We start from the raw sequence: 50,666 nt of genomic DNA on the forward strand, positions 1-50,666 counted from the left end.
GTATACACTAATAATATGATCGTATACTTTCATTTTTTTTACGCAATTATGGGATAGCGTAGTTATGTGCGCGAGAGGGTGCCAGTCTTCCGATAATATGGTGGTACAGGAATGTTACCGCCATGTTATTGGAAGACCGTCTGTCAGTGAGTGCTGTAGCGCTAGACTGGATTGTATTGAATCGTGAATAAATAACTATAAATACAAACTGTTAATGGTCAAATATATTTATGCAAGAAATAACTTAATGACATTGCGATGTAGGTGGCCGCCCGGTGGGACTTCCTGTTGGCAGAGTTAAGTGAGCCCCTGCCTCTGGACGGCAAGACTATGGTTGCCGCTAAATTGGATGACCAACCATCCCTCCCCGAGGGTCTCAACGTTGGGTACGCGGGCTACGGCACGGACCACTTTGGTGTAAGTAGCCTACATAGACAATATCTATTTTGAAACGAGAAAACTATTTTTCGCCTCTAGTAACTCACGTGTTACCTAACTCCTGCCAATCGTGGCAAAGTTATAGGTAGCACTTTTCTTGAACCACGAATCAACAACGAAAAATACGTGAAAGCAGGTGTCCTGATTTTCCAGACACTTCAATCAATCTTTCACTTTCAAAACTTTCTTATTCTGTATGTATGTCTTTATAATCGTTCTACATATATTTTGGATCGTACATCTTCTAATATATAAAATTCCCGTGTCACGATGTTAGTTACCGTACTCCTCCGAAACGGCTTAACCGATTTTTATGAAATTTTGTATACATATTGGGTAGGTCTGAGAATAGAACAACATCTATTTTTTTGATAAGGGTTGCTCACACTAAAAACACGATTTTATTTTTTGGACGAAATTGTTTTTTTTTTATAATGTGGCATTAAAAATACATACAACTAGAAAAAAAAAATCGGCAAAACAACGTTTGCTGGATCAGCTAGTATATTATATGTTCCCCCATTGGGTAGGTATATTCCCTGGTCAAAAGAAATGTAATAATTGTGTGAAAGTTTTTTTTCATATCTAATCGTATTTTTTAGGGCTACATGCGTAGTGATATGCACAAAATGGAAATGGCGGTACAGCCTGAAGAAGTATGCAAGTCAGCATTACCTGAATATCGATCGAAAGATATGGTGTGCGTGAAAGGACGCCCGCCGCGGTTTGATTCTGCTTGCAGTGTAAGTATATTATCTGAGTAAATGTTATCTAAGTTACGTCTAAGATATACGCGACATAAAAGGCTGCGCGTTCAATTTTCGTGACAATCAATTAGTGTAGCACTTTACAAACAACATTAAAAAAAATATGGAATAGCACTGAATTATGTTACAAGCAGGTCGGTGTATTTTTCTATGTATAACCAGCAACTATTATTCTCAGGGCGACAGCGGCAGCGGTCTGGTTGACGAGACTGGTCGCCTGGTCGGTATTGCATCTTGGGTACAGAATGATGCTCGGTCATGCTCCAACGGCGCCCTAGTCATATTTTCAAGGGTCTCCAGCGCACGCGAATGGATCAGACAAGTTACCAATATCTAATGTTACTTTACCAAACATTTTATACGTACATAGAATTTGTTGTTTATAGAATTAGATCAATGTTAACATGTTGACTAGTCAAGTAATTCTTCCAAAGAATTTGTTAGGTAGGTAACATGTGATATCCGCAAATATTAAATTTGTATTTAAATTACACGTATTTAATATTACCATGACAAATTGTTAGGGTAGACTATTTGTTACTTAGCATTTTATGGAAAATATAATTAAGTACAAAGATACAATTGATTAAGCTCCCTTGGTTGTGATTAAACAGTTATTTTGAAAGGAAATTATACTATTTAGCATAATTGTTGGCAATGTACCTATTTTTTTCCATAGTTTAAATAAAAAACGTTTATATAATAATAATAATAGGTGAATTTTATTGCTTTTTCATTCTTTTTTTTTTTCATTTTTAGCCTTAACTGTTTAGATGTTTACAGGAGTAACTGCACTAGACCATCAATTGTCTTTTAGTCAATTAATCCACTTCATCATCGATCGATGCTGTCGAACCCTAAGAAGCATTACCAAATTTTAAATCGGCTACTTGGTACCGGGTAGCTAGGAGTGGAAAAATATAAAAAAATACGTCCACAAATTTAAGCGATAAAGCAATAAAATACAATGACAATGATAAGGACGTAACTAAACACAGTATAATATTGGACAATCCGATACCATACTACTGTAAGAATACTTTGACGTCGCATTTTTTATACACTTGTAGGTTGATGATGATTTTATATTAAAGGGTTGTTATTATCACCGATCGCTTCTTCTGGGGGTCGCTATTTACATTAATATAAATGTTTACTAATCTCAACTTGTGTTCAAGAAGGCTTAGTTCTTCGCTCCTTATTTATTTGTTTAGAAAGGTTACTAGTAGGTAAAATGAAAAACATTGTATGTTCCTGAAAATTTAATGACTTTAATAAGAGAATAACTAAATTAAAACAGCAAAGATAGAAGGAAAATCATTCATTAACATCATCTTTATCTGATTATGTTCAAGCTAAAAGACCAAAATTAATCAATGACCTAACAAAATATACAACAAAAGTCATTAAATAATTAAGTCCAACCAATCAGTTAGTCTACCGTGGACAACGACCGAAGCGATACATAGTTATTATTGGTTCAACTTCACCACTAAAATGAACAAGTTACATAATACAACTTACAATTTTGAATAATATTGTGATTAAAAGAAAAAAGCTAAATAATTCTTTTCTACTTATATGTGTAATAATATAAAGTGTCGACTACTTATAATATTTATAACTATCCATATGCTTACTTTAAATTTTCACACAAAGAGCGGAGCGGCGTGGTAGCGGCGCGTGCGACAGCGACGCACGAAATCAAAGTAAATGATCACAAAACAGCGTTCCCGAGAACTGCAAGCGCTTGCACACGCCGGCCGCCGCACGCCCTCGCCGCCGCGCGCTCACCTTAGCCGATACACACCACAATCTCGCTAAACACTAGGTCACTTATGCCGAATGTTAGACAAATAAGAAAGCGACGACTTCCCAAACCAAAATAACATTACTAACAATTTGAAGATGATGTTAATTCACAGTCCAAGACGTGCTCGTCGCCGCGGTGTGCACACTCGCACTAATCGTTGTCTAGCACAGATGCGGCTTCACGGAGCTCCGCTACTCATATCACGTATCGAATGTTTGTCACAAACACGAGTCATGTCGGCGGCAGCGAACTCCTGAACAATGTACAACTAGGCGATCGACATGGAGAGCCGCTGTCCAGCCGTCAGTGCGGCCCCAGCATACCATTGTTACGTATAGTCAAGCGCGCTACGCTCTCCGTTGGAATCATAACAATGTAGCTTTTTTTGGGAGTTTTAATTTTTTACAATATATAGGATTTGTTTCTATAATTAATTATATCTAATATTTACAATGGAGGTGAACGGACAATATTCAAACTCTACTTATTATCTCAAAAATTAATCCTGAATTCCTACCCGAAACGAACATTATCTACAACTTTTAATAAAAATTTAAAAGTAAAACTCTCGCCACAAATAAATCTAAATACAGTATAGATCGAGTCTGTGTTTCCTACGCGGTCGCGTCGTTCTTATAGTTGAGTAAGTCGCGAGGCAAAGGCGCTCGGACAGACAGAAAATGAAAAGAAACGGAAACCGAACGAGCGACGGCGCGGCGCCGCCGGCCTGCAGTCAAAAATACCTACATACAAAACGCAAATAAGAAACACAAACTCGATCGAATATTTATTTAGAGAAAATCATAAAACGTATGTAATGCGGTGCGGTGAGGGTGGTGACTCCCGGGCCCACAGGCTCATATCTTGTGGATCTTCTGCGAGACCACGACGGGGTTGTTGCGGCGGATCTCCTGCGCGCCCAGCTCCCGGTAGTCGAACGAGCACTCGTGCTTGTCGCTGTACCGGTGCACCGCGCAGAACAGCCCTCCGCAGCGGCACTCGAACCCTGAGCCAACACCACGCAACACAACTATATACTCACACATGCTTTCAATGCTAATATACAATACTCATTTATACATACCTAGCTTTATAATATTCCATTAGTTAAAATTTAAATAACGCTATTGACCTCGTGCCAATAGACAAAACAAATATAACAACAACAAATATAAATTCATTTTATGAATCTGCATCCACAAGTATCAATTGACATTAGTTTCACAGTAGATATGATTTGGAGGTTCACTTGTGTGCTATTGTTGTTGCTATTTGGTGTATGCATACAATGTTGATTCAGTTAACTCGTGTGCGTGAATATGTTTAACACACAATGGTTAAAATATGTTCACTATCAGCGATTCAAACATCGTGAAATACTTGAGCATGAAGGTTATGTGAAGCAAATTTAAACACAAAAAAAAGCAATGTGGGCATCTATTGAAAATATATATCAGATAATTGTTTACTACATTGTAAAAGGTGATCAACAGGATATAATGTATCTGATACCGTATACAAGAGACCGACGGGTACGCATACGTACTCATACATTGCAATTTATAAGCGGAGTATTCATAGCATGACATAAATGTATTGTTATTATTTTTTACTTTTAGTAGAAATGTAGACATAAGCCAACAATTTTTCATGAATTTTATCGATTTTTACCAATCGACTAACCATAAAATTGGAGCCTGCACGCACATCCACTATCGGTACGGTACTTGCATATTTCCGAAATGAAGTATATATTGCGACACTTCCAAGTCAATTTAGACAGCAAGGCCATAAATGTGTATGAAATGTATGTGGTTTTCATTATTTACGAACTGAGGAACTATCTGGTTAATAGTTGGTTTATCTTTTTTTGTGTTCTTAACTTATTTACTGAAATAGTAAGCAAGACCAGCAATAAAGTTTCTCGTTTACCTGTGAGTCCAACCTTCTTGCGGCAAACGGCGCACCTATTCTTTTTCTTTTTGTCCTTGCTGGGATCTTTGTCGTCGGCGTCAGTGTCCGACGTGCCAGTACTCGCCCCGCTCGTTCCCGCTCCGCTTTCTTCTTCCAATTTCTGAAAATAATTTTTAAAACATTAGAATAAATGATAACATTCATTTATTGAAAAGTCACTTAGAAAAGAAACAAAGTGAAAATATTGAGTTAATTATGTGTAAGTTCTTCCGCTTCATTTTATTTATTTTCTGTAATTTTTTCGTTTCTATTCTGGGTTTTAAACAAAATTTTATTGATAACACTCTACACGTTGAGACACATCGACTATAAAATTAAATTTAAACCGCTCAAAGACCGTTAATGTGACTCTGTTTTGTACTGATAGACAATCAATACACGCATGGCTGCCGTTTTCGTACAAGTGGAGTATATATAAAAATCACCACAGCCCGAATAGTTAATTAGAGACTGTGTATTGTCAATTTAATGACTCCTGATAGAAATAACTTTTGCCACTTTACAAACGTTTTAATCATTAACCAACCCTTTTAAGATTCTTTTTAGCACCGTCTGATTCCGAAGGGCGCTGCTCTTTTATCTCAAGTTTCGGAGAAGTAAATTTGGCACCCTTATTAGACCCAGAAGGTGTCTCGCTGTACACCTCGTTTAGATTCTCCTGAATGTCCACGTTTTTTTTGTTCTTGACCAGATCTGCGGAGGTATCCTGGGTCGCAAGGTCACATTCCTGGTTCTGTGTTTTATCGTCTAGTTTTATTTTCTGTCCAGCGTGATCAGCCTTTTCCTTGGTGCCGTCGGGTGTCGGCAGCGGCGTGCTGTCGTTAATATCGATGGACAGATGTTTGTTCTCGAAGCTCTTGGATCGTGACACGCCCGTGCCTTGCTCTATGGATGAGTTCTGGCTGCTATTGTTAGATTTACTATTGCGGCGTATAGCTTTTTTGAATATCCTTTTCCCCTTCGACTCTTTTTTGCTAGGGTCATTTTCCATTATTCAAATTTTTTATAAACTTCAGGTTGGGCATTTTGATTGCAAATCAACATTGTTCCGTCAGCACCTGATTTTACGCGCAATAATTTGGTTTGTTTGATTTTTTTAATTCCAATGTACTGATATAAATAAAGATAATTATGATATCTAGTTGTATTAATCGTTCGGAGCAGTAAACACTTTACCAGTTACGATGTAAAGGTGCCCCTCATCTCAAGTCAATGACTTGGGGGGACAAAACAAATAAAAAATATTACATTTTAAAAGCCACGGAACAACAAACAACAGTTTGGCTACAAAAATATTAAATATAAATTGAATTTATTGTGTATAAGTAAATCGAAGCAATATTTTTTGGTTTTCCTTGCTGTAAACGCAATGTCAACTTGACGTAAAAGGTTTTGTTTTAAAAAATATGTTTTGCTGCCAGCAGTGATTTGACAAAGAAAGTTTTTAATGAGTTGTTTGTTTATAAAACCATACAATCGGTAACGACTATAACGAGAGCAGAAAATGCAGAATGTTATTTATTTTTTTGTGTATGATTCATTACTAATTGCGTTTAACTGTAATGTAGACAATACTGTCACGATCTTGTTATAAATAGATGTACTTAACTACAAACAGGTCGTCAGATATTTTTTTACGCGCACAGATTCTGTCACTACACAAAATCGGCAAGTGAGTACGGAGAGTATGGTCATAATGAATTTAATGTGTTTAATTTTATCATTCGAGTCTAAAGTAAATTAACACGCATTCATAACTATGAGTAATTTTGGAGAAATAAATAGATTCATATCAGCGGAAGCTCTTATTTGATTGGTCTACCATATCTCAGAAACTGCTTATCAAAACACGGCGTCATTGTACCTATCAAAAACATAATATCACACGTACATATGTTTGAACTTAAACACTTCATTAAGTTGCAATAGTCACTAGACATAGATTTATTGTTAGGAACTGAGAGTTTGTAATCGGGCGATAATAACGGTTGCCTTGTTCACGTTATTAAATTTAAAGTAGACAGTTATGTACTTTTTTGTACCATAAAATAAAAAGACTCCAAAACATGGTAATCCTTGAGTTTTCAATATCAACCTAGACTTTGCCCTTTATACTTCATTTATGAATTCCCTATAATTTTTATAGTCAATAACAAATTTCAATAACATCGGTATGCATCGAAATAGCGTCACTACAAAGTATTATTTGTAAGTTATCAATAATAATTATATGCCTAAATACAGTAACCCTTTTTAAAAATGGAAATTTAGGAACAGATGACACTAGCACTCATCTTACCTGCTATATTATTGACAGTTAAATCCAACGCCACCATTTAAATTACAAAATAATAGTGTGAGATTAATAATAATGTCAGTAAAGTTTCTTTGTTCAATAATCTATAAATAAATTAAGATGTGACGTAGAATGGAATAATGACATTCTAACACGTAGTCATTCTTTGTGACTATTACAAATAAAGGCATTGTTAAGGTGCCAGAAGTTATTTTATTCTCTAACAATAAGCTACTTTAACATGGCGCGGCAGTATGGAGCTATGGAGCTTGTTGAGGAGAACATTACAAAAATGGGAAAAGATAAAATGTTGAACCTCAACGTTCATAATTATTATAATAACAATAACTAAACTGTTGTTTACGATAGTTACTCATACAGGTAACACGCATTATTCATATACATTAGTTGAAAAATAATATTAATATGACTTATAATATGTTATTGCCTGATTACTGTTCTTAGAAAGAAATTGCGTGACTCTTAATATTTTCACTTGGACACGTTCGAACATTGTAAAATTGTTTAAGAAACGTGACTATTAAATGAACAATTATAAACCAATCTGTTAAGTGATGAGTTAAGATAAAAGAAGTGTGGCCTCACGTCTGTGTGGGTCTGTGCCTGCACGGGCAGGCTGGGCACAGTAGGCGCGGCCGCGGCCAGCGGAGTAGATGGTGTCGCAACGAAGGGGGCCGAAACCGGCGAAGGTGACGATGCCGGCGGCTGTTGCTTCTTCTTTAAAGCCTCCTGAAATCAGTTAACACAAGGTTAACAACAACCTCCAACATTATAATCTAGTTGGATAAGACGTATTATGCGTCATGTATGCGGCAAAAGACTTTATTAAACTCTTTACCAAGTTACTAAAGTGAGAAAAAGGAAGTTATAAAGTGTTAATCAACAAGTTACAACCTTGGAACCAAGTGGAACCTTTTTACTACAAGGGATAAAGAGCTCAAACCACACCGAGGGCATGTGGGCACAATTCTGACTGTCACATGTAAAAATCCTCAATCGAAGATCGGAAGATTACTCCAAACATAATAATAAACAATAATTCAATATACCAAGCATAAATGGCCTGTTGTGTCTCCAGTTTAATTTGTAAGATTTATCTTGCGACCAGCGTCCTCTCTTAAAACTAGTAAAGTACGTTTCCAAACGTAGGTAATATTTATTTGGTGGGTACATATTGATGATATTTGCGACTACTACTACTACTGATTTTAGGTTCCTTGGACTGAATGAAGTACCTTAAAGCATACTGAGCAGAGTCCGTCTGTTGAGGGGTTTCCGTAGAATCCGCACCCCGAGCGGCACAACGTCTCCATCGGATTTGATTCACGCTCCATTGTTCCACAATATAATTTCACTTTTAATACAACAAAGTCACTTCACTCGAGTTTGTAATATAATGTACGATTGCACTAATTGTATATTGCACTTGTTTGTCGTAACACACAATGTTCTACAATAATAACGGCAAGAATGCTGCACTTAGTAACGTTTCAATTTAGACTTGATTATCTCTGGTTTGCAGGGTCCCGGTTAGTGGCTTTCCTTGCCAATGAGCTGTGATTATTCCTTGTATGTCAGGATCGAAGCGGGCCCTGGAACAAACAATCGTACAATAAATGCCTATTTACAAGATGTGACAAATGTATTTATAATAAGATAAACGCAAAATAAAGCCTAAGTCATACCAACAATTGCGATTTCAAAGCCTTTCGCATACAAAACATGATGATAGTCATAGAAAGTGGTATTAGGCGTAGCATATGATTTTGTAGAAGCAAACATAATATGCATAACGACAGGTTTGCGTAACAAGAGAGAGCTAACGCTAAAGTGGAACGCGCCCGCGAAACGGATCACCCGCGTGCCCCGCGCCCCACCCCAAGGTCGCTAAACCAACAACACTTGCATATCTCTTGTCAACACGGTATCGATAAAAAGATAATCGATATTGCGGTGAACTCTTGCATCAACCTCAAAAAGTAATCCAAGAACTTACAGAATTACCTAGTACGCCAGCTATTACTTTTATCAGCAAATGAAGCATATTTAATTGTAATGTATGTGAGTGTTAATGATAAACATAGCAAACAAAGATATCATTTTAAAATATGCAGAAAAACAACCGTCATTCGTCGTTTAAATCGTATTTTTTTTTCTGTCACAATGGCGTACGCCGCGTTTTAAACAGTATAAATATAATATATTCTATAAGATCACCAGTCACCAACGCCAGTAATTGTAAAATGTTCAACAATAATTGCAATGAATACTGTTAAAGTCGAGAGTGTGCGGTAAGGTCATTAGCCGGGGCCGGGGACTTGGGGAGTCATCGACCGGGCTGCACGCAGGGGTGCAAAGCGTCGGCGCTCGCGCACGCCCGCACCGCTTTTATTATATCTACTGCGCATCGCAGAAGATCAAATTCTGTGCAGTCCGCATGTTTTTCTAAAGTCCAAATAATTATAAACGTGACAAAATCGATGACATTACAAACTAAGCACGAAACTGGTAATTTGGCTAAATTATTTGAAGGAATTTGATGCCTTGCATTCATCACAACCGACTACTCAGTAACACAAATTGTATTATTTCATCAACATATCATGAACATATTATAGTAATTTGCACAAAGAATAACTTCGTAAAATAGAGACGGATTGCATGTAGCAATTAATGCTGGTAAAAATAACTCAGCAATATTGATACCAAATAAGTATGCCAAGGCAACTCATTCTACTAGACGGAATCGTGATATTCAATTTTAGAAATTTATCAATAACGGCAACGACGTTACAATGTCATTTCATTATATTATTAAATACCTATTATAGTGACTGTGACAAGTAAGTATTCTTATTAGGACTACGGTAGAATTAAAATAAACAAAGCTATAAAATGTGCTCTTTTGTGTGTCTATCTGTGTATATTTGTGGTGCGCGAGTGTGTGTTTGTGTGTGTAGGACGTATCTCCGTCGCGACGACAGCGTCGGTCGGGCCGCGCAGAGCCGTGCCCCGCTGACCCACTTGCCGAGTGTTCACTACGCAATTCGAGCGCGACCCGCTTCACGGTGCACCGCCACACACACAAACACACCGGCCACATGACGAGACAACCCACCGATAGCATTGCACACCTTAGTGACACATGTGTTCGTATATCTACCACCCCTACGTCCTACACAGTAACAGATACCACCAGTCGAGCGTCAAATTACAACCCACGAGCAGATGGAACAGAATCTTATAACTGTTTCAGTAGGTAGGTTCACAAGTTACTTTTGGTATATTTAATTTCATCCATTAAATGATTCCGTATTTCGTATATAATTCCGTATTATTTATTACAATACAAAGAGGCTATTGGCAAATGTGAGACTAGGTGTGTATTTCTGTCAGTGTTTATTATCTTATATTATCGTAGGATTCTATTTAGGATTCTAACATTCTTATTTAGGTCTTAATCAAAGGTTACATTAATTATTGCGAATTATTAAATTCAAAAAATATATGGATTTCATTGCGACTTGCGGTGTATTAGTCCAATGACAATACGAAGAATAAATACGAGATTGATTAGAGACTGAGAAAAAGGGTTATTGTGGGCTGTATTCAATTCCCATGATAGTTATAAATTGTAAAAAATCTGAAAATATAAATAATATAAAAGAAAAAATAAGCCCATCTACTAATACCTTGAGGCTACCAGTACCACAAACAAATATGTATATAGGTCGTTATGAACCCCATAACACGCATGAAAGCTACAGACAGTTCTATACATAGGTACACTGCTCGAATTTACGTCTGCTCGGGACAAGATACAGGTCTGACCACTTGATCAACGGTAACAGTAACGGTACCAGCTACAAAAATCGTGCAGCGCAAAGAAAAATCCTACGAAAACTCAGCATCATTGGCTTTTACATCTACTTAGCTTCGAAAGCAACAGTCTATTTGACTTGAAATTATCACTTGTATCTCTTTAATGCTATAAAAAGCATGGTTAAAATGCTAATGATTAAAATGTAGATGTGGACTAGACACAAAAAAAACATTCAAAACGCACTGTTATTTTATCAATAAGTCCTCATTTTTATCTGATTTTTCTTTATCTAGTAGTCCTATTACTTTCATAGTTATATTCTAGCTATGAAAATATGCTAATATAAACTTGCAAGTCATAAATTGATTTGTAAAAAAATATTTAGAAAACGGCTGTTATCAAACAAAAACAAATTTACCAAAATACGGAAACTACGCCATGATGCGCTAATCGAGGTCAAAGAATTTTCCTGGCACACGTTCTTAGAAATAATGTAGATTATTAAAACATTAGTAACAGCTTATAATGAAGCAAATCTAAGTGTGTGTGGTGTATATATCTTAGCGGAAACGTTTTGACCAAAAATAGAATAACCAGGGTCTTGAAACGCCTTCCGCATGATTACGCAACAAAGAAACAAGAATCCAGTGCAGGGAACCTATTCTTTCATTGAATTGGTTTATTCGATTGACAATGCTATACAGCCAGGATGGGAAGGACAATGACATGAGCATTTAAAGAAAGAATTTTGCGTCATCAACAGCACAATGACGCGCCCGCTATGAACACGCACGGCAAGATGGCCGCCGCGGCGTCAGCTGATCGCGCACACGCAGCGCAGCTGTGACACTCAGTGAGCTCCGCGCTCATATCAACGTGAACATATCGCTCTCTCTTTCATCCCCGCTGATACACAATGGACGCGCTCAGTCATTGTTTGAAACACAATGCTCACTACAACTTTGCTACTAGAAGCTAGTAACATAATGTACATTATTTAAATACTTGCGCACCCAAACGTACAATCGACAGGTAGAATTCATGATAATATAAGTTGTTTTACTTTTAACTTGCTATTTATTTCTTTACAGGATTGCAAAATTTGCTTGAACAAGCCAATAATTGTAAAATACTTAAATTTGTACCTGATTATACTACGATATACCTACATAATCTTGAAAAACAATAATGCGCAGTATCAATTTAATGATAACAGGAATTAGCTTAACGCGCATCATATTTTAAGAAACGAAAAACTATTTTCAATCAGTGAAAACAATATTTACCTCAGTTCAGAATTAAAAATATACACTTGCGAAAACTTCAATAAGTGTAAAAGATCAATTTTATTATTTCCGTTGTAATCAATTCTAGTTCAACCAGTTAAAGGAAAACTTTATTTATTATTTTATGTTTATTAGATAAGTGGACTATAGACGAATAGTTATGACTGTATTATAATCCAACCTTCACTGAATGCGAGCGATATTGGTCCCATACGACATTGATTATGTATAAACACACAATTATACATTCATTAATTATATTGCAGTCGAGCACACAGAAAACGACTACACACCTAGCCAGCCTACAGCAGCTGCAAACAGTAGAACTTGGCTCGAGTTATCGTGTTAACTGTACAAATTAGTTTTCTAGACAATGAATTTGGAAAACAATTAATACGTCACAAATGGCATAAACTTTAGAACACGTGAGGACGTTGACCTTCTGACACCAAGGTCGGGGCGACGGCCTTCAAACAGCCTCGTCTAGCTGGCCCACAGGCTCCACTTTGAGACATCTCGAAACACAGACGCACACAAAAACAACGCACACTTAACTATATTACCTTCGAGTGGGAACACAAGCCCATGGCCACGTAGAAACTACGCTCGAAAGCGCTTTAAACTCACAAAAATGATATCACTAACACAAACTTTGTCAAAAGAACTCGGGCCACTAATTCGCACAATTATCTTCCAAGATAAGGCAATAGCAGCACCCAATGTTTAAAACTGTATTTGTAACAATTAACGAGTGTATCGGCCACGCGGGGACGAGCTCCGACGCGCTCGGCGAGCTGGCGAGAACTGAGCGAGGAGCGGTAGCGGTCGCGCCGCCCGCAGTCTCTTGCAACTATATATTCGCGTCATTCCATTCTACACGCGCACGCACTCACCAATACAAACAAGCCACTAGGCGAGCGCTGACATACACATGTCCGATCCGACGAGATCACGATCACCTATCTTGTCCTAGCTACAACTTCTTGATGCAATTTAAACTTTATGCATTGTACTAGGTAGATCGTTCGGGCGAGAATTATTCTCATGTAGATTAAATAGGATAGATTTTAGTCTACTTTAAATAGGACGTATGGTGTTACCCAGACGATACCCTTGACGTTTGCTTTTACTAAATGTACAATAAAAGCTTAGTAAAGAAACAAAGCATTCCTACTGACTATTGACCAGTTATGAAAAATATTTAAACTACGAGAGTAAGTACGCAGAACATCCAGAAATCACAAGTAACCTCATTAATAATAAGTATTACATTTTATGTTAACAAAATTTTAGATAAGTTAATTCTGACTTGAATTTGTCTGTAGTAAAAAAAAATAAACAACTTTTAAAATAATGTCCGCTATTAATTAGTGTAACAGTGCAGTAGTGTAAAATCTGCCAGTTCAGCAGACACGGGTTAAATAACAGCTGTATCTTATTAGAAAATTTAAAAAAAAAACAGCATTTTATTCTGAAGACAAGACAATAATATTGGAAGATGGACAGAGGTGAGAGATGTTTTATATTGTTTACGCAGCATGTTCGCCAAGATCGATAAAAACAACGTAAAAGTACGACGACCTGCAGTTATCTGGATATGCATAGCTGAGTTATTAGTATGTTAAGCATTAACTGATGTTTTACAATAAAACATCATATTTAAGTTTTTAAAAACTACATTAGCTCTTTGAAAGTTGTTGTTACACTCCATAATTTTGTTTTCTACATTCTGTAATAAAAAAATACTTTCGAAACCTAACAACAACAAAGATGCGGCTGCATCGAGTCCAAATTATTTGTCGTAACATTTCATTACAATAACTATAAAGTAAATGCGTATTTACTTCAACGATTCTGCGCACTTATTGTCAATGACAAGACGTTTTATAATACCTAAAAGGTCGTGTGAAACGATCGCGTATACAAACAAAGCCATGCGTGCGGAGTGGTCAGAACGGTAGTGAAGGCGACGGACGCAGACAAAGCCGCGACGGAGCGAGTCGTCGATCTCCCCCGAATTAGTCCTGGCCGGGGCGGTGACCTCAGCGGGCCACACGCGCCCATCGACGCCGCCGTCGCGCCACCGCACCGCCACAAATTATCGCCTTGCGGCCCGACACGCATTTTGTCCATCCCTCGTAAAGCAAGCACTCCTTACAAGATTATTCTCACTTTTCATATACACTAACAAAGACTCAAAAATTTTCTTAAATCCTGTATCGAAAACTAACAAAGACACAAAGATCGTATACGGGCTTTAGGAAGGTCAATGAAATGAGAGCACGTGCATCTCGACACCTTATTCATACTGAGGAGGATGGCGCAGTATCTCATCATCACGTGTTTCGAGAAACGGTTTAGCAGGAGATTTGGCACCTACAATAGGTGGGTAAATAAATATACCTAGTACATTCAACTGATTCAACCAAAGTAACCGGCCAATTCCAAACATCTATTATTAGGAGTGGTTATGCTCAAACAAAGCTTGCTTGACATAATTTCTCTAAAGAAAAGCCTTAAGTTTGAAGGCTTGATGTATCATCATCTTAGGAGTGTTTTATTTCTCTACAAAATGACTTTTACAAACCCCTTTAATCGCTAACGAAAAATAAAAGAAAGAACAAATAGATGACGCAGCAAATAATAAACCCTTGATGCTACTCAATCGTAAGTGAATCGGATTCAAAACGTGAGCGAACGGAAAACAAAGCTTTCTCTTCACGAACATAAACCTATACGAAGCTGGGGTTAAGGGGAATGCATACCTGATGTTGGAGTGAATTTCGTACCAAACAAATGTCTTTCCAAGTGCGCAGGCCCTTCAGCTCACAACCAGGCGACACCACGTCTGTGCGGTTGAGGTCAGCATCCACCGGCATCACAATGAATGGTTACACCACCTGAGACAAGTAATCTATCCATTAAAACTAATGCACTCTAATGATCCCTCATCAACTAATCATTGTGTTATTCAACATAAAAATACTGATTACACAAATTAAAGGAATCGAACACTTCTCCGATTAAGTGTATTTGTCCATCTTCAATATTACAGAATGTCTCTCTCTCTCTCTCTCTGAAATCCCACATAAGTGGTGCGGAAACCGTTAAAAAAAATGTAGAGAAAACCTTCTTATTATAGATTATCGTCTCTATTTCCAACTATTTCTATTTCAAACGGTCTTAATACAAAATTGCACAATAAATGACTTGATTACTCTTTGCCATTGTTAAACCCTTATCAACCTTCGGAAAAACAATAATATTTTTAGAAACGGTATTGGTCAAATATTGTATTACAAAAAAAATGTTTGAATTATATCAACTAAAAAAGATTGTCGTTAATTTATTGTTTAAGATATGTGTTTGTGACATCGAGAAGTTTTTAGAATACAACGTTACATGCATACATTATGTACACGCGTGTACAAATACTCCTAGTAATTCATTTACGATTTGTTAACTTTAGCATTTGGATTCTATGGGCAATATAAAATAATTTATAGACTTTTCCAATATTTACAAAACAAAACATGCGTGCTTAGACGTGGAAACCTATAATGTGGCCAACGTATTGAACAAATTTATTTCGTTCGAACTTCTACAAGGAGGTCTAAGGTCGCTCTGTCTGGTCGTCCTCGTTTGGCAATCAAATAGCCTAAAAAATGTTGCTAAATCACAATATCAAATGATAATAAGGTACTTGATCTTACTAAGTCCCATCTACTTCTTTCTATCCTTAAAAATATTATTTACTTGGGAGTTAATAAACAACAGTCAATAAATATCAGTATTAGATAAAAATTGCTTCTTTAAAAAAACTGCGTTCACGAACATCGAAGATTATATGTACTTTTATAATGCGATCTCTAAACAACTGACAGACTTCTAAATGCAAATTAAAGTTAATTATTGACAAATTCGTATTTTGTAACACAAAAAAAAACCTTTTTTCTTGCACTTTCTATATTAGCCATAGAAGATTCTTGCCATTGTTAGATTACGTAAATACAGTGTCCCTATTCAAAATACGGTTTAGGTCACTCATACAACAAGAAGAGCATAAACAAATGGCCGTATTGTTAAATTGATGGATGTTTTGGCTTTGAGACACATTGCTACAACTTACAATTATGACATAATGTTTAACATTTAATAACCTTTTAATTTATTTTAATAAACAAAGACTACTTATTAGTAGTTTATATGATTTTCTTACTTAAGCCTGCTTAAATAATAAATTATGGATAGTAAGTATTTTAATCCATATATAAAATTATTGCAATGCTTCATAACAATTATAAATTAAGTTTTATATTATTTGAAAGTTGCGAACCTATTATGCTATAAGATTTATTGCAAGTTTATCATATTTACTGCACATTAATAAAAGATCAATCATTATGTGAAATATAGGAAACCTATAGGACCTAAAAGAAGTAAATTGTACATTTTAGTAAATTTCAATGAACCTTGCCAAAATCTTGACCTTATACAAGCAAACATACATTTAAGTAATGATTGTTATTTAAAAACAATGAAAATGTTTTTTTCTCGAGTTTAGAACCCTGTTTGCTTTGTTAATGGGTGAATTAATTTATTAGGCAGCTTCTGCATTTTCCCATCACGAACTTGTTTTGATTCAATTCAATATCAACTAATGAGGAGTAAGTAAATGGAGGGCTCATATGCATTTTCTCCAACTAATCCCACTCACCGAATTTGTGAGGTGCGCAGGGAAAAGAAACGTCTGTCATTGGACGATCGCTGACCTCTTGACAAACAGCACGTTTCTGATTGGCGATTGTTGCAGTTGTAAACGTTGTTTTTGTGTGGATATCTTTAGCGCCAGTCGCCCACACATTATTACTCCATTTGCTTACTTACTCTGTGGGTAAACATGAACTCTAAATTTCGTTTTCATTATTTAATAAAATCTCTACTTTAGAAACAAGTACAAGACACAAACTAAATTTGACAACAAAGTTATGGTATCACAAGATTAGCTACAGCAACATAAAAAATGTAATTGTATTGTTTGAAAAGAAAAAACTAATAAACTTGCATATATTCATAATAAACTGCAAACTGCCTTTCAAAAAATTGTATGAGAAACTGAATTAAATCTTTCAGACACAGAACAAAATAATGATTATTACAAAGCTTTTTGTTACCCTCTTTGATGGTTTGTGGAGATAGGCAGTGACTACATATTTTGAAGTACAAAGTACGGCTAAAATCACTAAGAATGAAAACCATCCCAATCCAGGATACTTTGTTGATTGAGGATCTACTAAAAAAAGTTTTATTATGAAAATTTCATAAAGATTTGCAAATTAATGAACTGGAATATAGAAATAATTATATATTGAGGCAACTAGGAACACATAAATACAATAGAAAGCTTAGAGTTGAAGAACATTGTCACAGCTATTTATCATGCAATTTAACACACTGATAACACAAATGTCTCCTATACTAACTACACTATAATACTTATAAATGTAGTTTGCATTCCAGTAAATTTATAGTGACATAAAATATAAGAGTGCAAGAAAATATAGTTTGTACAATAAAGTTATAAAAGGTTTATGAAACCCTATGATGCTGGAAAGATGAGAAGGTGGAAGAATTCAATATGGCCTCCTATAGCTTCTCAAATATAAAATCTTCCAATGCATATTACAGATAACGAAATTAAATAACTTAAACTTATTGTAACTTATCTCATGCTTACACATAATTTATAGATTAATATGCTTTTCTTTTTTGAGTGTCTCAAAGTTTTGAACATAAGAAAATATCTTGGCCCTAATGATCTTATTAACATTATGAGAAAGTAAAGATTTGAAATGTGTTAGTAATATTTTGCCATTTCTGGTAAGGAGCATCCCACACATCAAGAGTCTAATAATTCTATGTAGGGTGGGATAATCTGAATTGGAAAAACTAGAGGTACATTGGAATACTAAGATCATAATATAAAAATGTGTTAGTATAAAATTGACATATTTATAATGAATGGTAAAATAGTTAATATAATAGTTGTATACTAGTTGCTCACAAGAAGTTAATGGAACTTGCCTATCAATTTTACAATTTAAATTATAATATTAAATTATATTAAAGAAATTGATAACTTCCATAAAATTTTATTACATGGTATGGGAAACATAACTATAATACTAATTAGTAATTTTGTAGGAAGTGAATTGCTTCCTACAAAATAACAAAAACAATAAGTACCAGTCAACCAAAACAAAGCTATTATTGTCTTATATAGCCATACTATTTATTAAGGCTACATGGCGGCGCAATTTATTAAAAAATATACATAGGTAAATCCATACATAAAATAATGGTCAAAGTGGCACTAAAGCTGCACTTTATGTAACCTAGTCATTATTTTCGATCACAATTATTTTTCTAATGATATTAATATTAAGAGTAAATAAATATGTTGTAACACGACCCTTAAATTATAACAACCGCTTACACTGCAAAAAGCAGGCTATAATATATTATAATGGGTTCTATAACAGCACCATTTTGTTTGTAACTTTACTCTATTCAAATGTAATGATTAATAGAGATAATAGTTAGCCACAAAATTCCTAAACTTACGAAAAAATAAACAACCAACACAGATATAAGACAAAAAAAAAATGGGTACATGCCATACAGGAAGTTAGGTAGGCTCGTGGGCAATCATACTAATATACGTAAAAAATAGATAGGTGGGTACATAGTAATAATAAATAAATGTTGTGAAATTGATAGAAAACTAAGATGTGGCGTTAAAAAAAATTACGTGATATCACAAAAGCTCATACCAAGCAAAATACACTATGCCTCCCAAGGTGGTGTCATGCAAAAAAATGCGTACCTAATGAACAAGTGCACTCTTGGTTTCTGAAAATCCCTTGTTGATAAAAGTCTCGTGCAAAACATGGAGATAAAGTTCTAGATCAAACTCTTGAATAGCTATAGTCTCTTTATGGAGTAGAAACAAAGAAAATATTGAAGAATTTAGTAATTGGCATTCACGAAGAAAATGGCGTCATATCACTAGTCACGGAACAAGGTACAATTTCGTCATATGAATGCACGGGTCACAATCACAAATAAACACCACAAGAAAACAAATACATGCTGTACAAGTGATTTTGTTCATAAAATTACTCACTTTGAATAAAAATTCCAAAGAAAATCATCCAAAAACTCAAAGGACTGATGACAAGGCACTCCACTCACCGTTTGCAAAACCAGACTGGTATCACGTGACCTGTTGTGTTACCCATACCAAAATTTTTTTAGACTTTTTGGTAGTTTTATTTTCAATTGATGCATTTTAAATTCCTCTTTCACCATTTATGTCTTTATAACCGAAAATAAGTGAGTAATAATTAATAATAATCGCCTTAATTTATTAAAAAAGAAGTTTAGAAAAAAGTTATAAATAAGCTGTGCCTGTAATTAAAAAAATCTTATACGTCTTTTTACTATGCGGAATTTGGTTTCTAAGAATTAATATTCTCGTAATTTCAAAAAGCTTATACTTCATAAACCTACTTCACCATAGAATGGATGCGTCTAAAAAGAATTCGAATGGCTGACACAATTTCAGCCCAGTTGTGGGTTAAAAAGTTCTGGTGACCTATTCTAGTGATCAGATCGTGGTCATGTCCCTAAAACTAAAATATTTTTTTTGGTCGTTAAGGAGCGGGTATCTTTATTTGGACCATAAATTATCTTATAGAAAAAGAATTAACTCTTGCGTACAAATAAGGCGGCAATTGCTCTGTTTTGTAAAGTTGATTAAGTCCTCTAACTACCATTTTCATTGCACATGCATTTATTTTGCTATGTCACCTTGATTGATCACGTTAAGTTTGGAAGATTAATCATTAAAATGACGTCATGCTTAAGGTGTCATCATACACTAATCAAAAACAAATAATGTGCTGCCATACCCTCAACATATAAAAACTACCATTCTCAATTTATTGAGGCTGGAACGTCACACATTAGTCACGGTTTCACGTCCTCTGATTTGTCAATATTAATCGAGAAAGTTCAATCTAACATTGTTAAGTTTTTTGGCATAACCGTAGTAGGTTTTTGAGAATGTTTCAATAAAACTTTGAAAGTTGGAAAAGAACGCCCTATTTAGCTTATGCTATTTTCTGCAGTAATTTCTGACTCTTCACCTGTCAACCTGTTCTTTTGACTTTTGTTGAGAGATTATTAAAAAATCTCATGGAAACGCGTGGACCTTTTCATCAGTTTTACTATTAACATTGATTAGTTTCATAGCCGTTCTTCAAATTATAATGCCTACCATTTCTGTCAATCGTGATGTCCTTTTTACGGAACTTGGACGAACATATAGTAAGAACTGTTTACATTTTATTTTTCCTTTTAGTTCATTATTTTCAGTTTTAATGACTTATCGTTTCAAAATTTATTTTCTAGCTGACGATGAGTTCCAGAACCTTTGCTTTGAATTTGGATTGGAACTGGATGAAGTGGCAAGTATAAACAAATAAAGACATTTTTTTATAATCTACACGACTTAAGATTAACCAAAAAAGTATACACAATTTCTGAATTTCATTCCTTATCAATCATCTTCCTAGCCTTTTCAGTCTCACCAGTTTATGTAGTTGTAGTTGTGACACAAGCTCAATGCACAATGTTACAATTTAAAAGTTTATTATTTTATTACTTCAGACCACAGAGAAACAAATGCTCATGAAGGAGCAGGGTGATCATGCAGGTGCAGGAGTATCTGAGGAGATCCTGTACAGGATAGACATCCCGGCCAACAGATATGACCTGCTCTGCTTAGAAGGATTAGTTGACGGCATTCTAGTGTTCCAGGGCAAGTAAGTTGAAAACTTATATTTTAATTTAATTTGAAACTAGTCATTAATAAATTATTCACTATGATAAATCCAAGATCTAAGAATTACAATATCATTAGTCAGTGAGTTTGATTAGCTAGTTCACAATTAAAATGTAACCAAAAGCAGCACATTGCACCTATTGGCTGCATGCCAATAGGTGCAATTGAAATAATGGTAATTTTGCAAGTGCAGGAAGGGAAACCCAAACAAACATTATTAACATGTAAAATGTGGGATGTTATTAGTTTGACCACAATTAGTGTCTTTTTGTGGCACTGTAGCAGTTAAATACGTGAACTTTTTATACAGCCGTTTTAATTTTGTTTGAAGGGAATTTTTAGGGAAAACTATTATTTGAGAAAAAAAATAGAATTATTATTGTTGATTTTAGGAAAGCCCCTCCTCAATATACTCTTAGAAAAAATGAGGACTGCCATTCCCTGCACTTGACTCCATCTACAGCACAGATAAGGCCATTTGCAGTAGCTGCTGTGCTCAAAGGAATCACCTTTACCAAGGAGTCTTACGACAGCTTTATTGACCTGCAAGTATGTGCTAAAAATCAATTTAAACTACTGGGAATACGCACACTTTCTATTTGTCCCTCAACTTCACTCCTTGAAGCTATAAAAACTGTATGAGACTTAATGTTGACTTGTTTTTATGTTTCATATTATGTTATCAGCTAAATAGATTATGTGTGACCACTAACTACGAAGTTCTTGTTTATTTCCTGATCCTATTACTCTAATTTGTAATCATCCAAATAAATTGGTTAACTTTATGGAGCAGGATTAAAAAAAAAAAGAAGGATACCTAATAATATGGTTATAATTTAATGTTTTCCAGGACAAACTCCATCAAAACATTTGCAGGAAGCGCACACTTGTAGCAATTGGTACCCACGATTTAGACAGCATACAAGGCCCATTTGTCTATGATGCATTACCTGCCAGTGAGATCAAGTTCAAGGCACTGAATCAACAAAAGGAAATGACTGCGCCTGAACTTATGGAGCTCTACTCAGTAAGTTCATTTCTGTTATACCTATGCAATAGAGGAAATAGCATGTGCACATACAGAAAGTTTTGAAAAGATTTTAAATAAGGTGTAGGAATAACGATAAAGTCATGCAAAAAAATAACTAAAGAACTCTCTATCACTCGCCTATTCCTACGCGATAATCAGCTACAGTGTTCGACAAGTTGAAGTTGCAAATCACTCGTGGACGCCTCGCGCAGCGCGCTTTTGAATATACAATCGGCCTGTCAATCGTCGTTTGTTCGATTGCGAATTTTCGCAACATTAATATTTAATAATAAGTACTTTAGAGTCACTACGTTAACATTAAACAATTGTATATAAAAATAAATTATCCCAAAAACTGAGGCGTTGGCAAATTCTGATCACAAAATAATAGCGCCCTTGTGACCAACTTCTAAAGTGCGATTTCAAATGCACCGGGTGCGTTAGAACTTTTAAAGGCTATTATAATTTATTCGAGATCAAAGGATTGTAACTTCTGTATGCCAGTACTATTTTATATTCTGCGCCCAAAGTGAGGATTCTTCGAAAATTTTTGACCACGATTACAGACTCATGCACAATTGAAGCAGTACCTTGGTATAATCAAGGAGAGTCCTGTTTACCCGGTCATCAAGGACAAGAATGGTGTCGTGCTGTCTATGCCGCCTATCATCAATGGAGACCACTCCAAGATCACGCTTGACACAAAGAATGTTTTCATTGAGTGTACTGCTACAGATTTGACTAAGGTAAAAAAAATATGTTGCATGCAATATTTGAATATATAAGATATCTGGGATTAACAATTCGATGCAAGGTAGGAAAAGAAATTCCAATGCAAGCTTTACGTTTACGAATTTTACAGTTGATCAAACCATTTATCACATAGATTTAGAATTAACTTAAACAAGAAAACGGTTTACCATCGACTTGAAAATTGAGTTAATACTTTTTTCGGGTTGGTCTTAAACATGACTTATACTATTACTTTCCCTGTACCAATTCACCTTTTTCTTTCCACAGGCCATTGTAGTACTAGACACAGTTGTGAGTATGTTCTCCAAGTACTGCGCCAACAAATATGAGGTGGAACAATGCAAGGTGTTCGCCCCGGACGGCACGTACGAGCTCTACCCCAAGATGCAATGTCGCGAGGAGGTCATCAGCGTCGACAAAGCCAACAGTTATATTGGTATTAAGTAAGATATTGTTAGTCAATGATATGTCCACTGCTTTATAAAAATAGTACAGTTGAATTGAGAACCTCCTTTAATTTGGTTAAAATAATTGCATAAAATCAATCTTATTCAGTTAGAGTCATAGTTCTAATATTCGGGTTTTGGAATTATTAACACGTTAAACGCCATCAAGATTTTGATGTAATTCCATTGAAGCCACGGGGGACACCGGTGTCCGACATGAAGTTTTCTGTTTAGGCCAAGGGGCTCACGCGTGACCACGAGTAAGACTGAAGTTTGAACGGCTTTATTTTAAAAGCATCAACTTAGTCGCAATTATCCTGTCTTTAAATATTTTGAAATCGTCCTTTTATTAACATATAATGTTGAAATATAATATGTTGGCGTTATCGATTTTTGCCTAGAAGTAATAATAAAGCAGACCAGTTCCTTTTTTAAATATGTACACTGTTCAAATATATCTCATTTTTAGCTTTGTCAATAAAATATCATTCGTATTCATCCTTTAAAAACGACACTATAATCATCCCTATTACATGTTTGCACTATCAATGTCAACAGAGAGAATGGTGACAACTTAGCAGCGTTGTTGTCCCGCATGTGCCTTTCTGCCGAACACGAGGACTCTGTGCTGCGCGTGCGAGTCCCGCCCACACGCCATGACGTCATACACGCCTGTGATCTGTACGAAGACATCGCCATTGCTTACGGGTAACTATAACTTACTTCAGTCTCGTGAAGCCATTAAAGCTTGCGCTCAAGCTAAATTTATTAATTTGTTAAAAAAAGTATTTTAGACACAGGAGAAACAGGCCCGCAGACTATAATTTAGTGTGCGTGTTTTGAGTTAAAACAATAGTATACTATTTATACATTTATGGTTAGTAATAATACAAATAAATGTTACGAAGGCAGAAACTAAAAAAAAAGGATTTTGTCCTAATATTTGAGAGTTATTTTGTAGCTACAATCGCATCGAGCGTCGGGCCGCGCGCGTGGTGACGGCGGGCGGCCAGCAGCCCGCCAACAAGCTGGCCGAGCAGCTGCGACACGAGTGCGCGCACGCCGGCTACACAGAGGCTCTCACCTTCACTCTCGTGAGTACTCACTCAACTAAGCTCGCGGTATATTACCGGAGGCTCGGTATCATACCAGATTACCATTTAAGGATATGCATGTTGCAAAAGTTTCAATGTTAACTGAAGTATACGTCTCCAACTCAAAAGCATTGGTGAGATATATTTATAACATTTTTATTTTATGTCAATTGCCTATTGTCAGGTGGGCCACTTTCAAGGTTTCGTACAAAGTGTGGTAAAATTAAGGTGTCAGCAGATTAGGGTAGATGCCTGTCGGACCACCGGGGGTTGTTCGAAAGGATTCCAGCGGCCACGATAAATAAAGGGAAAAGGAAGGTACATGGGTGGCTTAAGTCACTAAAAGTCCAACTCTCCCTTCCACGTAATCCAAAGTGGGATTATTAATTTGATGATTTCTCATCCGGAAAAAGGGGTAAAAGTGGAACCGTAATATTGAACCGCTGTCTGTTCGCCTGTCCTTCTGTCTATCCCCAGACTGTATTTTTTTTATGGGACTAGACCGCCACACATGCGTGTCATTGCAACTCCTGTAAGCCAGGATCTACAATGAAACCAGCGAAAACCACCAACAATTAACTGAACAATGAACCCGCAATGAAATTAATCAGAAATGTTAAAAAAGGAAAAGGTAAGAAAAAACAAGGCTCCACTTCCCTCCATAGCAAGCGGGAGACATGAGAAGAAACAGCTGGTTGTAGTAAAGAAAAGAGATTGACAACAGAGTTAAGCTCAGTTTTCAAATTGGACTAGTTGTTCCTGAGATTAGCACGTTTAAGTAAAAAAAATACCAAACAAGCTCTTCAGCTATAAAACCCTAGTATAGATTAAAACTAAATATTATAAATTTGTTATAGTGTTCCCGCGAAGATGTGTCCACGAAACTAGGCGTGAGGATCGAGGACGTCCCGGCCGCGCACATCGCGAACCCCAAGACGCTGGAGTTCCAGGTCGTGCGCACGCAGCTGCTGCCCGGACTGCTGAAGACCCTCGCCGCCAACAAGAAGATGCCGCTGCCGCTCAAGCTCTTCGAGATCAGCGACGTCGTGTTGCAGGATAGCGCTGCAGGTCAGGACATCACTCATAAAAAATCATCCGCGTCATCTCATGGTTGCTCACGTATATTGTCAGAATGTCCCAATAAAGTGTACCATTATTAAAATTAAATAATTATAATTGCATCTCGTTCAACAAACATGTTCCACTTCAAAGAATCGAAAATGTTCATGCGATTCTAAACCACAAATACTTCCTTAATCAAGGAGGAATCAATGAACTTAAGGAATAGAGTATAAGGATAAGACATACAGAATAAGTAAGCAACATGTGTAGTGTCATTTGCACTATTTACATAAATTTAATTTTCAACCTAGAAATAATTTATAGGACAGAACAACGTTTGCTGGGTCGGCTAGTACGTAAATAACAATGAGGTTACTTCGAAATATTGATGCGTACTTTTTCTTATTCGTATAAAAATAATTAATTTAAGTAGGTAAGTTAATCTAACCTCATTAAGAGTGAATAAAAATTTAGATTATTGTTAAATTTGGAATCTGTACGGAGTACAGTATCCCTACTAATATTATAAATGCGAAAGTAACTCTGTCTGTCTGTCTGTTACGCTTTCACGTCTCAACCACTGAACTGATTATTATGAAATTTGATATAGAGATAGAGTTGACCTTGAGAAAGAAAATAGGATAGTTTTTATCCCGGACTTTTGAAGAGTTCTCTTGGAAACGCGATATAACCGACCTCGACGCGGGCGAAGCCGCGGGCGAAAAGCTAGTAATATATTAATAACTATGTTAATAGTTCTTACCATTATTTGCATACGCTTAGGATATAAACTACGTCGAATATAAATAACTAGCGCAAAATCTAGAAATACTGAATCATCATCTCAGTTACCAGAACCAGGATCCTGGATCATTACTTATACGTTACATTACTACGTCATCGTTAACACTTCGTGACGGAAACAAACATACTTGACTTTCTCGTAAGTCTAAGGGAAAATTATGCATCTATGAGGGCTTCCGTTGCGTGTGCTGCGAAAACGGTTCAAGATCTTCTAACCACATGAACGAAGTCGCGGGCAACAGCTAGTAATGGTATATCCTATAGCCTTCCTCAATAAATGGGCTATGGCTATCTGATGAATTTATCGTTCTACAATTACATATTTTATTCGTTTGCGGTTCGGTGAATAAAGTAAAAAAAAAACGCAATGGAAAAATAGGGATTTATCTGAAAACTTCTGTGAAAACTTTAGAGTAATATATGTTTATTCTAAATCATGAAAAGTCAAAGTAAGAATAAAATTCTTGCCAAAAATTAAAGTTTATAATATAATCATGAAATACACAGGGGATTTTATAGTAGTCTTACAAAAGCAGCCCAGTTCATGTATCCAATGACTAGCGCACGTTCATGATAATAAAATAGGTATTTATGAGATTTGATTAAATTTAAATTCCAATTTTTATTCAATATAATGATGCATTCGTAGTTTTTTAGAAACACAGCTCTGTTGCGAGCGCAGTCCGAGCCTTGTAACAATGTGGAGAGGCGCGGGGCGGGCGGCGTTTTTATCATTTTTAAGAGTATATTTTAGATTTCTCTTGTTTCATGTTTCTTCGTACTTATTATCTTAGTTAAAATAATAATCGCGCCTATGGGTATTTTACGTCGGTTACATGAACTGGGCTACTTTTGTAGAAGACTAAAAATCACTGTGTATAAAAAGAGGTTGATCTTAGAGGGCTAAAAATTTTGGTTTGCATACAGACACGCAGCAAATATTGTAAATGTCATGTTATTTGTTAGGAATTTTAATATGTATGGATTGAAATGTAATTCTATTAAAACTTTACTTGATGGTTTTCTTCGGTTAACGTAAAGGTCAAATTAAATTTTAGTAGCAATATTAAATCCGTCGATATAATCGACAATATGTCGTGCGGTGTGCCAACAACAACGGCCTCACTTGACGGATTCGGACGCGCCAAATTGTTTATATTCTTGGTTGACCTAAATATTCATATCTTATAAAGATGACATCATCAATGCTTAGAGAGGATTAGGGTTAGGCCAAAATCAACGCCGTTCGAACTTTTTATTAGTTTAGAGAACAGCATTGCCAGATTTTTTTTTGACACGTCTGGACTTTGGTACCTTTGAGTGAAAATAGCGGGATTCCTCCGTCAGAAGTGGGACATAGTAAAGTTGATGTTTGATGTTCGATGTTCCGCGCGCGAAAAACAAGCAAAGAAGTGTAACTTAACTCTGCGAAAAAAGTATCGAGCTTTTTTTTAGATTCGTATTTGGAGTGAATCCGACCCGGGCGACTGTGAACCACGCTACGCCACTGGTTTCAAACAATAGTCTGTGTGAATCCTACTAAAGGCGTACGGTCCAGTTCTCTCCGAAAAGCGGGACCAAGCCTGTCCCGCGCGGGACATTAAGATTTGATTCTACCAACCTAATTATTGGGAATATTTTTTGATGCTTATAGTTACATGTTATAACAAATGGAAAATTCACTTTGATGAGATATCTATCAAGCTAAAGGAGGGCAAGATATTTTTGTCTATTGAAACTAAGGTGGTACAATATGAAAAACTAGCTGATGCCCGTGGGCCCGCCCGCTACGATGCAATGATCCCACGGGAATGTAAAATCGGGATAGAAACTCTCCTATGTGTTAATTCTCGTCCTGTCAAGTTTGGTCTGTGGTTTTGTGGTTTTTGCGTGAAACAGGAAAAACATCCATACATACAGACTTTCGCGTTTATAGTAATTAACTGTACTGTACTGTAACTGTGTGTAATTAATGATTAAATCTATTTATTTTAGAGTTCCAATCAGAATTGCAATCAATAGTGTTAAATAATTTCTAAAACAAAATAGGTCATGCCATAGTCTGGAAGATATCGCTATTAGCAATAAAACCGCCACTGTATGTTATTAATTTTACTGATGGAATTGTATAGTATGCAACAAAGTAACCTATTCTGTTGTTCCCCATCGACCCATCACACCATATTTAATTTGTACGAAGAATCGGACAATGTAGCCAACGCTCAACGCGCAGTCTTCTTAAAATACGAAACTTTGCGAAGAGACAGCTTAAATGTCTCTTGTGCTCTACAATCTACATACTTGGCACTGACAAAGACAGCGTGATACCTAAGGGCATGTGATTTTATTTTTTTGATCCGATACTGTATAGAGTTAGTGGAACAAGCTTGATGGTTATAGTTTGTGATCAGAGACGGGTGCAGTGAATCGGCGTCGGCTGTGCGCGGTGCATTGCGGGCGCGCGGCCGGCTTCCAGTTCGTGCACGGCCTGCTCGACCGCGTCATGACGCTGCTGCGCCAGCCTTGGGACCCGGCCACTGGCTACTGCCTGCGACAGTGCGATGGTACATCGTAGCCTCTTTTTAATGACACTCGTACAAATACAATATTAGTGAATAACTATTGTGATTTTTTAACAAGGAGAATTTAATTAATTCGCTTAAAAGAATTACCTGATATTTAGAGTTACTGACGAATATACATGCGTACTGTTAAAAATATAATTACAATTATATATTTATAAATATACTTCAATGATGTTTGCAACATTTGCGGTTTGTGAAAATGAAAGTTCTGAAATGAACATTCACCATGATCCTCAGATCCTGCGTACTTCCCTGGGCGCTGCGCGCAGGTGTTGTTGCGCGGGCAGCCGCTCGGCAAGATCGGCGTGTTGAGTCCCGCCGTGCTGGCCGCCTTTGACCTCACCAACCCCTGTTCTGCGCTCGAGATCGACATCGAACCATTTGTTTAGTGAAATAAATGTTGGTTCCGATTGTACTACCGTGTTTCATTTATTTTAACATCGTTTTGGGTTTACGCACTTACAAGGGGCAATTAGAATAAATTTAATTAAAATTGTCTAACCTACTATTAGGGGTTATGAAATAACAAAGTATTAGACAATATGAAATTGGATACCATGCCTTAGTTCATGGTTGTGCTATCAATAACAGTAAGTAAAGGTTTGATTTATAAATATAATTATATTTACGCTCTCTTCGAATCTCCGGTAGCCTATTTTAATAATATGTACATGCATTTAATGTGGGGTACATTGAATAAGCGAAATTAAAAAAAAAGAGCATAAACGTAAAATCGGCTTCAAATAATAACAGAGCCAAGATGACAGCTAGGTCACGATAAATAATCAACAAAACCGGTTTAGGCAGTCCGAAGTTCGGAGGTATCAAACATAAAAAAACGAATTGAGACCTTTTTGAAGGCAGTAGAAAAGTTTGTAAAAAATTTGTTATCTGAACTGAAGTGTCCTTTTCGCGAACACAGCTCCATAGTTATAAATACAGCTTAGTCAATAATTACTAAATGTGAACAATGGCTGATTATTAGCTTAGTGGCGTACAACTCATTTTTTTTATAATTTGAAAATAATGTACTTAATACTAAGTAGCGTTTGGCTGCGAAACCGTGTATACCATACATAATTTTAAAAGACATTAACGGAACATATTTTTATTTGCGTTGGCATTTCTTTGATTTTATACTGAAATAAAATTGAAGAAAACAACTATAACAGTTACACTATAAAGTTTGCAATAATAAAAAGAAGTATCACTGTTTAAAATATAATTTATTATTCGTACAATAAAACAGCACAAACAAAATTAAATAACTAATAAAATCACATTTTATATAAGTAGAGAATACAATATAAAGTTAATTCACAGAATGTTATACCAATAGACACAAATAATTTAGTCTAGATAAATGACACCTTTTTTAACTGGTAGAGTCAGACATAAGAAGTACCTGTAGATTATTAAATACTAATACTAAGTATATTCGATTTGGAAAATTTTCTTTGAAAACAATTTAGATTCACAATATTTTAAGTAAAATAAAAAAATAGCTATATCACTCTTACAAAATATTTTATTTCAAATATGATCGGATAACATTCTGAATATGTTCAGCCAGTTACAGTTTCGCGGCCTGGCGATTAAATCTTATCCAAACATTGATTAGTAAAATCTCTTAAGGCACTTCACGACGTAATTGACTACAGTTCCAAAACAGAAAGGCGGAAAACTAATACCTATGTTAGGACAACATCTCTGTTTTTACAAGATAAGAACACCATTACATTGCCAAAGATAGGTAGATCTCGAAGTTGCATAAATAAATATTTAATTGCACGATATATTACTCTGTTTCCTTTTTTTTAATTGTTTACTATTCAATAGTTACTTCTAAAGGATGTCTTTGACAATGTTATAATGCCTTTAATAATCTATTGTATAGCCTATAGCTGGTTTTAACACCTTAGGTGTCATAAAAACCTTTTTTTAAACAGTTTTCCATCAGCCAGCTACAGAATCAATCAAAGGTGATTGTTTGTATCTACTGTGTAGATGCCTCATATTTTTATTTAATACTTCTTATTTTTAAATACTGAAAGTACATATTTTGCTGTATAAAACAAATCGTTAGTTGATACATACACCACAACACAACCTAAAAATAAATTACTATTGCTTTTTTTCAATAGATAATATTTGATGAAGTTACATTAATTTGCAATTTTTAGAATTGCTATCCCCTAACATTGTCACAGTGGTGTACTTTTTATTGATATAAATAGGTGGTTGGACGGATACACTTGCTGCCTTCAGTTTCGAAAAGATTTCAATCAAGCAACAGCTGTATTTTAAACATTTTTTCTAATTCTGCCCTGTTGAAGTTAGGAGCAATAATAAATGGGCAAAGATAAAATGACAGTTCTTTTAGATTAGGTGCACTTGTTTTTATAGCTTTGGCTACCTGTATGGTGATGTGCAGACACCGCGAGAGACTTAAGTAAGTTAGATTCTGAAATGTGTTGTTTGAAAAATATGCAAGGAGAGCAGATGTCGAAAAGTAACCGTGTCGCAACTTCAATGAATGCAAATTTTTTAACCTATACAAGTGTAGCAAACTTGAATCAAATAATGTTTTGCATGTCATTATGTGAAGTACTTGCAGTACTTTGCAGTTAGATATATAACGTATGATGTCGTCGTTAAGTGTGTCACCATAAATATGTAGAGCTCTTAAAGTAGATTGTTTAGTCCTCAAAAGAGATTCAAGAAAATCTGCAGGAATATTTTTCATTTTCTCCATGCTAATACTGACTAAGTGCGTGCACTGCAACATACTATACAAACTATCTGGGGTTAGGGCGAAATTAGACAAAATAAGAGTTTCGAGATATTTCAATTTATCAAATGGTAAATGATAAACAAAATTTCCATTTGCGTTTTCGGGATTTTGTACTATCAGTGAGTTACGGAAACTCAAAAATTTTAAATTGGGCCAGTTACCTAGATCATCAAAAATACAGCTATCAACCTGAGATATACTTATTTCTAAATGAGTTAGATTTGGACAGTAACTTATTAAGGATGCTCTGACTTGAGAATACAATTTGAAATACTGTAGTTTAACATTCTTCAAATACTTAGCAACAAAAGGCACAATGTTCTCACTTATCTTGACATAGTTTTTCATACAGACTATTAGACGTGTGTTATCCCATACGCAAGGAGTCAGGCAGAGTTGTTGCCATCTCACACAGACTTTAGCTACTGCCAAGAGTGATTCAAAATCAACCATGGAAAAAATATAAATAAGTATTTCATTTGGCAGGTCATTAATGGCGAGTGTGTTTGCGTATAGTTGAGCACCAGTCATGTCGAGGTGCACCATGGTGGGCCGCACAGCGCGCCTCCACTCTTCTGGAAACATGCGTCGTATTGTATACAAGCAACACAGACACTTATTAAATTAGCACACAATGTTTTTTAAACACACATGTTCACTAACTTCACTATAACAGTTTAACTGTATATTATGTATCAGGACATCGAATAATAATTAACCCAGTAAGGTCATGAACCTTGAACAACCGTAATAAGTATTGGATATATCAATCGATCAACATTAGACACAAATAAAATGATAACACAATTAGTGTATAAGTAGTGTAGTTACCTCAGGTTTACCTTGCTTCCTATTCGAGAAAATTTTAATGTTTGCCTTAGTAGAAACATAACTTATGTAAATTTAGTTTCAAAGACACATTCTATATCAACATAGCAATATGTTCTTCAAAAAGTTATACCCTAACTTTAGGCTAAAATCGTTCATTCTAAAATGTGGTTCAATAGTTTAAAAATCAATTTTAAAAGAAATATTAAAAATAACTTTCATCTTTGATGCTATTTTTGTATGACGTTATGACGTTTAAGATTTGTGTTTGTATGGTTTTGACATTTGACTGACTGTGGCTACGTTTCGTTCACAGTAAAATACTTTTAAACAATCTACAATTTTAGGTCTTATCACAATCATATATTTAAAAATAAAAAACAGCTTCATAATGTTTTATTTTATTGCTATTAATAATCATTTTAAGTTATTACAATTTCTTATCCTGGAAAAATTTTGCCTTTAGTGAATCACATATCAAAAGAATGATGGTGGGAGATATGAAGTTGCAGGTTTTGAAGGAGGAATGTAATTTGAATTTGGTACCACGGGAACCGGGGCCGGTGCTGGTGAAGTGGAAATTACTGGCGGTAAGTAATCGTCATTAGGGACTGACACTGTACCACTGTTGCTGTTAGTCTGACTGCTGGTTGATGTTGAAGTCACGGTTTGACCAGATGAAATTGTATTAGTTGCCACTTTCGGTGGCAAGTAAGAATCTGATGGTTTGCCTACTGGGTTTGCAGGTACACTGCCTGTACTTGAGACTTGCCTGGAACCAGAATTGACAGAAACACCGCCATCGTTTGCAATTCCACCGCTACCACTACCAGCTGTAGGTGGTAAATATCTAGGAGCGTTAGTAGACACTTCAACTGACCCTTGTATATTTGGGACAGGAGTTGGTGAGGGCGCGCTGTAACCGTAACCACCTTGTGAAGTTCCAGTATTAGAAGCGCTGTAACCCCCTTGTGAGGTTCCAGTGCTAGTAGAACTATAGCCGCCTTGTGAAGTGCCTTTATTAGCAGCCCCAGAACCAGAGGCTTGTGATCCTGCATTCGCAACCTGATAACCGCTATTTCCAGAAGGGGGAGAGCCGTAGTTATAACCGAAATTAGTCGATGTGGATGACTTATAGTTGTATCCGCCGCTCGCAGCTGAGCCCGCTGCTGAAGCAGCCGCGGCGGCATTCCCCGCTGTGCCGCCTCCGTTGGCGGTCTCACCTGCTGCTGGCACGGGGTATGCGTAATACATTTGCTGCGTCAGCGTCCTGTCAACATTTGGTGCTTGAGTAGGTGCAGGTGTGCTCTGCGAAGGCAGGTCAAATGAAACACTCGGCTTTTCATACACATACCCGGCTTGACGTCTCACTCGAACGCCTCTAACTTCATCCAAAAAGTCGCTCGCAGACTGGGCCGGTACTACAGCTATTAATAACAAAGCTGTTAACGTATAATAAAAACATTTTAATTTGAGCACCATGGTGTTAGGGCTTGAGCCACAAAATTATGAAAGTCATTTTTCGCTTTGTCTACTTGTATTTATTATAATTTCAAGGAAACAGCAGTGCAATGAACTAGCTGTAATCAACCCTCTACTTCCAGTATTCACTTTGTAAATAGTTTGACATTTTCGGTCTTTAAGTATTATTCTACTTTTTTCCTCATATATCATTTATCAATAACTTAAATAAGAATTTTAACAAGAATTTGATTCTGAGCTGGATTGATGCGATATAATTTTCTGTATTGTCTAGATACTTTCCTGGAACCGAAAGAGCGATAAAAACTTAGGAACACGTTAATCTCTTATCTTATTTTCATAATACGATCTTAAAAGTAGCGCTAACCGTTTACCTAAATAACTAATTATTTATTTATCTTCTTATTTTGGGCCATATAGGGGCCCATCGTTTTGCAGGGTTGATTCCAAAACTAAAATGATGTGGTTTAGTAAATTACTAAAGCAACAAATCACGACCCTTCGCGGTAACGATACTAATCACGATGTTGCCTTGAGATTCTTCTTAGATGGTAACAAAATAAACTTCAAATTATAGGTCAGACGTAAATTACAAACTGTGAAGGCGGAAACGGGTTTCTTTCCCGAGTTTCCGCTTTCACAGTTAAATGTAATGGATGTAGGAGGAAACGAGCAACTTGCCCTTGCTAAATCTCTTGTTAATCATCTTTGTCTTTTCTTCCTATCGCTTTGTACGCCTACTTAGTATGGCCAAAATGTAATCTTTGGACGAATATCTCTAAATTAAATTACTCACTTATTTGATTAAAATGTAGGTACATTACAACGCATATTTCTTGAGACTACATATATAATTATAGGTATCAAAATAATAGCCACTTCAAAGCAATGTTAAACAAGTGAAAGGAGTTTTATTAAGGCCAGCCCACCAGTGTTAGTGCTTAATTCTATCATAGCACACGTTTGGCAAGATAACGTGAATATTTGGTATGTTTATCTTTCTTATTATTGTATTTATTATATTTTATAGGAGAATGATAAAAATATTAGGTATTTTAATTAAAAGTAGGTCACATATTTATTTTTATATTTATTTAACCAGTATGTTTGTAATAAAGTATTTATAATTTTTAAATCGGATATGTATGACGTGTTATCGTGATATGTATCTTATTTGCTTGTAAGTTACTTATTATACACTACTAATAAGTCACTGATTTTGAGTATTACTTCCGAATTTTTTAACCGTTATCAGTGACTACCATTGGATCAAACCTTAGTAAAAAGCCGATGCTATGTGCTTCCTGTTTGTACAAAAACCAAATTGAAAATCTACTAGTCGAATAACCTTCAGTTCCATTGCCAAGAATATTTCATAACAATAAACGAGTAAAATTGTGTGTAAATCTATCTCATAGATCCAAATTAGTCACTTACTCACATATTTATATTTATGCATGTAAGCACAGACTAATGTAGGCGGTTGTCTTATGTAGTGAATGTAAAATACAGTACACGGATGTATAAGAGGAAAATTGTTATTATAGTACTTTATTGTTGTAAGATTTGAGTTTAAAGTGACTACACTAAATACTTATGTATAATACTCGTACTGTGTGATTTCTGTTCCACTTTAAAAAAGGTTGGTTTGACTCTGTAGATCGTTAGAAACCATAATTTGATTACAAGCTTTACCTTAGTGTTTCTTGGTTGCAATAGATATTGTGCATTCGTTTCTACCGAATAAAAGTCAATCAAAATCGAGGTTAAACCAAACTGGTTGAATTAGCTTTCTTTTACCAAAATATTGGAGCCATTAAATAAAAATAAAGACGGTAATGGAGGTTTGCCGCTTTTAACTTTTGCCATTCTTTGGTTCCAGAACGATGGGACTAAAGTTATACTCAGTATCAGATGGCCCGCCATCCCTGTCTTGCCGCCAAGTACTTGCAGCCTTAGATGTACCCTTTGAACTAGTTGATGTCATATTTAATAATGGGGAACATATGACCGAAGAATACGCAAAGGTAAGTTCTGAACAAAATAACTTCCTGTATTTTAAGTGGTTTGAAACAAGACATGTTTTCGGGTGACTGTTATTGTTGTAGCCAATTGAGGGAATTGCGAGAAGGGCATGTTGACCTAATCTAGATATAATTAGTATTTACAAAGATTAAGCGATTGTCGGTATGTGCTAGTTTGGCTGAGACGCAAATTTTTAATGTCTTTCTTTATCATCAAAGATAAGATTCATCCAACAATATGTGTTAGCAAATGTTTTATCTACTAAGTTACTTTTAACAACTTTGTCATTAAATGCAAAATTTAACGTGCTTGGTTAAGTCACAATGAATACAGTTACGCATGACGTAACATGCAATACATTAACGGTAAAAAAATAGATATCAATAAAAATAGTCTTGTTTTAGATGAACCCCCAAAAAGAAATCCCTGTATTGGACGATGACGGGTTCTTCTTGAGCGAGAGTGTCGCTATTATGCAGTACATTTGCGATAAATACAAGCCAGGGTCATCTTTGTACCCCACGGATCCGAAAGCCAGGTAATTATTTCACAGCATCTTGTAAATATTGAAATGGATTCCCCAATAAAGTCAACTTTATGGTCAAGCACATTTTTTTTTAATTTTCCAGGGCCATTGTTAACCAACGTCTGCTGTTTAACTTGACGACTTATTACGCTAATGTAGCACCTTACACGGTAAGTTACATTACCCGCGAATCTGCGTCCAAGTGCATTACGATTCTTAACATAATGGGTTTCAAGTTTTTCATGGGTCTTCGTCTACAAACTTATTGATTTTGTATATTTCCAGATGGCCCCTATCTTCTTCGCTTACGAGCGTACCCCAGAAGGCTTGAAGCGAGTCCACATGGCTTTAGAAGTATTCGAAACCTATCTCACACGTCTAGGCTCCAGCTACGCCGCCGGTGACCAGTTGACCATCGCAGATTTCCCTCTCATTAACACTACCATGACCCTAGAAGCCGTTGGTGTGGACTTCTCGAAATATGCTAAGGTATGTCTTTACTCAATATAAAGTATCCGAAAACTCCCCTGCATTGGAAAAAACAAAAAAGAAAATTCAATTCGACAGTAATCTAATTAATCCCGTTCTGTTCTAGTAAAGAGCAAAAGTTTTTGATGAGCAAATCTTTGTCATAATTGCGTTTACACTCTCACTGAAATTAAATGAATATCTCAGCTTCCTTATCCTTTTTGATATTTTCACAGATAAACCAATGGTATAATAACTTCAAGAATAATCATCCGGACTTATGGAAGATCTCAGCAGCCGGCATGAAAGAGATCAAACACTTCGACGCTAACCCACCGGACTTGTCTCATCTTAATCATCCCATTCATCCGGCTAGGAAACAAAAAGCCTAAATTTCCTACTAACTAAGTATATTAATAAATGGTGTTATACTACGATACTGTTTCAGCTTTTATTGTATGCTAATATAGCTCCCTCTGTTAGAGCACCTTCAGAAACCTGTGTTCGGCCCCTATCAACCCTCATAATATTATGTGTTAATAGTCAGAGAGAGGTTAGTGTACAAGTATTGAGTATGGCCGTCAGATGGAGGCGTTAAAAATGGGAGTTAATTCTTTTCGTCCACTTTAACTGACAAACAAATAACCCTTTGTTTTATTTTTTGAATAGAAGAAGTTGTGACCTAGTACCTCAGTATAGAACCTCAGTTTTCGTATTCCCGTTACGATTCCTCACGAAATTGGACCTGTTATTTTCTCACACAACATTTTTTTTATGCCGACTTTAAAAACCTCCAGTGGACGCTGTCTTTGTATTAGGGAAAATAAATCAATATATATTAAGTTAGGCATAATAAAATTTATTTATCTTTTAATCTTAATTTTCCTGAACCAATGAACATTACTTTTAAAATAGTACATCATTTTAAAATTTAAGTACTTATATCTATTGTTAATTCAGCTGGTGAATTGATAAGTCTTCCAGAACTTCTCTTCCAGAAACGCATCTTCTCATGAAACCCAAACATGCGTTCGAACAGCAATCCTCATGATTGACACACTGGAAAATAAATCAATCATGTTTACGGTTATAAGGCATTCTCGTATTTATTTAGTTAATTAACCGCAGAAAAATGTCACTAATTGGCAAGCTGCCAAACTTAACGATCAGTTCACAATCAAACAGCGTCCTTTGTATTATAAACAATGTGTAACTTAGCACTTACCACCTTAATAAGTGTATCATTTTCGTTCAGCACTTAAAGATGCATTGCATGTCGTGTCTATTAAATACTACCTTGAAAAGGCGAGTTTTTTTGCTATTCGTAAGATAATTGAGGAGAATACAGCATCTCCCATCACGACATTCAATACTTTCTTAAGTCACCAAAGGCACGGAACGCCCCAGAGTATTACAATAATTAAAGAATTTGAGATACCAACAACGTTTTTGTACCGATGATCATATCGAGGAAAACATTTTAATACTTACGAATTCGCCCACTTTAGCGCACTTTTCGTTCGTAGCAGCATTTGGTTGTGCATGACTGGCAATTTCGAGCGGAACAACAACGATGTTCTCCCCCAGCTCGGCTCCTGGCATCGCGATGTCCTTCGTTAGTCGCTTTGTGACAAAGTTACATATCGCGAATTGCAAAAGCACATGGAAAATAACAACTGAACAGAAGCGACGCATTGTGGTCAGATGCAAGCTTACACTAACGGCATGCTCGGGGCGGGTACAGATATAGGGTCACCTGACATTCGCGTTAACGGCACCCGCATGGCGCCCGATAACGGGGACATCGTTAACATTGTTTACGTTTTTCGTACGTGTCTGTTATTTTTGTGGGAGGTATCTACATTATTTCTGTGTCAGAGATTCTAAACCGTGGAAAAAAATTGTACCTTTTTTAAGGTTTGATTAGATTAAATTTACCAAATCATGAATTTATATAAGTTTTATTTCATCAAAAAGCATTCGCGCTTGTATCTAACGTATATTTTTACCATAAGGTGCAGCGCAGACAACAGACTATCCGTGATGCACTTTTTAATCTGTGAAAATAGAACCTAGTTATGCAATTATATAATTACAGACTCGATCGCACAAAAAGTGCCGTCTGCGCTGCACCTAAGTCATATTGAAGGTAACGTGGTCAACTTTGTATTAAGGCGCTACTGGGTCCCAATTCCGCTATTTACAATGGCCGACGAATGAGTGGAAATAGGAATTAAATGACACTATTCGTATTGTCCTAAGAATATATGTAACACATTAATTGGAAATTCGGTACGGGGCGGTCAATACAATGAATTTCCAATTATTGTGGTTGCAAAACGCTTAAGAGAATAGGAGTAGTTTCTAGATTTAATTTAGAGACTAGTAAGTTAATTTATGTTAAAGGGTTTCACATAAGGGTTTCATATAGTTGCTAAAACTGAATAAGTTTGGCAACTACTATCACTATTGAATTTCGGTGACATCTATGGATTTTCAGGTGACACATCTTTTTGCGTAGCCCAAGCAAGCCCGCGTGCAGCAGTCTGAATGGTAAATACACTGAAAAAATAAAGAAACAATACGGTTTCATAACTTCGAACTCAATCTAAATAAATAGGCCTGAAAATAGATATGATCCTTACCGGTTCTCCAATTTCAGCACATTTTCTCTCATCCCATACCGAATTGAGTTGCACAACAGGAGATACGTCAATGTTCTCAACTACTTTGTCATGTAATTCTTCATCTCCATCGTTATTTGGAACCACATTAGCCTCAATGTCTATCAAATGTTGGGCAAATACAAGTACCAATAGGATAAAAGAAAGGCGACACATTGTGGTTGATGCCGGTCAATGACTAAATGATTTTGGAGGTTCCAGGTAAATATAGGTTCTCAATGTGTCATTAACGGCACCCGCATGGACAAGATAACGGACTCGAAAACATTTTTATAGGATGTTGTTTTTAAGTAACAGCTGTGCCTTTAACTTATAATACATTTATTTTTACACAGACGTCTCGGATAAATTAAAAGGAGCAGCTACTTATAGTGGTAGTAGAGTAGTCAAAAAACAAGACTGTTTTCATTTTGCTTAATATCTTCTATACTATAACGTAGAATAGAAGATATTATGTAGGTATACTAGAGATATCAAATTTGTATTATATTGATTTTATACATATATTTAGCAAACTTAAACAATAAACAACCTTTACCTTATCGTACGAGACAGGCAATTAGCCTCATAATATTTTTCCACTTATATATGTTTAGAATAAAAACATGCGTAGGTATTGGGAAAGTAATATTTATCGTCTAAATACCGTTTTAACGTCTGAGTTCAATCAGAGTCATATAGGTTTTAAGAAAACACATTTTTTTTTTATAAAACCTTATTTACAAAAATGATGTTTATTTGTCAAGTTATTTCTGCCAGGCAATACTTATCGAGAACTCCAAATCTTGAAATATTATTTTAATTTTACACTGCATTTGAGAACCCTGTACTTAACTAAGCAATGAGGTACATTTTTCGTCACGTCACAAAGAAAATCAAAAGTCAAATGGAAGTTTAAAGGCCCCCTGAGTCGTTCTTTGTGGTTTCCTTGCAGGAGCTTTGGTCGCTGGCTTCCCAAACAAGCCTGGTACTAAGGGCACACTGCCTTGAGTTGGCAATTGTTGGGTCAGTTGATTCGGGATCTGCTGCGTCAGTTGATTGGGCAGTTGTCCGGGCAATTTTGACAAATTCAACAGGTTGCCGAGAAGATTCTTGCATAGTGCGCCTGTAAGTCGATCTCCCATATTCCCCCACAGACCGATTTGACAAAATCTGTAATAGAAGCCAGTTAATTGTTAGCTATACTAGAAACAGTAAAATTATTTTAGAATAACACAATTCTCGTAAATTTGTAAAATCTCGTAAAACTCACCTGAAATCTTTGTCAACGGTGAGCTTTTCACTAATCTTTAAAAACTGGTTCGTGTCCTTAGAGAATGGCAGTGCACCAAAAAGACTGGTAGTGTTTTTTTTTCTGGCGCCCTCATCTAAGCCGTGTGCAAACTTGGATATTAGCCCTACAAAGTTGTCCCGTACTCGGGCGTCAGTGCTAGATATATCTCCACTCATTGGTTGCCCGTCAGGTCCTAGAAGCTCGAATATATAAGCCAGTTCATCACCATGAGCTGGACCCTGAGCTTTTTTAGGCTTGGGCGTAGTTTCGTCATCAGCTCTTTCTGTCAAAAGTAGTCAGGTTAATACTATTACCATGTTGCCCACCTTAATTACTACCTGTACTATTATAAAGACAACAGTATCGCACCAAGCAACAGTAAATAAAAGCAAAACTACTTTATTAGTTTCTCATGGATGAATGCCGAGAATGGACGACCTCCAGACGTTTTTTCGACATCTCGGACAATCCAAGGACTTATTCCTTGGATTGGCCGAGATGTCTAGAAAAAGGTAAATTTGTAGTTCTAGGTAATCGCTATACACACCTAAGTTCATTGTCTCTATCTGTACGTTAAGTCCAGATTTTAATATTCCTTTCCTTTAAGTTCTTTAAGCATGATATTTTTTCCTTCAAAATACTATTGGGCACTTTTTATATTATCTTCTATAGAAGAAACTTACCAGCCAGAGCGACTCCAGGTAAGAAATTCCACCCTTTAGAGAGGTTACCGATGTGTTCAAAACTGTAGAGGTAGGCTTCTCCTCCTGAACTCCACTTTTCAACGCTTTGGTAAGCTGGGAAGTTGAATAAAGCATCGCCTGAAAAAACACAAACAATGAAACAACTTACTTGAGCTATTACAGCTAACCAATTATCTTTAGACTAAAATTCTACGTATTTCAACTATAAACCCACTTCATATAGTAGATGGCAGACTATCCGTCTACTATATGAAGTGGGTTACTACAGTATTAAAATCAAAAGTAAAATATCTACATGTTACGAGCACAAAGGGTAAAGAAGGGACCGACAATGAGAGTTCAACTTCAACCCTTCATTTGGAGATGAGAATACGTAGGGGGTCGATTCCAGATAACATTCCCTATCTACGCTTAAAAATATGGGTGGTTATTGATTGAATGCCGATGATTCTAGATTAAAGCAAATGTCATTAAACTACATAGCTTACACATAATTGCACTAACAATATGTAGGTACTGATAAGACGTAATACGTACCTAATAACTCTGTGCCTATAATATTCACAACAATTCTATGTAAAATCAGTAACAGAAATAATAAATATGCCTTTATTCATTATTAGTGCATTCCTAAGCATAAAAACGAAGTGTTCTTTGTTGTCAAAAACAAGTACCTAACAAATAATTCTGTAGCAACATTTCCCATAACATTTTTTTAGTTGCTTGTTATTACGGATTCGCACAGGCCATGATATTTTGTTAATAATTCCAGAGACCGCATAAATAACCGTGCTGATAAGCTAACATTCGTTTCATACAATTCATACCTTACCTGCCCAAGTAGTACAAAAAGCAGATTTGAAATTTATTATTGTCAGTATTGTGTTCAAAACAGGTAAAACCGCCAGCAGCGTACAGAACCGAACGTACAGTACTTTTTTTGCGTAAAGCGTTTTAAACAAAAACAAGAGTGTAGTAGAGTACGAATAGAATAAAATAGACCTGTAGCCTCCGCGATCTCAGCGAGCCCGTCAACGATGTTACCGGCTTGGTCGAAAAGCCCCTGGTAGTAGTCAGCCACAGGCAGAGCGGCTGTGACGGTGGAGGCCAGCGGGATCAGGCCCTCTACGCCTGACACCACGTTCTGAAGACCACCGATGACGTCTTTCTTCAAGAAATCCGTGACTGTCTGTAATTGGTTCGTCAGGAACTTGTTGAATTTCCCTGCAAATTGCAAATTGCTTACAAACAATGTACCTAGTAATATCTTTTAAATCATATTAGTCATCGATCATCCCTACCAATCCAATAATTCTTACCAAAAACTGCTCTGGAAGTCTCAGCTTTGGTGACCCCAGTGAGGAACGGTACTCGTTTCTGCTCCTTATTCAGTGACTCCGCCGGAGCTTCGGCCACGAGGGGTGGAAGACCACGCAGATCATCCTTACCTTCCACTCTAGCACCAGCCCCTAGTCAAATATTTAAGAATTTACTTTTGTGCTACTTTTTTCAGTTAACATTTGGGCAAGAAAACTATTCCTAAGTACTAGAAGATTTGCACGCACTTAAAAATCGATTGAACGCGTCGATTGTCAAAAAAAATGGTTTATCGAAAAGTATTTTGATCGTACCTGAGCGGCCGGAGATCTCTTCCAAAAATCTTTGAGTATCAACCATATCCATATTGAGATCTTCGTCTGCCTGTCATAAAAATAACGGTTTGTGATCAAATAGGTGTATTTTTTTAAATATTCTAACGAGTGAAAATTTTCGTACTTGTACTAGTTCTTCGACAGGAAGTTTTCTTAGGCATATGAGGAGGCTCTCAGCCGGGGCCTTAGGGCACCCTGTTCGCTCAGCAAGAGCTTCAGCATGTTTCGCAGGGTCGGGCCTGACGGCACCCGGTGACAGTGGGGTGCCAGACAGCGCGGCCACGCCAGACGCGCTGCGGCCTTCAGGAGACATAGCCATGAGTGACGCTGCGCTGCCACCTGAACCTTGGCCCATTACAACCACTCTTTTGGGATCGCCTCCAAAAAACTGAATGTAATCTTGAATCTGAATGGTAATGTGAAAATTATTAAAACAAACAACAACAAATTACATTCCGTTACAAGGGATTTTTGGTATATCTTACCCAAACCATAGCTGTATGTAAATCGAAAAGTCCGAGATTCCCTCCTGCGTCCCTTTGACCTGTGCTGAGGTAACCGAGTGATCCTAAACGATACTGTGCAGTCACCAAAATCGTGTCCTTTTGAGCTAAATGTTGTCCCTGCAAAGTGATTAAAAAAACGATTTTTCAGAGACCCGATGCCGACACCTCATATAATAATTTAATTGCAGTTATGGAAAAGAGGCCGCTCTGACCGAAATATTGTATAGTATATTAATTCTTACTCCGTAAGGTCCAGTGGATCCTGTTCTGTAGTTTCCACCATGAATAAAGAAAACTACGGGACTACCTGTAAAATATTTAATCAATGAGCACTTGTAGAAATGACGATCTGTGTCTTCAAGGCCAAGGCCCTAGCTTACCCTGTTCCGTGGCGGGCATTTTAGGTGCATACACGTTAAGACAGAGGCAGTCTTCATGGCCGATGATTCTCCTCGGCTGGTAGGGATCAGGTTGAGGGCATGGGGGGCATTGGTTTGTGGCCATCATCTCTCCAGCCAGGTACCGACGGACTGGCCGTTGGAACCTTTGAGGTCCCAGCGGTGGTTCTGCATATCTAAATGGAAAGGTTAACTTTATTTGTAACCATCATATTCGTTCGTGTTTGAGCATTCGTAATTTATTTTTAAATAGTAGGTGTTGTTCAACATTGGTGGTGTTGTCCCACAGGATAATCTGTCGGTAGCATAAAAAACGGAAACTGTTATCGGCATCCGTCAACTGTTCAATCTGAATTCTGCTGGCCTTGTGATATTATTAGATACTTATAATTTAAAATTAACAATTTGGTGGTCAGGCTTAACTTAACTTAGATCATTTTCTAAGAATAATAGGGTTAGGAGATTGTCTTCAATCAGCAATGGGACAGCCAATATATTCACTGAATAAATCAACAGTGCTAACGCCACACACTTAAAATTTGGTATCAATCCCTGCAATTTGAAAATCTTTCTCCAATCATAATAAATCTGATTTAATTTATATAAAAGAAAAATATATCACCACGTTAGTGTAGTGTACCACTTCTCCTGCTATTATCTATCATCGAATCTAAACTGAAAATGTATTTGTGAAGGCTTTTGGTGTAATCGGTAATTAAGGCACAAGACCGCCTTTTGTACGCATCATATTTGTTTGTATTGTTTTTCCTTATGGTGTACAATAAAGGGTATCTATCTATCTAAGGCACATGTGTAGGTTATCATCTAAGGAATTTCAGTTAAATCAGAAGTCTAAACACAAATAAGTTTTTTAGGGTAAATAGATAAACTACAACTGTCTACAACACTTTGATAATAATATTAAGCAATTCAAATAGCATACAAAACTTACCGTATGCCAAAGAAGCTGTAATACCCAAGTTTATCATCTTTATGACCTTCGATCCGAGAACTGAACCCAAATCTTTGGGTAAAGACAACCGCGGCGTCAGGTTCGGGAGGCGAAGCCGGGGCGCCACCGACCACAGCCTGCGCCGGCGCACACACGGTGACCAACGCAAGCGCCACACACAACCAGGACCGATTCATCACTAACCCCTATGCCACTCGCCGCCGGAATCCCACATCCCACGATATATAAGGTTTATCGTTTTTTGTATTGCTAAATACCTACTATGGCACTGACAGATAATTTTGTGAAATCCTGTCTGTATTATCATAAAGCGCTTCCCATCATAAACGAAACGAATGATGATTTATTTTTAAAGAATTTAAAGCTAATGGTGAAGTCGCTTGATAGCATGGGCATGGGCTGGTGGAACTACCTAACAGTAATAAAGGTATCCTAGCCTAGTGTATGTTGTTTAAATTCAATAAATATTTCCAAGTTATTTGATAATTATGTAGGTCCATGCTGAAAAGTATACCTACGTGGGGAGAAAAACTCCACACGAGTTAGGTTTACTTCAATTCCTGTGGTCTATAAAAAGAGACATTAAATTTCCCTCTAATTTAAGGTATCCGAGATGTGATTTAATGTCTGCTAATTAATCGGTTAGGTATTATTGAGGCAAGCGTCAACGACGAAGGACTCACCCAAAAAACGTCTACCTACATTCGCGAACAATCCTACTGAAGCAAGCCATAATTTTTCTATTGGCATCACATAACAAGTAAAAAATCTCCAAATCACCTCCAATTCGTAGAGATAAAACCATTTTACTGCTTTATTTTTAATAAAAGAACATTAGAAAAAAATCTACTGCTTTGCAATATATAGTAAAATGATTTGGATTGGTTACTTGTTTAAAATATGTCTGATTTCTATAATAACTATTTCAAAATGCGTCCCGTATAAATACTGCATCTATATCACCCCCGCACTCGTCCAAATGCACAAGGTCACAAGCGAGAATTTTGATTTCATTTTTCAATCACGAAAAATTATGTGGGTGGATATTTGTTAGATACTCTTTCACGCAAAAACCACTGGATGGATTATATTGAAACAATAATATAGCTTACTTATATATATTTTAGAACCAGCTTTTCGCCCGCGGCTTCGCCCGCGCCGATGTCGGTTATATCGCGTTTTCAAGAGAACTCTTCAAAAGTCCGGGATAAAAACTATCCTGTTCTTTCTCAAGGTCAACTCTATCTCTGTACCAAATTTCATTAAAATCAGTTCAGTGGTTTAGACGTGAAAGCGTAACAGACAGACAGAGTTACTTTCGCATTTATAATATTAGTAGGGATTAGTAGGATAACAGGCGAAGTTAAAAATGTTTGTAAAGATATCGTGCGAACTGTTCAAAATATCTAATATTTTATAATGAAGATTAGCTATAGTTCGTGGCTAATAACCGCACAAGTGAATCGATCACGCTTGACACGGTTGGTCCATAGATGGGTGACCATCTTCGTCATAACGAGTTCCTCCGTGTTTTGGAAGGAACGTTAAATTGTGGGTCCCGGCCCCGCCTACATCTTAACTTCTCTTATCACACAACATAACTTCTTTACTTTAACAGTCGTTACAGGTAGTCAAAAGCTTGAAAAGTCTGACAACCAATCTAACCAGGGGGTATCGTCTTGCCCAGGTAACTGGGTGTGGCAAGTCAGATAGGCAGTCGCTCCTTTTAAAACACTACTTATACTTAGCTTAATCCGGTGAGACTGAAAGACTGGACTAGAATCATAATTGTTTAATACATAGGTATACCTGTAACCTACTCAATCTACACGGTGAAGCTACCTACCTACTCTTGACTTTGAGCAGTTATTTTTGTAGTTTACTCTGATAATTAGTTTATTGTAGGTAAATAATAATGGAGAGGCCTATGTCCAGCATTGGACTGAGATAGGCTGATGATGATGATGATGATGATGAAATAATAATGATTAGGAACTATTGGAAACAAAATTAAATTATGTTCAACGACTTATTGCTTACTGTCCAACACACAAAGTCTCCAATCCCAACGCTTGAGCAGTGGCTTAGGTAAATCCTGAACCCAAAGGAATTGTGCTCTTGTGTACATATTCGTGAGGTACGATTTCTAATTCACCAGGTGCGTTGGTAATTTTGCAGGCTATTATAATATTATACAATAATATATATTATTATATTCTATGACCTTAGGTACCTAATACATAGGTACCTACTTCCCTACATTTTTTTTAATTATTTTTAAATGATGATTAAAACTTGGACTAAGATATAACTATTATGTAAATAAATTAATTATTACAACCATTTGCACAAGTGAGATGATTTTCTTTACACTGGTAGCACTGGACACACAAAGTTAAAACTTGTTACTTCTTAAACAAAAGCTATCCTAATGTTGTTGGTAGTAAGACACAAATTGATTTGTTGCGATTGCCAAGGGACGGAAATATTGCCACCTCTTTCTAGCTGCGATGAGCCTGATAGCGGCATGTTATTATTCAGAGTTTAATGTGACAGTTTTGGAAAAGTCTTTGAACGAATTTAAGGCTACTTGTAAGACTTTCCATAAACATATTATGCCGTTGCAATAACACCAAATGCAAAATTTCGCCAATCAACCGATCAATCAATGAATAATCATTGAAACTATTAATAACCAAGTATTAACTATTATTTTTTCCAACAATAGACTATTCACTACTGCCACTTCGCTATTGAACGTTTCGCCGATTAACTTTATGTCATTAACCTAGAAAGATAATCATATTGTGACGTACGTTAAAGATAATCATGCGTAAAATTGACGCATGTGTTTTATCGGTCTGTATATCGAGGTTTATTTATTAATTTGAATAGATATTAAGTTTTATTATATTTACACTTACATACTAATAATAAATTCAACAAACTATTTATTTATGTTTATTTATTTATTAAAAAAAAACAAAAACTCAAAATTTCTTCTATAAAGTAACAAAACTTTTAAACATTCTCTCTTTTACAAAAATAAACTTATTTTGTACTTTAAAAACAGTCATGTTGTATTATAAAATAAGTAATTAGCTTAACTTATACATAATAGAAACAAATTATACTTATTAGTCAGTCAGAAACAACTTTGGCACATATCAATATTATGCTCTCGACAAATAACTTTTTTGCATTTTTTGCACGATGCATTTGCCTTTCGCCTTATTTTAGAGGGCAGTAAGTACAGTAAGTACGTTTTTTCGTTACTGGCTCTTCAGTACTGTCATCTGATGTACCAGGCACTTCATTTGGCAAAATATTAGAGATATTATCGCGCAAATATCTCTTCAAAGTAGGAGCTTCTAAACGCTTACGCATAAACGATGACGTCAGGCTCATGTAAAGGTTTCTCATAAATTTTTGCGACTTTGAACCTTTTCTCCCTTGCTACTGACATTATGGCTGTATATAATAAAAGAATTTATGCAGGCAATGTTTATCATTCCGTACAATAATGCCATAGGCCACCTATTCGTCTTCCTACTGCAGGTCATCACAGAACACATTTGGTCTAGCGTGTCCACTCCGCCTTTAGTTTGATTATAATACATAACCATTTGCGGTTTACCGGTACTTTCGTGATAGAAGCATCCTCATCACAAGATGATAATAAGTATACCATCTTAGCTGGCTTCGGTTTATATGAGACGAGAGTAAGGGGTCCGTCAAAACAAAACATCGATGTTCCCACTGGCCTGGAGCGACTGTTTTTCAGTACTTCCGGTATCTCGCGTTTGTTTGATCGCACGGTTCCCACAATGGTTAACTTATACGGTTCTGTAGTAAGTTTTTTGCCAAAGGGATTGAGGTGAACCAATTGTCACACGTAATATTACGACAACTACCGTGCACAGGCTTTGATAACTCCTTCACGTAGTATTCACCGAGTGGTACTCCGTTGGTCTGTGTTCCTCTTCCCAAATAAGGCATTCCATTTATCATATACTTTGTACCCACTGTCACACATCATGAGGATTTTTATTCCATACTTACTTGGCTTGTTTGGGATATACATCCTAAACGGACACCGTCCTCTAAAACCAAGTAACTGTTCATCTATGGTCAAATGAGCCCCTGGAGTGTAATTTTGTATGCACTGATGGATAAAGAGATCCCATATTTTTCTAACAGGAGTAAATACATCGTTTTCTCGAAGTGTGGGCCGTATACTTTTGTCATCCATTCTAAGACATCGTATCAAAAAATCAAAACGATCACGACTCATTACAGAGACGTACACCATTGACAAAGATCGATCAAGAGGTCATCTGTGGACATGTGGTTATCTTTTCTCACTGCTGTCATTACCAGAATACCAAAGAAAGCATAGATTTCATCTTCATTCGTGTCACGAAATGTAGCACCTGTCATAGATTCCCGACGTTTCAATGATATCTCAGCATTTGTCCATTTACAATTTCCGAAAATTATCTCATCAGTAAAAAATAGTTTGAAGCATAAAAGTGGGTCATATATATTGCGGCACATACGCGTCGGACCTCTTTGAGATCTGACAATGTTCAGTGCAGAGACTCGGCTACGCCTCGTGGACTTTGAAGTTGACCAACAATGTTTATTCTTACCTCTAATAGTCCCTGTGGCAAGGTCAAGATTTTGTTAGAAGCCAATGAAAGAACCTGGTTGTTCAATAACATTTTGTTCGTCTAATATTTCACTACCGCTTGACGTTGGCTGCACTTCATGTACCTCATCTATAAACGCTTCTTCTGTATCGCTCTGGACGTCAATCTTCACTTACGTGATCTGATATTTCACTGTCAGAATCCTCACCAACAAGCTCGTCATCGCTTTGCAGAAGAGCAGAGAGGATATGCTCATCGTCTAAAGAACTACCCATTTTATTATATATTAGTCACGATATCTATAACAAGAAAATATATATATAATAAGTTATCACGTAAGTAGAACATGAAATAACAATATAATTATCGTATGAGTTAAATCTTAAAAGTCACGTAAAAGATAATCATGCGTCATTTTGACTCACGCGGTCGTTATAGTTCAAAATCAGTGACACTTACCGCATTGACAAGCACGCCTCACGGGAGCTCCAAGCGGCGACTGAGATGTCCTAAACGCACAGCGACGGATTCGCGCTATTTAGAAAGAGAGAGCAATATTTCAAGAATGCATGCGTCAATTTTACGCAGACTATCTTTCTAG

At 36.3% G+C, this 50,666-nt stretch overlaps 7 protein-coding genes across 18 annotated transcripts; 3 read left to right on the plus strand and 4 right to left on the minus strand.

Annotated features, from left to right (window-relative positions):
* The first annotated feature begins 122 nt into the window (after nucleotides 1-122).
* LOC113507108 (scolexin B-like) lies at nucleotides 123-1,925 on the plus strand. Its single transcript, XM_026889968.1, has 4 exons — nucleotides 123-146; nucleotides 265-417; nucleotides 1,041-1,181; nucleotides 1,384-1,925. Exons 1-4 carry the CDS (start codon nucleotides 123-125, stop codon nucleotides 1,540-1,542), a joined length of 477 nt encoding a protein of 158 aa, XP_026745769.1. The 3' UTR covers nucleotides 1,543-1,925.
* A 529-nt stretch (nucleotides 1,926-2,454) lies between these two features.
* On the minus strand, nucleotides 2,455-19,702 carry LOC113507107 (AN1-type zinc finger protein 6-like). 3 transcript variants are annotated; one of them, XM_026889967.1, is made up of 7 exons: nucleotides 19,605-19,702; nucleotides 17,136-17,306; nucleotides 15,184-15,318; nucleotides 8,545-8,901; nucleotides 7,895-8,038; nucleotides 4,951-5,092; nucleotides 2,455-4,024 (listed from the first exon to the last, which is right to left on the minus strand). In XM_026889967.1, the coding sequence occupies exons 4-7, from the start codon at nucleotides 8,641-8,643 to the stop codon at nucleotides 3,876-3,878; spliced, it is 534 nt and encodes a 177-aa protein (XP_026745768.1). In that variant the 5' UTR covers nucleotides 8,644-8,901; nucleotides 15,184-15,318; nucleotides 17,136-17,306; nucleotides 19,605-19,702; the 3' UTR covers nucleotides 2,455-3,875. The 3 variants fall into 3 exon arrangements, with proteins under 3 accessions (XP_026745768.1, XP_026745765.1, XP_026745767.1); XM_026889964.1 differs by lacking the exons at nucleotides 7,895-8,038; nucleotides 8,545-8,901; nucleotides 15,184-15,318; nucleotides 17,136-17,306; nucleotides 19,605-19,702 and adding an exon at nucleotides 5,519-7,849 and having other exon boundaries at nucleotides 2,455-4,030; XM_026889966.1 differs by lacking the exons at nucleotides 7,895-8,038; nucleotides 8,545-8,901; nucleotides 15,184-15,318; nucleotides 17,136-17,306; nucleotides 19,605-19,702 and adding an exon at nucleotides 5,519-7,843.
* A 775-nt stretch (nucleotides 19,703-20,477) lies between these two features.
* Nucleotides 20,478-29,515, plus strand: LOC113507104 (phenylalanine--tRNA ligase beta subunit). 3 transcript variants are annotated; one of them, XM_026889959.1, is made up of 12 exons: nucleotides 20,478-20,809; nucleotides 20,894-20,949; nucleotides 21,152-21,306; nucleotides 21,719-21,875; nucleotides 22,177-22,353; nucleotides 22,923-23,102; nucleotides 23,377-23,552; nucleotides 24,114-24,263; nucleotides 24,517-24,649; nucleotides 25,507-25,717; nucleotides 28,927-29,079; nucleotides 29,338-29,515. In XM_026889959.1, the coding sequence occupies exons 1-12, from the start codon at nucleotides 20,752-20,754 to the stop codon at nucleotides 29,487-29,489; spliced, it is 1,758 nt and encodes a 585-aa protein (XP_026745760.1). In that variant the 5' UTR covers nucleotides 20,478-20,751; the 3' UTR covers nucleotides 29,490-29,515. The 3 variants fall into 3 exon arrangements, with proteins under 3 accessions (XP_026745760.1, XP_026745761.1, XP_026745762.1); XM_026889960.1 differs by lacking the exon at nucleotides 28,927-29,079; XM_026889961.1 differs by lacking the exon at nucleotides 29,338-29,515 and having other exon boundaries at nucleotides 20,480-20,809; nucleotides 28,916-29,037.
* Nucleotides 29,516-31,160: 1,645 nt separating this feature from the next.
* Nucleotides 31,161-32,997, minus strand: LOC113507106 (uncharacterized F-box/LRR-repeat protein C02F5.7-like). Of its 2 annotated transcripts, none has more exons than XM_026889963.1 (2): nucleotides 32,737-32,997; nucleotides 31,161-32,469 (listed from the first exon to the last, which is right to left on the minus strand). In XM_026889963.1, the coding sequence occupies exon 2, from the start codon at nucleotides 32,438-32,440 to the stop codon at nucleotides 31,382-31,384; it is 1,059 nt and encodes a 352-aa protein (XP_026745764.1). In that variant the 5' UTR covers nucleotides 32,441-32,469; nucleotides 32,737-32,997; the 3' UTR covers nucleotides 31,161-31,381. The 2 variants fall into 2 exon arrangements, with proteins under 2 accessions (XP_026745764.1, XP_026745763.1); XM_026889962.1 differs by having other exon boundaries at nucleotides 32,726-32,997.
* Nucleotides 32,998-33,199: 202 nt separating this feature from the next.
* Nucleotides 33,200-34,204, minus strand: LOC113507101 (uncharacterized transmembrane protein DDB_G0289901-like). Its single transcript, XM_026889949.1, has one exon. The coding sequence runs from the start codon at nucleotides 34,202-34,204 to the stop codon at nucleotides 33,200-33,202; it is 1,005 nt and encodes a 334-aa protein (XP_026745750.1).
* Nucleotides 33,203-37,662, plus strand: LOC113507103 (glutathione S-transferase 1-1-like). 5 transcript variants are annotated; one of them, XM_026889957.1, is made up of 6 exons: nucleotides 33,203-33,312; nucleotides 36,087-36,231; nucleotides 36,634-36,767; nucleotides 36,859-36,925; nucleotides 37,041-37,244; nucleotides 37,460-37,662. In XM_026889957.1, the coding sequence occupies exons 2-6, from the start codon at nucleotides 36,091-36,093 to the stop codon at nucleotides 37,613-37,615; spliced, it is 702 nt and encodes a 233-aa protein (XP_026745758.1). In that variant the 5' UTR covers nucleotides 33,203-33,312; nucleotides 36,087-36,090; the 3' UTR covers nucleotides 37,616-37,662. The 5 variants fall into 5 exon arrangements, with proteins under 5 accessions (XP_026745758.1, XP_026745757.1, XP_026745756.1 ...); XM_026889956.1 differs by lacking the exon at nucleotides 33,203-33,312 and adding an exon at nucleotides 33,418-33,564; XM_026889955.1 differs by lacking the exon at nucleotides 33,203-33,312 and adding an exon at nucleotides 33,836-33,961.
* Nucleotides 37,663-38,103: 441 nt separating this feature from the next.
* Nucleotides 38,104-47,629, minus strand: LOC113507102 (liver carboxylesterase 4-like). 3 transcript variants are annotated; one of them, XM_026889952.1, is made up of 13 exons: nucleotides 45,393-45,795; nucleotides 44,423-44,616; nucleotides 44,285-44,349; nucleotides 44,022-44,159; nucleotides 43,661-43,942; nucleotides 43,516-43,585; nucleotides 43,204-43,353; nucleotides 42,887-43,108; nucleotides 41,864-42,001; nucleotides 41,160-41,463; nucleotides 39,869-41,059; nucleotides 38,715-39,785; nucleotides 38,104-38,282 (listed from the first exon to the last, which is right to left on the minus strand). In XM_026889952.1, exons 1-11 carry the CDS (start codon nucleotides 45,587-45,589, stop codon nucleotides 40,783-40,785), a joined length of 2,037 nt encoding a protein of 678 aa, XP_026745753.1. In that variant the 5' UTR covers nucleotides 45,590-45,795; the 3' UTR covers nucleotides 38,104-38,282; nucleotides 38,715-39,785; nucleotides 39,869-40,782. The 3 variants fall into 3 exon arrangements, with proteins under 3 accessions (XP_026745753.1, XP_026745754.1, XP_026745751.1); XM_026889953.1 differs by lacking the exon at nucleotides 45,393-45,795 and adding an exon at nucleotides 47,454-47,629 and having other exon boundaries at nucleotides 38,715-41,059; XM_026889950.1 differs by having other exon boundaries at nucleotides 38,715-41,059.
* Between the last annotated feature and the right edge of the window lie 3,037 nt (nucleotides 47,630-50,666).

Source organism: Trichoplusia ni, unplaced genomic scaffold, assembly GCF_003590095.1.
Source record: "Trichoplusia ni isolate ovarian cell line Hi5 unplaced genomic scaffold, tn1 tig00000609, whole genome shotgun sequence".
Taxonomy (NCBI): domain Eukaryota; kingdom Metazoa; phylum Arthropoda; class Insecta; order Lepidoptera; family Noctuidae; genus Trichoplusia; species Trichoplusia ni.

Bases quoted from the DNA above. Each gene is read 5' to 3' on its own strand.
- LOC113507106 (XM_026889963.1), bottom strand. From the start codon at position 32,440: ATGGTGCACCTCGACATGACTGGTGCTCAACTATACGCAAACACACTC.
- LOC113507107 (XM_026889964.1), bottom strand. From the start codon at position 5,983: ATGGAAAATGACCCTAGCAAAAAAGAGTCGAAGGGGAAAAGGATATTC. The intron at 5,093-5,518 runs GTTGGTTAATGA...AATTATTTTCAG, and splicing joins CTAAAAAGAATCTTAAAAGG to AAATTGGAAGAAGAAAGCGG. The intron at 4,031-4,950 runs GTAAACGAGAAA...TGCGTGGTGTTG, and splicing joins CAAGAAGGTTGGACTCACAG to GCTCAGGGTTCGAGTGCCGC.
- LOC113507104 (XM_026889959.1), top strand. From the start codon at position 20,752: ATGCCTACCATTTCTGTCAATCGTGATGTCCTTTTTACGGAACTTGGA. The intron at 22,354-22,922 runs GTAAGTTCATTT...CCACGATTACAG, and splicing joins AACTTATGGAGCTCTACTCA to ACTCATGCACAATTGAAGCA. The intron at 23,103-23,376 runs GTAAAAAAAATA...TTCTTTCCACAG, and splicing joins CTGCTACAGATTTGACTAAG to GCCATTGTAGTACTAGACAC.
- LOC113507108 (XM_026889968.1), top strand. From the start codon at position 123: ATGTTATTGGAAGACCGTCTGTCA. The intron at 147-264 runs GTGAGTGCTGTA...ATTGCGATGTAG, and splicing joins TATTGGAAGACCGTCTGTCA to GTGGCCGCCCGGTGGGACTT. The intron at 1,182-1,383 runs GTAAGTATATTA...TATTATTCTCAG, and splicing joins GGTTTGATTCTGCTTGCAGT to GGCGACAGCGGCAGCGGTCT.
- LOC113507103 (XM_026889957.1), top strand. From the start codon at position 36,091: ATGGGACTAAAGTTATACTCAGTATCAGATGGCCCGCCATCCCTGTCT. The intron at 36,768-36,858 runs GTAATTATTTCA...TTAATTTTCCAG, and splicing joins CCCACGGATCCGAAAGCCAG to GGCCATTGTTAACCAACGTC. The intron at 36,926-37,040 runs GTAAGTTACATT...GTATATTTCCAG, and splicing joins CTAATGTAGCACCTTACACG to ATGGCCCCTATCTTCTTCGC.
- LOC113507101 (XM_026889949.1), bottom strand. From the start codon at position 34,204: ATGGTGCTCAAATTAAAATGTTTTTATTATACGTTAACAGCTTTGTTA.
- LOC113507102 (XM_026889952.1), bottom strand. From the start codon at position 45,589: ATGAATCGGTCCTGGTTGTGTGTGGCGCTTGCGTTGGTCACCGTGTGT. The intron at 44,160-44,284 runs GTAAGAATTAAT...ATCACTTTGCAG, and splicing joins GATCCACTGGACCTTACGGA to GGACAACATTTAGCTCAAAA. The intron at 41,060-41,159 runs GTGAGTTTTACG...CTTCTATTACAG, and splicing joins ACCGTTGACAAAGATTTCAG to ATTTTGTCAAATCGGTCTGT.